The sequence below is a fragment of the Xenopus laevis genome, chromosome 5L, assembly GCF_017654675.1.
Source record: "Xenopus laevis strain J_2021 chromosome 5L, Xenopus_laevis_v10.1, whole genome shotgun sequence".
NCBI lineage: Eukaryota > Metazoa > Chordata > Amphibia > Anura > Pipidae > Xenopus > Xenopus laevis.
This window is the reverse complement of record NC_054379.1, coordinates 50,966,587-51,032,254: the sequence shown is the minus strand read 5'-3', so window position 1 is coordinate 51,032,254 and position 65,668 is coordinate 50,966,587. Positions and strand designations below refer to the sequence as shown.

Below are 65,668 nucleotides of genomic sequence, written 5' to 3'. Positions count from 1 at the left end.
CAACATTATCTCTGGCTAGATGGACCAAAGATACCATTCAGATGTGTTATATCGCAGATTATCTATCTAGTATAGGTAAATTACTACCTATAGAGAAACCATAGGTGGAGAAACCATCCCTGAACAGAGGTGGGGGCCTTCGACACCACCTGTCTGCTACATACAATGCTGTTCTAACATCTGTACCCCGGCGGTTTCAGAACACTTCACACATCCATTCATGCAACTCTCACAAGTAACACCTCTCTCTAGGAGTTGCATGACACATTGGATAATCCTATCACAGTAACTACACAGAATCAACACCTCTATGAATTTCTTCAAATCTCACAAATCCAGTTGTTTTTTAGATTTACCTATACTAGATATACCATGACCTGAATGAAAATCTTCATAGTCATATCGCAGATTATCGTTCTCCTCCAATATTTGTAAGAGCACATTCAACTCGGACTATGTCTACTTCTTGGGCAGAGAAATTGCTAGTTCCAATGGATCAGATATGCAGAGTGGCTTTATGGTTGAACCTTCACACTTTTTCCAATCATTGTAGACTAGACATACATTCTTCCCTGGAGACAGCTTTTGGTAGAACCATTCTGCAGTCGGTGACGAAGAGTCCCACCCTTTCTTGCTATATCCCATTGGTGTGCTGCAATTGGACACTAAGGAAAGTTAAAATTTCACTGTAATTTCTCTTTCCTTTTCAGTCCAATTTTGAGCACAAATGATCTCTTCCCTATTAAACTCCTATGCATTCAGTCTTGATGTGTATATTGCTTGAAAAGAACATGAGGGGAGGAGGGAGGGGTGGCTCCTTTTAAGATGCTTAAACTTTAGTGTTCCTACTGTCCTACCAATAAGGAAAGGGACTTAGTTCCCATTGGTGTGCTGGCAATCGGATTGAAAAGGAAAGAGAAATTACAGTAAGTGAAATTTCAACTGTTTCTTGAATGGGTGTATTTACATGCGGTATGTGGCTGCGTAATGCTGCACAGCTGATGTTATCCGCTCAGGCTACTACAGGGCTAGGCTTTGATGGGCTTTCACTCTGCACTAGTGATGTACCCCCCATAAAGGTAAGTGCGGGGGCGGCATCGAGAATGCTGAGTCAGGCGGCTTTAGGACTAGAATGGCCCTTGGGCAGTGGGACTTTCTGATGTGCGAGCCCGCAACGATGTCTCCAGGGAAGACTGTATGTCTAGTCTACATACATTTGGAGAGGAGGGTCTGGTGCACAGCCTCAGCCTCTGACACACATTTACTTTCTCCTGCTCTGCAACTACTCCTACAACTGTCTGTTGATTGGATCTTCCATTTCCTTGTGAGTGACACGGTTGTCAAGCCTTCTGAAGTCTCCAATCAGTGTGCTAGCCCCATCCTTATCAGCACACAGGCAGAAAAAAGAAAAAAAAAGCTCTAGCGGGGAGCTCTTTAGTTCCAGCCCTGGTGCTCACACTTTATAAAAATAGACATGTACGGCTATTATTATTAAGAGTTATAATGTTGATAAAGGGGTCAAGTGGTGATAATGGTCTATACTTCTTATCAACATGAACTGTTGTCAGTGTCGGACTGGGACACCAGGGCCCACCCAAAAACCTTAGACTGGGGACCACCAAAAGACCTTAGATCAGGGGCCCACTCTCAGTACTATTATAATTCCTCTCCTCACGCAACCTCTATTCTCCTAGTCTCTTTTCATTACATGCTATAATCTATTATTCAATCTATTTAGTCTCTTTGTTCTCATAGAAATAGGTAATGGCTATAAAATATGCCAAATGTTTTGAAGCAGGAGGGCCCACTGACACCTTGGCCCCTTAGGAGTTTTCCTGATATCCCTATGGGCCAGTCCGACACTGACTGTTGTCACAGATTTCTGATGTCAACAATTAAGGGAAATTGTTGTTGATCCCACAGAATGAAGAATTGCATGTACTTTAAAAAAAAAACCAGTTTCATTAGGTTGGATCATGTAGGATATGCTGAACTGTTTTGTTCATCTATACATTGCCAAAGATTCATAAGAAAAAAAACCTCCCAGTCGTCCAATTATTTCTTTAAATGGCTCCCAGAAAATATAGCACAATACTTGGATTATTTATTGCAGCCCTGTGTCAGAAGTATAAATAGCTATTTAAGGGATACAAATTTCTTCCTGGTGTAATCATAAGTGTAAACCTACCGGTTGAATCTTTAACACTGGCTAAGATGTACTGTATGTAAAAAAGGTATACACGTGCATACCCCATGATGCCGCTTGGCAGATAACACATAATTCTTTATATAATGGACCCCCAATGCAATTTGTGCTGTTGTTACTTGAATTTATCCTGTACAAAAATGACTTCAAATTGGAAAACTACAATAATGCAGCATACAGGGAGGTTTATGGAGTCACAAGTAGCACTAATGTATGCCATTGACTTTATGTGGGAATATGAGATGCAGTGTATATAGCATCATTTATTTTGTAAACATGGCACCTTTTATAGATGGCCTATTTTTTTATATGGACAGGTAGAGAACAATTATTAATAGAATATGCAAAGTATCAATTGGGCAAAAATCTTAAAACAGAATGAGGTAAAGCCTGATGATCCAATAAAGGGAACAAAAAAGTGAGCCAACTAGTAGTGGCAGATACTATGTAAGTGAATATAATCCCTAAAGTAATAAGATAAAATAAATAGTATTAAAACACTGGGACATAGTAACAACAGGTGATAATTTACATGTCATTGTTCCAAAAAAAAAGACCAAGTTCAGTTAACGGGCAAGTCGGGCATGGAGCTTGAAACAGCAATTAAGCCCCTCTGATCCCATAAATAAATACATACCCCGCCTGATATTTTTTGAGCCCACACCTGGAGCCTATAGATTTAAGGGATGTGTGATGTACAGCATTCTCATATAGATAATTTATTTGGAACATCCCTACACTGGAAAAAATAAAGAATCAAGCAGAGATTGATCTGTACCCAGGGCCGGATGTTTGAGTAGTGGAGCCCCTGCCGCAAGAGTTACATGGTCCTAGCGCAGGCTGCGCGATACGTGAGCGAGCGCACTTTCAATGAGGAATGTGTGGGCTTTGAGTCCCCAGTGCTCTGTAGGGATGCGGCTGGGCGGCATGTTGCCCCTAAGTTTTTGCCGTTCTAGGCCCGGGCCTTTGTGGCCTCAGCACAAATCCGGGTCTGCCTGTACCTCTATATAATTAAATGTCCATGTGGGCTTTTTATTGTGGAAAGACAGTTTGGCAACCTAAAGAGTGTACAGGAATGCACAGAATTCCATAAGGGAAGCACAAATAGGACATAGCCCAACAACCAGTAGTGAAGTATTGAGTAGATGCCTATCATGATCCAGCCACCTTCAGGTGCATGCCCATAGATCAAGTGGCAAATTGGCCAATAGGTGGTGATTTGGCAAATGAGTTTTTCAAAATATAGACATATTGCTTATACAAATTATATTGTGCAGCATCAAGTAGCTTGAATGGAGAATTCATTAAGGGCTGTTTTTTGATATGAGTTCATACTTTTCATGATAGACTTAAATCATGCCAAATGGAACTTTTTGGTAAGGTACACTGCATTATTTTTATTAAAAACCTCTCTAATGAGTATTACGTGTTGTTTAATCTTTGATACATTGTTACATATTACACTTGATCACTGTGATACATTTTAATTTAATGTTTTTTTAAATAATGCCTTACACTGGAAGTTTTTATATTAAAAACAAATTGGGTGTTTTAGTAAAATTCACATGTATCATATGTTTAACATAGCAACAATAGAATGCAGTTACTTTCTGATAGGTATGTGAGTGACACCTAGCGGACAGATTAGCAAAATGCGCTTTAATATGTTTGGCTTTTTGCACGTTTAAATTAAATCTATTAAGGCATGAGTTGATCTCATTTTGGTGCCATTTTCACAGTAGTTATGTGTATCCTGTTATCCTTGATAAAGGTCCCAATGTGGACTGAAATGTTGGACACAAGTGGTAGGTGAAATAAAGAGATTTTTACATATGTGTGTGTGTGCGCACATACAGGTATGGGACCTGTTATCCAGAATTCTTGGGACCTGGGATCCGGATAACAGATCTTTCCGTAATTTGGATCTTCATACTTTGTCTGCTAGAAAATCATGTAAACATTAAATAAAACCAATAGGCTGGTTTTGCTTCCAATAATGATTACTTAGTTGGGATCAAGTACAAGGTACTGTTTTATTATTACAGAGAAAAAGGAAATTATTTTTTAAATATTTGGATTATTTAGATAAAATGGAGTCTACAGGAGACGGCCTTTCCATAATTTAGAGCTTTCTGGATAACAGGTTACCGGATAAGGGATCCTATACCTGTATATATGTATACATCTCTCTCTAAATATATACATATTTAGAGAGAGAGAAAGTTATTATATCTGATATATATATTAACTCAAGTGTGTCTTGAGAAATGTCTCATAAAGAGAATGAAATTTTGACAAATACATTTGTATTTTTTCACTTTATTTTAAAGTCCCAGTGTGCATTTATATACTATTATGTTGTTACATTAACCAGTAGATCGCACTTGAGCTTTAGCCAATTATTTTTTGAGTGCACCACATGGCTAAATGTATGTATGTGTGTTTGTATGTATGTGGGTTTGTGAGTATTAGAGAGTGTGATGTATGACAGTATGAGAGTATGAGAGTGTGTAGAGTATAAGAGTGTGTAGAGTATTAGAGTATGGAAGTATACAGAGTATTCAAAGTATGTAGTGTATGGTAGTGTCTAGAGTATGTTAAAGGACCAATTAAACATTTTTTTAGTATACATTAAAAAAAAACACCAAGACAAATTAAACTTTAAAATTGCATACCCTTTATTGAGAAATAACTTAGCAAAACTCTGCTTCCGCTCCTCTTCAGAAAAGGCGACAGGGCGACAATCCATTTTGCGCCGCTCGATTTCTCCTCCCTGGTTATATCCTATAAGGAAAGCAGGGAGGAGAATTTGAGCGCCACACTATTGATCGCCTGATCGCTTTCTGAAGAGGAGAGGAGGTAAGTTATTTCTTAATAAAGACTTTGCGATTTTAAAATTTAATTTGTCTTGGTGTTTTTTTTCAATGTATAGTAGCGAATTTTTTAAAAATATTTTTTGATGTTACTGGTCCTTCAAATATGGGAGTATATAGACTATATACTATGGTAGTATGCAGAGTGCACCATGTATGTGGGGTATGAGAATATGTAGCTAATGTAAGTGTGTGAGTTTATGAGTGTAAGAATGTATTTAGCTAATGTGAGTATGTGTATGCAGAGTATATAGAGTATGTAGAGTGTGGGAGTGTGTAGACTATGTTAAGTATGTTGAGTATGTAGTATGTAAGTATGTTAGTTTATGATTATGACAATGTTTAGAGTGTGTAGCGAGTGTAGACACTATATAGTATTTAGATAATGTTGAGTATGTATAGAACGTGAGCAGGTATGCAAAGTATGGGATGATGCAAAGTGTGCAGAGTATAGCGGTATGCAGAGTAAGTAGTGTGTGCAGAGTGGGCAGGGTATGTAGAGTTTGATAGTATATAGAGAATGGGAGTATGCAGAGCATGCAGAGTGGGAGTATGTAGAGAGTATATATATTATGAAGAGTAAGAGAGTATACAAAGTATGGGAGTACACAGAGCATGCAAGGTAAAGGAGTATGCAGAATGTGTAGCATATGGCAATATGTATGGGAGTATAAATTATGCAGAGTATGGAGACTATGGGAGTATGAAGAGTAGGAACATTATGGAAATGTGAGTATGGGAGTATGAAAAGTATGGAGTATGAGGATTATGGTTCATCTTTCAGTGTTTTATAAAATAGTAAATTTCTGGCAACTTTGCAATCGGTCTTCATTTTTCATTTCTTATAGTATTGTTAATTACTTGCTGCATTGTTCTGCCTATTTTGCAGCCAAAAATCTATTGGTCTGTAAGGTTACAATTTTAGTGTTACTATTTATCACCGAGCTGCCCATTCAGGGTCTATCCTATCATCTTCCAGCCTCTCACTCATACTGCTGCCAACTGCTAGAATAAGCAGGACCCTAGCAACCAAACTGCTGATGAAAGCTTCTAAATAAAATTTAAAAACTACCAGTTGCAAAAAGTCTTACTAAATTTAATTTAAAGGTGAACAACCCTATTAAAGACTTCACCACTACATCGTGTTATATCACTCAGACACTCTGCCTGGCCTACCACTTTTCACTACAACTTTTTCATTTCATCAGCTACACTCACACACCTGAGGATTTTCACCTGACTCGCCAACACCGACTTCTCAATAGTATGTATAATTAATATTTGCAATATGTGGAGGACAGTTTCCCTTAAAGATAACTTTTAGTATGTTATAGAATGGCAAATTCTAAGCAACTTTTCAAATTGGCCTTCGTTGTTTATTTTTCTTTTTATGGTTTTTGAATTATTTTCCTTCCTCTACTGACTATTTCCAGCTTTTAAATGAGGGTCACTGACCCCATCTAAAAACAAATTCTCTTTAAGGCTACAGATTTATTGTTATTGCTACTTTTTAATACTCGTCTATCTATCCAGGCCCTCTCCTATTCATATTATGGGGTAATTTGGACCAATGATGGCCAAAAACAGAGATAAACATGTTGGATATGCACATTTTACACTTAAGGGTTGAATGAGTCAATTAAATGACAGTTTTTCTGTAATTGTATACTATATAGTTTTCTTTCTCCTTTACAGTAAGGTAGAAGACAACACTGAGCAGTGCCAGATTGGGGGTCTGGGGACCACCGGGATTTCCGTCTCTGGGATCCCTCACACCCTCCCTGGCCCCATTCGCATCCACCATACACGGCCCCCCTCCCTAGCCTGCTTCCCCCCTGCACAGCCACCCTGCATGCATACCTGGTTTTCTCTTATTACGGTACGATCATGGGCCAGTAGTGGAAGTCAAAGAGCAGCAGCTAGGCTAGGGTCACCAGCAAGGTGCAGGTCTGGGTCGGCAGGGCCTACATTGGCCTGGGGCCCACTGGGGTTTTTTTTCCAGTGCCCTGTTGGCCCAGTCCATCCCTGAAACTTAGGGGGTTGTTTACTAAACCTCCATTTTATCTGGTCTGGCTTTTTGGAGCAAAAACTTTTCGTGGAATAAAAAAACCTTAAGTTTTTTAGATTTATTATACCCCAATACTACAAAAAGCCAGAATCTGAAAATCCGCCATCTCAGACCTGTCTCAATTTGAAGTTATCGTGGTCTGTGCTGAGTTTAGCCTGAAAAAAATCATGGTTTTCTGGCAAAAATTCAGAAAAATTAGAGCGATTCTGGTTTTTGCTCAATTTTATCGAGTTGTTCCACAATCAGATTTATTCAGGTATTTTTTTTAATAAATAAGGTCAAATCGAGCATGGGAGTTTGGTCTTTTTTTAAATAAAATATGAAATAAATTCAGATTTTAGTAAATAACCTCCTGAATGTCAGTCATGTGACTGACTCCTTCTACTCAGTGAGTATGTATGTGGCTGTGTATTGCTATTATTTCAGGTTCCTCAAGCATATTCCAAAAATATGAAAAACATATTGATACAATAATGTAGTATTTTTGGGGCTCTGATGAACTGAATGAATCATTGATATTGCACCATTACCATTGTTGTGTTATATTTACTTTAGCATTAGTTCTGTGTTTTCCACTGTTGTTTTATTCTGTAAGACTGTTGGGATTGCTATGGTGGTTTATCACAAGGAAGAGCAAGTCTGATACATACACCTCAAGAGCACCACAATATAATTCAAGAGCATACCTCTGCGTCTTATAACGGCAGCTGCTTAGTTATTTCTTCACTGGTGCAGTTCACAAAACAACTATTTTGTGAGATTTCATGACATTGTTGTATTTTTTAAACATATCACTGAAAGGATTCTTCCCTTTAAAAATGGCACCCTCTTCTAACAGGCTTTTTACAGGCAGAAGTGCCCATGGCCAGCTTTATACATAGGGCACCCCTAGGCCAGGAACACTTGTCAGCCCCCTACCCCTTTTCCACCTTCCCCCCTACATATGTGCATACACTCATCTGCAAGCCTTATCTCAAGGATTGGCAAGCAGGAGATTTAAAGAGCTAGTCAAATTCTTGCATGCCCCCAGTGCTTCCAAACCCATTGCGATACAGCTAGGGGGCATGCCACCCCTAAAATGATGCCACCCTAGACTCGGGCCTTTTCACAAATCCATGCCTGGATGTGCCTTAATCAGGGACACTTCACATCACGGAGAACAGGGAATATGGATGTGCATACACAAGTGCCAAGGTGAAGTGGGTTAGAACATGGTGACCCCCTGCTGTTAGGAGTTATAATTATAGTTATTATAAAATATAGACCTGATTCATTATTGGCTACTGGAAGTTGGATTGTTGCTAGTTAGAACATGGTGACCCCCTGCTGTTAGGGGTTATAATTATAGTTATTATAAAATATAGACCTGATTCATTATTGGCAACTGGAAGTTGGATTGTTGCTAGTTAATCCTTGTGTGAGCCATACAGCCACCAGCCTGGTGTCAGGCCTGTATTTCCAGGCTTCTGTAACACCAACAACTCTTGGCATATGGGGATCTGCGTATGGTATGTCTAATTTAGTCAGGAACCAGTTTGTTTAAATCTTTAAAAGCCAGGAATCTGTTAGACATATATGAATGCTTAGAACACATGCAATTTAGGAAGAATCCATTATAGTGCTGTTGTATTTCCTATGTTTTGCTGGTGGTAAGAAATTACACCCAATGCAGTGTTCTACAATGTTTATTTCAGTAGTATCAGTAATACACTTTATACAATAAAATTCCTTAAATGAGCTTGCTATTGAACAGGGAAAACTCACATATGTTGAAAGATGACAATATATTCAGAGCACCATTGATATAAAGTGCTGGATCAGCACAGGTTCTGCTGTAAATGATCTGAACGTAGACAGCACTGCTTCCCTTTCTTTAAAGTCCAACCTATCTAAGGGCTCATTCCATCTGAATGTTTTAATTCAAAGATCTCCTGAAATTTTCACCAAGTGAAAAAGCACTAGTAAGATAAGACTCCATCTGCTTATAAAATCACATTTATTTACTGAATACCATGTGACTGAGCCCCAAGCCAACAAATGTTTAAAGCAGGAACTCAGCACCAAGAGGAAAAACGCAGGTTTCCTGTCCTTTAATAAAAACATGAGCTATGAATTAAAAAATACTTTTCTATTTACTAAACAAAGAAATAATATGGTATGGATTATCCTAGCACCTATTGCTATGAATCCTTTGTCCTCACTTTGGCAGAATAAGACATCCATCAGTTTGTAAAACATCAATTTATGATAGGTTGTATAGGGAAAACAGTTAAATGCATTATTGTATGTACATGCATTTATAAAACTGGCATATGACCACCAATGTGACTTTAAATTGAAAAAGGCATTTGAATGGAGGTACACAGTGTCTAGGCCTCCAGTATGTTTGTTACTGTCCACATAGCAATATGGGCAAGGCTAAAGTTACTCTGGTAGTGAGAATTACACAAGTTTTACACAACTGCAGTGATTTAGGCCAGTGGTATTCAACTTGTACATTTTTTACTTTCGCACAATTTCTTTCCTATTTCTTGGACATCAAATGTACAAAAGGTTGTCGAACAGCTTATAATTAATCATCAGAGATGTTACATTATCTGGTACCAAATCAGAGTTGGATTGCTCAATACAGGCCACATACACAGCCTGTACATTTAGGGGGTAACCCATAGCAACCAATCAGCCATTAGCTTTTTTTCAGCCAGCTGCAAGTTAAAGGGATACTGTCGTGGGAAAACATGTTTTTTTCAAGACGCATCAGTTAATAGTGCTGCTCCAGCAGAATACTGCACTGAAATCCATTGTTCAAAAGAGCAAACTGATTTTGTTATATTCAATTTTGAAATCTGACATGGGGCTAGACATCTTGTCAGTTTCCCAGCTACCCCCAGTCATGTGACCAATGCTCTGTTAATCTTCAGTCACTCTTTACTGCTGTACTGCAAGTTGGAGTGATATCACCCCCCCCCCCAGCAGCCTAACAACAGAACAATGGGAAGGTAAAGAGATAGCAGCTCCCTAACACAAGATAACAGCTCCCTGGAAGATCTAATAATAGCACTCAATAGTAAAAGCCAAGTCCCACTGAGACTGATTCAGTTACATTAGTAGGAGAAATAACAGCCTGCCAGAAAGTAGTTCCATCCTAAAGAGCAGGTGCAAGTCACATTACTGGGGCATCCGGGAAAATGACAATATGTCTAGCCCCGTGTCAGCTTTCAAAATTGAATATAAAAAATCTGTTTGCTCTTTTGAAAAAGGGATTTCAGTGCAGAATTCTGCTGGAGAAGCACTATTAACTAATGCATTTTGGGAAAAACATGTTTTCCTATGACAGAATCCCTAGTACTGAAAACAATCATGCTTATGCATTAGCTATCTGACCCCCCTTGTTCCTCAATGAGGGCGCTGCCGTATTTGTGCTGCAGTCCTCTATTAGCATTAGAAACTCCAACTGACAGGTTGAGAAGGGACACTCAGGTGGGCAAAACAGTCAGGTTTAGGAACTTCAACCAACAGTTAATTACTAAAGCAGCCCTATCTAGTTTTTTAGTGTCAGTACCACTTTAAGTTACAAATGTCAATAAGTCAAATGAAGATGTCACCTACTATCACAAAGTGTTTGTACTATAAAGTAAAAGCTCAGCACTCTAAAATGTGTGTACAGATATGGGATCTATTATCAGGAAACCAATTATCCAGTAGTCTCTAAAATATACCATTTCTAATCTCATATTCAAACAAGTAATTCTTAATGTTTGGCTGACATGCTTTTTTTCTGTAATAATATATTAAATAGCCTTATGGCATAGTGTTCTATATAACATAAATATGTCATATCTGGAAATATCCAAATCTCAAGCATTATATATTATATTCTACTATTATATAATAGATCCCATACATGTACGATTACAATCTGTCCTTGTGAGTACTCCGTTAAACCGAAGAAGTCACTTGGGTGAGTGGTGAAATGCTTCCAATATTATTCAAAGAGTCAAAATTTAACTTATTACTAATTTACATACTTTATATCATGTCCTGTAAAAATGAAAACCTCCATACCCGTGAACACATTAATAAGATTAATGATCAAGGTGACATAGGTGCACAATGATTGTTCAACCTTAAATAGGAAACCAAGCATTTTTGTTGACAAACCTTAGCCATGTTAAGCCTTTTCTTTGCCTTTCTTACTTAATAAGCAAAACAAAGAGATATCAAGTCTGGGTTATTATTAGGCTACCAGTTGCCTCCATTTCTCATCCATCAGTTAACCAGAGATCCTGTGATCTTTCTTCCAAGAGTGCGTCTCAGGCCAATACATAAAGAAGGTTTTTATAATTAAACACTCACACGGTCACACATCCAGATTGCGAACAAGGGTTTATTAATATTTTGCAGATGAGACCCAAGTCTGGGAGTCAGGATCATGAGGCGAGATTCTGTTTACAGCCAGTAATATAAAGTACACGAGAGCCATGATTATCCTGTAAAAAAGAATCCTTATAAACGTTGCTTAGTGATGTCATTGGTTATATTCAGTGTTTAGTGATGTAATTTGTGTCAGATGACTCAGAGACATGGGCATTATATATAATAATATAATCCCTGTTGTAAAAATATGAGGATATTAAAAGTCACCTAACCTGTATAAAAGCACTTCTAACATCCTTACATTTAACCACAAGGGGTACATTACTCAGGGAGGTTCACCTTGTTAGATACACATCATCACATGCCAGACAATCAGCCTGACCTAGACCTGGAATGAAAACTGAAATTTGTGCTATTATAGTCTCAGCTTAGGTACTGCCAATGCTCATCATTCAGTTCTGAAGAGGGGCCAGGCAGTCTGTTAAATGGAGGACTCGATTAGTGATGTGCGGGTTGATCCGAAACTTACAGTGACCCGTGGGTTGACCACCTGTTGGGTGGGTTCGGGTGAAATTTGGCCAACCCTTGCGGCTTGGGTGCGGGTCAGACTGGGAAAGTACACTCCTGAAGAGTCCCTGTTTTGGAACCAGAGGCATGAACAGAGCAGCGTATAGAGTGAACAGGTAAAGGTAGGGTGCGGGTCCTACAAGGCAACATTTTGAGGGTTAGGGTCAGGTACAGATTAAGGTATTGTGGGTTAGGGTCAGGTACAGGTTGAATTTTTCCTGACTATATACTATGTGAGTATCCTCTGCAGGCTTTTCAAGTGCTTCTCCCTCTCTCTCTAATTGTAGTTTGGCAGAGCATAGGGGAATGAATGTTCTTTGGCATTCTAGTAAAATGTCCACAAGTATTTTTAAAGTGACTTAGCTGTGTAGCTTATGTGTAGTATTTATCTGCTGCACCCAAAGAGGTTATGCAGCATTAATTTAAAAAAAAACCCATCAATAAATCATATTACCCGGTGGCGGTTTAAGCAATTCTTTCCATTAGAACCACACTCAAAAGTTTTTGGGTGTTCATATTCACGCAGGATACCCTTATAAAATAAAGTGCTTATTCTAATGCACTTCACATGGTTTTTGCATAGGGCTGGGTTTATAAATAAAAAGGTGAGCTGCAGTAACATATTCCAATTTATATTTCTCCAAAAACATCTTTTATTTTAAATAAAGGTACTATTTATCTCCTAAAATAACTTCCTAAAAATAAATGTAAAAAACTAACAGAAGACAAAAAACCAAGTAACGAGATTGCTTCATTGGATTATACTAGGTCTTGATAAACATTTAAAAAAAAAAAAAAGATCATGTTTTTGGGGCTTCAGAGAGAACCATTGGCAAGATATAGGCTTTACAAACCCAGAGAAAAACATATAGAGAATTGTACAAATCAAGTTGAAAAGAAACACAGCAAGAATGTTTTCCAGATGTTCAGCTCTTTGTACTTTCCAAGCTGAAGAGTAATAAATTACTATCCTACACAACATTTCAGACAATAGTAATGAACATACAAAACTAGTCTAAGTCATTGAATTAACGGAGAAGGATGTGATGGCTCAAGCCCCTCAAACTCCTGAAAAGTAATGCAAGGCATTTGACTTTTATTTTTTTGTATTGATATCTAAAAGGGGCATGAACACTAAAATACAACTTTAGAAAAGCAAAGAAAGTGCGTCTGTTCCATTGGCATTTTTTCAGAATTCTGGGAGAATTGTTGTACTTCTCCACAGAGCAGAGTAACCTGGAAGTGAGAAGCACAAGGACAATGACTGTCATGTGCCCTTAGACTAATGGCTTCCTTATTTCCCTGCCTCAAGCAAAATAAAAACAAAAAAACACTAAAATATTGCCCAAATTATTTTTCCGGCAACTAGCTGGCCCCATCATTGATAGTACTCTCTGCTACATATACATCTGTGAATTTCATCGCCTATTTGAAAGGCAAGTTTTATTTCGGCCGCAATGTCTCTTTTAGATTACATTGTTACATCACCAGTGGCTCGACAAAGCCCCGCTGAATAACTTTATTAGCTACCACAATACTAATGAAACAGATTTTCTCTGTGCAACTACATTGCAATACATCCCCCCATTAAACAGCAATATAAAGAGTTCTTGAGAAAGAGAATATATGTTTCCCTAAAAGATCTTGAGATTTCGATGCCCTGCTGTTTATCTTGAGACCTGGACAGGCATGGTGAGGCTTTATATATCCTTCCTTTGAGGGGGGCTCAGTTTTCTCATTCCTCTTATCCGAGATAAAAGTTGATTGATAAATTCCTGAAAGAATAGAAGAAACATGCTGAAATAAAAGACACCATTGTGACACCTACATTAACACACACACACACACACAAAATAACACAAACACACACACACACACACAAAATACCAGCACCAAGGGTCTTGTGTTTGTGGAGAAAATTTGTATTGTTACATAGTATCTAAAGCTGACGTTTCAGTCCCGAAAAAGGTCCCAATAGGGACCGAAACGTCGGTTTTACATACCATGTAACAATACAAGTTTTTTCTACAAACACAAGACCCTTGGTGCTGGTATTTTGCTCTTTTTGTATATGAATACGGATCTGTGCACAGGGGCAGCTTTATATATATATATATATATATATATGTATATATATATATATATATATATATATATATATATATATATATATATATATATATATATATATATATATATATATATATATTAGACCATTTAAAAAAACATTTTTTGAAACTGCCTTTCATTAAGGCCCTTGTTATGCACAGGCGAGGTTAGAAATATAGGAGCATAGCCATTTCAGCAAAACAGTCTAAAGCTGGCTATACATGGTCAGAGCTGCTCACTTAATAAGAGGATCTCTGCCTGGTCTGTTTTTCAAATCAAATTGATCCTATCACTAGATCATACTGTGGACCTACGGAGACCCACTGGGCAAGGAGTTTGTGATTCATAAAAAAATATATATCTAATTCAGTAGCACTCACAGTCACGTTGCATTTGGTCATACCTGAAATCATATTAAAAGGAAGACCACTTCCACAAAGTCCATTTTATCCAGATAATCCAAAAATTTTAAAAATTATTTCCTTTTTCTAAGTAATAATAAAACATTAACTTTTACTTGATCCAAACTAAGATATAATTAATCCTTGTTGGAGGCAAAACCAGCCTGTTGGGTTTATTTTCTAGTAGACTTAAATTAAATTTTCAGTGTAAAAATAAAAACTGGGTCAATAGATGGGCTGTGCAAAATAATAAATGTTTCCAATATAGTTAATTAGCCAAAAATGTAATGTATAAAGGCTGGAGTGACTGGATGTCTAACATAATAGCCAGAACACTACTTCCGCAGAGTTAGAGAGCTGAAAGGCAAGAAGTTGGATACTGGCTATTATATTAGACAATCCAGCCTTTATACATTACATTTTTGCCTAACTAACTATATTAGAAACATTTTTTATTTTGCACAGCTTATCTATTTACCCAGTTTTTATTTGTACACTGAACTGTTCCTTTAAGGTAAGAAGTTCCAAATTAAGGAAAGATCTGTTATCCAGAAAACCTCAGATCCTGAGCATTCTGTATAACAGGTCGATAATGCTTTATTTCTGTCCTAAAATGGTGGGTTAAAGGTAAAGTGATATATAGTACCCAAAAATGATTGAGAGTAGAGAAAGGCACAGTTTCATGAGGTCTGAGAAGCCAGGAAGTAGAACACTTTCAAGAATCATGAAGTTGTTCAGCAAGGCACACTTCTGCATATAATTTAAGGACTTTGGCCATAAAATATTTCAGTCTATGCTTTGTGTCTTGATGCAGAAGTTTCACATACCAAAAACTATATAGAGAACATAGAAGGTGAGCACAAGTGTTTTGTTTTTGTTTGTTTTTGCATTGGGTTGAGGAGCATGAACTGGAAGGAATATTTTTTTTCATGTAAAAATCATGTAACAAATTAAATTCATGAATTTAAAATTTCGTTTAGAACAGGAAATTGAAAATAGAGCTTAAAAGGGAAATTTTATAGGATTTTAGGTTGAGAGTTCACATCCTCATGCCTCACGAGGAAACTTCGGGCGACTTCGGAATAGCGCTGCGTGTGCCATGCCGCAGGCGACTTTTCATTATAGCTGGCACAAGACAGAGGGAAGGCGTTCAGGGAGATTGATCGCCGCAAAGACGAGGCGATTAGTCCCCAGACGGCTAAATCTCCCCGAATCGCCCAGTGTGCCCCTTAAAGAAAGTTATGGTATGTGCCCCTGGCAATCATGCTCTATTTTACCCTTAATAACTATGCCCTTAGATGTATTTAAAGGGGGCAAGTAAAAAATTTTCACATCAGTACCTCTAAATGAGACCTTATAATTATGTTTTTTTAGTTGTTTTTATGGTGGTATCCTGTATCTTGTATCTGTGGCATGGACAGCTTATCACCAGCAGGAGGAGCAGCTCTTTACTCTTCCCTGACTTGCAGGCAGATAACAAACGCTCAGGGGTGCTTCGCCAATGAGGCAAGTTGAGGCTGTCGCCTGGTACTTTAAGAGCAAATTTCCGGGGGAGGGGGGGGCAGCAGCAACTGCTGCTGCCTCAGGTGGCGGAGGGGCCAGGATCGCCCCTGCAAACGCTGGTCTGAAGGCAAAGCTAGAAGCTGTCAGAATTTTCTGCCAATGCATTCTCTCCATAGCATCTCAGATTTGAAACTACATGATACATGACAGGAATTATACTTAACTGTTGTAGTACTGGTCTCTTCTTTAAATAACACACTTAAAGGGGTGGTTCACATTCAAGATAACTTTTAGTATGTTAAAGAATGACCACATTTTCAATTGGACTTCAATAGCTTTTTTAATTATTCTCCACCATCTGCCACATGCAACAACTTGTACAACATGGGGTTCTTTCATAGAGGATGCACAAAAGTGTGCTACTAAATAAAGGCAATGTTTTACAAATTGTAACTAGCCGTTAAATGTAAAGTGTTTAATAATGTATGTAAAATGACAATAATGGCTTCATCATTCAAAATGACAGGATGGTAGCATCTCTGATTTTAGATCATCAGATAAAACATTAGTTATGGTGAAAGACACATTTAAATTATAAAAAAAAAAAAAGTACCTCTGTTGGTTTGTAGCAGTCTACTAATGATTCCTATAAAGGAAAAGAAAAATATTAGCATAATTATAAAATGTAAATACCAAAAAAAAGTAACTTTCTGATATACATTAATTACACATTAATTACACACGGTTGTGTCGATCTGTTTGAATTCTTTGCACTCCTGGCTGTGATTTATGATACAATGCTGTAAATAAAAGCTAATTATGGAGAACTAAACCCCCCACAGTGAAAAACCCCCAATCTCTGCTCCTTCCCCACATTAATTACAAGTAAAAATGTCCCTGTTTGTAAAGCTGACCAATAAATGAAGAGTAGCACAGAAAAGTTCACATGCACCATTTTCTGTATCCTTTTTGGATCAATTCACCGACACGGAGGTTGCGGGCACATGCGTAGTTGAAGTTACAGGTAAGATTTTAAGGGGATGAAACAACAAAAAAATAAAATCCCATTTTTACTTTCTGGAAATAAACCTAGCACCAATTTACTTTACTTAAAAAAAAATTGTAACCTTTTTATAAAAAACCTGATAGTATGCAACGAAATTCCCCCTTCGTTTTACTTAATCTGATTGCTGCGGATAAAGGAGCAGTGTTTTTAATAAAAACAGTACAGATTTTTTAATTGAGTTATATTGGAGATAGGTTTCTTTTTCAGTAAAGAAAGTAAAAATGGGATTTTATTTTTTTACCTTTACACCCACTTAAATATCTGCCTGTGGCCATGCACTGCCAGTGTACTGGTGAGGTCACTCTAGGGCAAATGATTGGATTATACCTGGGTATTCAGAGGCCCACTGGATGAGGAAAGCATCAACACACCAATCTAGTCCTCATTCAACTGGAATCCTAAACCTACCTGATTGATATCCGTCCACTTGTCAGTAGTCACATGGGGGATAATACCCAAGGGACCCGTGGGTCGGTCCGCCCGACACATGCACAAGGAATTCAGGCCGTGGGTGGGTTTGGGCCAAGCTCTTCCTGATGGTTATCCGCCCGCGACCTAAGTATGCGCTGCTTCTGGTGGCGTCAATTTATAGATGTGTGCCTGACAGCCCCTTCCGTGATGTCAGAGATAGGGGCGGGTGCAGACCAGCAGTTTAGGGTCGACCCACACATCACTACTGGTCAGGTAAGCCCACTGGAGGGCTCATAGAAGCATTTAAGAGCCTGTGTATAGCCACCTTTAGTCTAAAGGTGGCCATAGACGCACAGATAATATTGTACAGAACACATTTTCGTATGATATTAGGTGCATGTATAGTGGGAAACGAGCCGACAGTTATCGGCAGAAGACTTGGATATCGGTCGTCTCGTCGATCGGGCAGGATGGGAAATTTTCCATTGTTACTGCTGAAATGTCAGATACAGGTAAGATTCTATTGTTTCTACCTATATATCTGATGATTCAGCTCTACACATGTGTATTGAAATGAACTTTTCCAAGAAAGATCGTAATTGTTACGTCTATGGCCACCTTAACAAAGGATGCCTGTGAACTACATGTAAGATGACATTGTGGCACTACTTCAGAAATTCCCCAAGAATTTATTTACTTGGGGATGCCTGACACATTGGTACCCCCAGTGAATTCAACGTTCCCTGTTCTTCAAGCCATTCTGTTTCCTTAAACTAATGGGAAAATTGAAAACATTAACAAGGCATTACCTGAATTAAGGGGAGCATTTTATCTATCCTTTTATAAAGCGCATGATCGGCTGTTTGTAATGGGCTACTTCCAAGGTCCCAATGCATGGTGGTAACTCATGAAGGAATTACAACTGAGCTTATTTTAGACCCATTTTTACACCTTTTCTTTGCGAAAAACATTTATTTTCACCTTTATAAACATGTCCCAAAGTCTCTTACACCTTGCTTTTGTTTCCCCTTTTGTTCAAAATGTGTTTTCACTCTTGACACTCTTTTATTCTTATAAATCAAGTCATTAACAAAAGTTCTGTGTGTGTTATATGTGTTATACCTTGCTTATTTTGTTCAACATGACCTATTTTTTGTACAATGACATTAAATTGAGTGGGTTGCATATTAAAAGTGTGACAGTGCTTATCTATGCATTTAACAAGAACTTATTAGTAAGAGTGGGATAGTGTAACCAAAACAGATCAGCAAATACGTCACACTGATGATTTGCAGCAAGGTTAAGTAGGGTTACCAAATCAGTTTCTATTGTAATAAGGCTAACTACAGGCAATGAAATGCAATTTGTTTCATTACTTTTTACAATTCAAAACCCATATCCTTTAGAAGTGAAACTTGTGTCTGATGTTGCACTCAGATATGTTATAGCAACGTGAATAGAAGCTGCTAAATCACTTGCCTTAGTAAATCCAATTCATAGGCATATAATATGGTAAATATCTGTTTCTATAAATGAAATTATGCAGAAAAGAGAGTCTGTTCCCATAGAAAGGTATTCCCTTTTACTTTGCAGTCCATTAAAACTAGGGATGTACCGAATCCAGGATTCGGCCTATTTTTCATTGGGCCGGATCTTTCTGCCAGGCTGAATTGAATCCAAATCCTAATTTGCATTTGTCACAAAACAAGGAAGTAAAAAAAATATTTCCCCTTCCCACCCCTAATTTCCATATGCATTTGCAATTTAGGATTCGGATTTGGTTCGGTATTCGGCCGAATCTTTCACGAAGGATTCAGGGGTTCGGCCAAATCCAAAATAGTGGATTCGGTGCATCCCTAATTAAAACAAATTGGCAATAATTTGGTGCAGCAGTTTGAACTGTTGCCTTGCAGGACTGGGTTGTTGGATTCAGTCACAACCTGGACAATATGGGGTCTATTTAATAATGTTTCTATTTCGCTTGTTTCTCTGAGTCATATTTTTTTATCACTTAAAATAGTGGAACCCAGGAAAATGTGTAATTTATTAACTGTAAAAATCAAGAAAAAACTCTATTACAGAATTCCGCCATCTAAAAACTGTCAAGGTCACCTAGAAGTCAATGGGATTTGTCCTTTTCAAAGTGTGAAATCTTGCTTTTTATAGAGGTTTTCAGGGTTTTTTTCATTTGTATTTGCACAAAAAATGTGAGGATTTTTAGTATTTGTATTAGTTCTGCATTTTTCTCTTTTAATAAATGACTTGCCATTCATGGTTTTAATTGTGATTTCTAAAACCACTAAAACAAGAATGTTGCTAATGTTGTGTGGGTCTCCTCTAGATGTAGATTAGTCTAGTTTCCTCCAGGTCCTTCTGCCCAATACCTTTTCATCTCTCATGGGCTGGATATTTCCCTCTCCACCAGCACTTGTGATACAGTAAATAATTACTGGGGAGATAATATCTGGCTACATGTAAAAAGGGAAATACTTAACTTCCTGGATGTACAGAGCAGAAAGTACGCCAAGGGGGCTGGGGTAAAAGTGGGATGCTTTCAGGTAGGTCAGGAGGAGAGGATGAATATGCAAAAATAATTTAATATTCACACTTATAATGCCTACGGGAACAGTGTTTGGGAAACTGTTAAATGTAGTTCAGCAGGAAATGGAAGAACTTCATTTTTTAGACAGTTTTACAGAACATGATCTGTACTGAGGAATAAATATCCCAATATGTATTTCTGGGATGAATTGGGTGTTTCTTTCACAATGCTCAGCTGTGTGGCTAACAGCTTCAGTTTTCCGCTTGCCCTTGGATTTATTGCTACAGAATTTAATATGCATCTCCAGTGGTGATAGGCTAATTGAATAACTCCATGTTTAAGGGTTAGTATCATTCATAAATGTGTGGAACAAAAGAATATTGCACAGAAATTGTCAGTATGCAACAGAGACTATATACGGTATAAGGACTAAGCTAGAGTGGCTGTTGGGAATGGACAGTGACCCTCTATTGTACTTCAATGCTTGAGGTATAATTACTTTAAACTTTAACACTTTTTTTTAAAGGACAAGGAACCCTTTAAAACAAGTGAATGTAAAATTGATGAGAGTGCTATTCCAAGAACTTTTGCAATTTACATTCATGATTTATTTTTAAATGTAAGACATTAAGGGATGACATTATAGAATAGATTAATGTTGTTACAACAGAGCCAGCTGCTGGTCAGTTTCTGACCACCAAGTAGTCGAGGTCTGATACATTAGAAACCTCAGATAACTTTTCTCACATGTTTTCTAACAAGAATAATATCAGACCAGCCTTTTTTCTTTCTCCTGACAACTTCCTTGATCAGCAGGTCGAGCTGTTGTAGCAAAATTAATTTATAGTAACAGTTCATGCATCCCTTAATATCTTGGAATTAAAAAATAATAATGAATGTAAATTGCAAAATTGCTTAGAAAAGCACTCTCATTAATTTTATATTCACTTATTTATAGGTTTACTTATCATTTAAAGCTTCACAATTTATGAGGCAGAGGCATTCCATGTGGACCCCTGACTCTGCACCCAAGAATGTTATATCTAAGGCAACTATAGCAAACCCTAGCACGCTGAAGGAAAGTTACCAAGCTCTTCAACCCTTCCTGTTATAAATGAAGTAGGAATATTGCTTATTTGAAACTGCAAAAAGAGCATTATTGTATAGTTGCTGGCTATATGCTATTGCATACTGGGAAATAGAAGTTTCAGCATTAAAGAGGGAGGTAATTTATTCCACCAGCTCTCTAGTAATTATACAGCTCTATTTTCAAACTGCAGTAAATGTATTATACTTTTTGAAGGGTTGTATCCAGTCTGTAACTGCTGAGTGTTACAGCTCCTTATGACTTTCTCCCACTTAGTCACATACTGACCCCTTGTTTTGGATCACTGCACAGAGTTGTGACCGTTTAATGGTTTACAGATCTAGCAATATCTTTTTTATTTACAGGCCTACTAAGTACTTCAGATTCTGTATGAAATGTATATTCTTGCAGCCGTGCCTGTTTCAGGAAGCACAAATGCTACAATAACAACAAAACACTAAATACAGTAGTTAAGTAACAATAGCCACTAACAAAACTATTCTCTGGCATGGAACCTTCTTAAAGCGAACACATTTTCTAACATGTGTGGACATCTTTTTCAAACATTCTTATAGAAACTCATTTCTACTTTTATCAAGGCAACATTCAGGCAAAGGGATCCTAGGCAATTTGAAATTTCCTTTCTTATCAACCATACATATTGTATTTGTGTGTGTGCTGCACATTTCCCAATAGCAGCATGTTTTCTATGATTTACAATCACTAGGGCTACTGATTTGTGGCTCAAATGTTTGCAAGTTACTACCTCAGGATATTAAAGAGGCGGTCCACCTTTAAGTTAACTTTTAGGGGCCGATTCACTAACTTCGAGTGAAGGATTCGAAGTTAAAAAACTTCGAATTTCGAAGGTTTTTTTGGGCTACTTCGACCATCGAATGGGCTACTTCGATCTTCGACTATGAATCGAAGGATTCGAAGTAAAAATCGTTCGACTATTCAACCATTCGATAGTCGAAGTACTGTCTCTATAAAAAAAACTTCTAACCCCTAGTTCGCCATTTAAAAGCTACCGAAGTCAATGTTAGCCTATGGGGAAGGTCCCCATAGGCTTGGCTAACTTTTTTTGATCGAAGGATATTCCTTCGATTGTTGGATTTAAATCCTTTGAATCGTTCGATTCGTAGGATTTTATCGTTCGATCGAAGGAATTATCCTTCGATCGAACTATCTGCGCTAAATCCTTCGACTTCGATATTTAAAAGTCGAAGGATTTTAATTCCTAGTCGAATATCGAGCGTTAATTAACACTCGATATTCGACCCTTAGTGAATCGGCCCCCAAATGTTATAGAACGGCTATTTCTAAGCAGCTCTTCAACTGGCATTTTTTCTTTTTTATAGTTTTTAAATTATTTGTCTTCTTCTTTTTTATAGTTTTTAAATTATTTGTCTTCTTTCCAGTTTTCAATGGGGGTCACTGACCCCATCTAAAAACAAATGCTCTGTAAGGCTACAAATGTATTGTTCTTGCTACTTATTATTACTCGTCTTTCTATTCAGGCCTCTCCTATTCATATTCCAGTCTCTTATTCATATCAATGCAGGGTTGCTAGGGTTATTTACATACTATTCTAAATACAAAAAAAAAAAAGCATAAGATTCCATTGTTCCTGGGTACAGTAATATTTCTGCAGGCAACTGTAGGTCAAGGGGTTTATATTTTTATGTGGCAGATTATGTGTGTGAATGTCACTGGAAACTTTTTCCAGTGAAATACTGCTTATGGATGAAATAGAATAAATTCTCTAGTATGTAGGCACCAGTGAGTAATACCAACTTTCTCCAGTAAAAGCCTTTATTATCTATTTAAGACCAGAACCACTTTTCCTATTTAAATGCAGACCGTGACAGCATATTTTCCCACGAAATGGTAAATATTTTATATTGATGGAAAAATAATATACAAATTTAATTGCAGACATTTCAAGGATGCAGACTATGGAAAGCCCTGGGTTGGAAAAAAAACATGATTCAAAGAAGGCTTTTAACCAAAACAAAAGTGTAGTTTTGACTGATTTTTAAGATTTTTAGATTTTTCAGATTTTCACCAAAAACTCCTCTCTGACTTAAGATATATTTGAATGGTTTATAAGACAGAAAAGCTTTGTTTCTTTCCCTTGTTTACGGCAATGGCACATGGGGTGTAATCAACCCCATTCCCCAGGGACAACCACTGTGGTTAAAACACTCTGCCAGCAGCTGATCCTATTGAATGAGAAAGACTCTGTCTATGGCACTCATAGGTGCTTCATATACATTATAGCACAACAGGCAGTGCATTTCCTATTTATCAGAATTAGAAGCATCTCCTATAAGCTAAAAACTTTACGGCCCCACAGACCACCCTAAGAGGACGGCTGTGGTCATTGAACCACCTTGTGCACCTTTGTCCTTAAATCATACACTTTTTATAAGACCAGGCATATTCCATTCAATTTTATGGGACAAAGTTTACCAGCTTTACTACTGAAATGCCTTTAGTCTACATGTTCTCTCTCTGCATTGAAGAAAAGGATATGACACAATTTTGAGCTGCAATTTTTCAGTGTTTGTCATTTACTAATGTATTCTGTCCATCCCAAATTGTAATAGTCAAAATCCACATGTAAGGCAGAACGAAAGCTAGTCCTATTCTGGAGGCATCAGGATAAATTTGAGTTCACACAACCAAAGAAGCGTTTAATAAGAGAAAAGGGAGAATATTAATGTGTAATAAAAATCTATTTTTTACCTGTAATTTAAGAATTCTTTCTTCCTCACTAGATGCTTCTAGTAGATCATCAATGTCTATTTCCACTTCTGGCATCTCCTCTTCCTAGGGAAAACAAATATATAGAGATTATATTAGATATTATAGATCATAATACAACAAAATACTAACAGAACCTTGGAATATACACAATGTGGAGAAAACAAATGTACAAAACCAGTTTTGCCATACAGAAAGAAGAAATCCTGCCTAAATAATCCTTAACACTTAACAATACTTAACATGTATTTATTTATTATAACATTTTTTTATTTAACATGTAACTTTTTTCAGCTAATTGAAATCTGAACTCCACAAAGTGGAAAATGCAAGTCTGGGAGGAAGTGGACCCTATGGTTTTCCATTTTTTTCATCAACATTTGTGCTCCTAAAACAAAAGTCGGATCAGCAGTTACATTACAGAGCAGCTTTTTTCAAGAAATTTGAGAAGTTTTTAAGTCATCACCTCTATAAGCTCATTCACTGCAAATATTTCCACGATTCTCCATATTTTCAGCTGCAACCTACTACAGATAATCTGTGTTATCTTTTGATGACAGTCTGTTCTCACTATTTCAAACTTTGCATCCATTACTCTTAAATATACAAAACGGTACAGCAACCAAAAACAAAACTCCATAATAATATCCCATTGGCCAGACTACCCACTTTGCCAAAAACCCACACCATTTGTTTTAGAGGACTTCTAAGAGCTCTTTTTGGAGCTTGAATAATCAAGGCCCCATTAACCGTGGTATCTGTCTACAATTGTATATGTTGATGCAAATACTACAATTTGTAAATGCTTAAGACAAGATATGCCTTATGCTTGTTGGTGTTCGACTACCTTACATACAACAGCAATAAAATGATTAGAGCTTTTGAAAACTATTCATTTGACAGAACAAAGAGAAGACAACAGTTCAAAATACAAAATGCATTACAATAAATGCTAACCAAGCACCCTTGTAAAGCTGCATACGGTAGCCATTGTGTTTATTCTATACCAAGTCCTAGTGTGGAGCTAAACATACATGAATTCTTGAGTGTTCCTACGTCTACACAGATCAGATACAAAATCGAGTATAAAAACAAGTACTGTAGGAGAAGAAAGCAGCCACAAAACATGAAGAGAGTTTGTAAATTAGACAATGAGGCTTTTCACAGAGCAATGCAAAAAAAGAGGGGGCGTGGGGAAAACTTTAAACTGTATTGAAGAATGAACAATAATTTCTGCAAAGGCAGACTAAAAGGTTACAGTGAATAGCGTGAGAGGGGGAGACCCTGAATCTTCCTGAAAATCTGTGTGACCTGCAAATAAACACACAATTTGGCCTGCACAATAAATGCATGGAGCTCCATGGGAAAAGAAATCTAGAGGCTGAACATTTATAAAAATGATATACCCCTGCTATGGCACCAGCAAGTGTCTTTGTGCACATTTCTCTATATTATGTTCAAAATTACCAGCTAATAACCTTCTGCCAGCATGTTAGAGTGAGACAATTTCCCCTCTTAAACCAGATTATAAATAGAAGCATTCAGAAGAAAAAGCATGGCATGTTGCAAGCGTTTTTCCACTCTGATCTTTTCCTTTGTGATGAAATTTGATAAAGAAAATTAGTCCTGCCTCTCACTCACATTTCAATATGGAAAACCAAAAAAATCAAAGCAATTTTAAACTATTCTCATGTGCGGGAAATTAAAAGGGCAATTAAACTTTACTAATAATTTTTTTTTTTTACTTGTTTAATCTATGCTAACCCGGAATAGATCGACCATTGCAGTGTAAGAAATCCTAATAACAATGTGCAACCCAAAAATTCATTAAAGGAAAACGATACCCCCAAAATTAATATTTAAGCAACAGATAGTTTATATCATATTAAGTGGCATATTAAAAAATCTTATCAAACTGGAATATATATTTAAGTAAATATTGCCCTTTTACATCTCTTGCCTTGAACCACCATTTTGTGATGGTCAGTGTGCTGTCTCAGAGATCACCTGACCAGAAATACTACAACTCTAAGGGGCACATTTACTAAGGGTCGAATATCGAGGGTTAATTAACCCTCGATATTCAACCCTCGAAGTAAAATCCTTCGTCTTCGAATATCGAAGTCGAAGGATTTACCGCGAATAGGGAATATGGATTTACCGCGAAGGATTTTAATCCATCGATCAAAAAAAGCTTAGAAACCTTATGGGGAAGGTCCCCATAGGCTAACATTGATGCTCGATAGGTAAGTAGGTAGTCAAATTTTTTTTAAAGAGACAGTATTTCGACTATCGAATGGTCGCATAGTCGAATGATTTTTAGTACGAATCATTTGATTCAAAGTCATAGTCGAAGGTCGAAGTAGCCTATTCGATGGTCGAAGTACCCCCGAATCCTTCGAGCTTAGTAAATGTGCCCCCAGCTGTAACAGGAAGAAGTGTGGAAGCAAAAGACAGAACTCTGTCTGTTAATTGGCTCATGTGACCTAACATGTATGGTTTGTTGGGTTTGTTTGTGTGCACTGTGAATCATACGTTTCCAGGGGGCGGCCCTTATTTTTTAAAATGGCAGTTTTCTATTTAAGATAACCCAGTGGCACATATGACTAAAAAGTATATTATTATGAAAATGGTTTATTTACATAAAGCAGGGATTTACATATGAGCTGTTTTATGCAATATCTTTGTTTTAACCCACACCAAAACAGTCCACACCCAGCCTGACATTTGCCTGCAATATTTATACCCGACCCCCATGCACCACCCACCCAATGATGTCAGAAGTATTCACGCTACTTGTGGACATGTTATCAGAAGGGGTAAAATTATGGGGGTGCAGGGTTTGGGCCATGTACCTCTATAAACTAATGATAAAGCAGCTGAAAAATAGGATTTGTTGGAAGTGCACTATTTGAAAATATGCCCCTTTAATAAATAACAAAATTCATTCGAAAATGCATATGTCTAGAACTCTAAAATAAATCCTCCATCAGTCATTCCTGCACAGATTATTTAAGTATAGGGTTAAAATTATATAACCACATGATAACCCCCATCTCCAATTGGGAGAAATGTCAACTTGACCCTAGAGAAAAAAAATGTAAACCTATTTTTATCCTTCTACAAGTACCTTCTAGTCACCATCACTGAGCAATGCACCAGCACATTTCTGTGAGACTACTGAAAGGTTAGGGATGCTTGCTGTTTCCCACGATTATCAACATAGTATTTGGTAATCCTCAACAATCTGCGGTAATCCTTACTATTTTTTATCACAGTCACTTAGCAGCAGCAAACAAACTGCTGCATGTGCCACGGGATTAAAGGATACAGTAAAGCAAACAGTGGATTTTAGGTATGTGACCCATGACAAACATCAATCAAAGTATGAAATACAGATTACTTATTTAAGTAAAGCAGGAGACACAGCCAGATTAACATATATTCTCTTGTTCCAGCAGTGGAGTGACTATATAAATTATAGAAATCATGCATTTATATGAATTTGCTACTTTACAGTAACAACTAAATATAATATTTTTTATCAGTGCATGAAAACAGCAGCTCTCCAGTTGGCAATTTCAGCAACCTGGTTGCTAAGGTCCAAATTTCCCTAACAACCATGCACTGATTTGAGAAAGAGACTGAAATATGAATAGGAGAGGGCCCGGATAGAAAGATAAGCAATAACAAGTAGCAATAACAATAAATATGTAGCCTTACACAGAATTTGTTTTTGAAATGGGGTCAGTGACCACCATTTGAAAGCTGGAAAGAGTCAGAAGATGGTGGCAAATTACTTAGAATTGGGCATTCTATAACAAACTAAAAGTTAACTTAAAAGTGAACCACCCTTTTATATGCTGGCTATTTATGCCCTGTATAGCGGTGCTACAACAGATTGCACATCTTAGTGGTTCTGGACAATACCCAGATGGAGCCTTCAGAGTTTCTACTACTAAAAACATATGCCATACTTATGGTGATGCCGATTCTCCACAATGGCAAGACAGTTCCTTGGGATTTTGCATTGTTACGTTTTTGGTGGTCTCCTGGTATGTTATAATAAGCCTTAGGGTCCACAGGAAATAAATTGTGATTTTTTTATGTATATATAGTGCTAACATATTCTGCAGCTCTTGAAAGAGATTATATATCATTCATATCAGTCACTGTTCCATATTCACACACACACACACACACACACTAGGATTTTTATCCCTTTTGTTCATCTTTGAGTCAACTCATAGTATACTGTAGAAAGGGATATCCTGAGACAATTTGCAATTGGTTTTCATTTTTTATTATTTGTGTTTTTTTTTTAGTTGTTTAGCTTTTTTTTCCCATCAGTTCTCCAGTTTGCTATTTCAGCAATCTAATTCTGTAATATGAATGGGAGAGGCAGTGTCGGGTCAGCCTGGGCAGACGCCCTAGGCAGCCTCATCGGTTTGGAGCGCCCCACAGTGGTGTGCATGTGCAAAAGGAGGCCCGGACTAGGGGGTAGGAGAAGCAGAGAAGGTCCATGCCTAGCGCCCCCCCCCCCAAGCTTGCACCCTAGGCATGTGCCTACTCTGCCTACCCCTAGTTCCGGCCCGGAAGAGAGGGCCTGAATAGAAAAGCGAGTAATTAAAATAATAATGAATTTGTAGCCTTACACAGCATACGCCTTTTTATATGGGGTCAGTAACCCCCATTGAAAGTTGAACATTGGGAAGAGTCAAAAGAAGAAGGCTAATAATTTAAAAACTACGTATAAAAAATAAATAATGACCAATTGAAAAGTTGTTTAGAATTGGCCATTCTATAACATACTGTAAATTAACTTAAAGGTGACCCCCCTTTAACTAGTCCCTGGATAAACTTTGCACAAAGAATGTTAATTTGAATAACCTTGTATTTTTTACATCACATCACAGTGCTTACTATGAAAGAAATGCTTTTCACATCTTAAGATGAACCCACTTTCCTAATAACTGACTTCCTATCCTGGACTGGCCAGGACACTCCCAAATGATTTGGGTTTACGTCACCTTTAATTGTACAAGTGAAGTTAAAATGTATATGGCCCCTCAGGAGAGACTGAAGCTGCAGTGATATGGTAACGCTCAATGCACCCCATTTTCATCATACTAATTAAAAACTATCATTGAAGGAGGGTGCTTTCCCAACTGTAAAATTGTAGGTTATATATATGTGCCACTAGTGTTGTCTACTGAGAAAGAGACAGGAGGGGTTAAAAGAGGAAGGAAGTGAAGGGAGCATGCTCTTTTACCTTGACCAGCTCCCACCTGCCCTCCCAAGAAAAAAGGGGTAGTTGGTTAAGGGGGGAGTGTTAGCATAATGTCGCAGTGGGAGGAAGCCAATGAGAGTGATATCAAAGTGATGGAAGGAGCATGAGTTACAGAGGAAAGCCACACCTAGGAAGGACAGCAGGTGGGCCCCTCGCTATTGGGTACAATTCTTTGCAGCCTTCAGCGACTATCAGATGTTAAAGGGATACTGTCATGGGAAAAAATTTTTTTTTTCAAAACGCATCAGTTAATAATGCTACTCCAGCAGACTTCTGCACTGAAATCCATTTCTCAAAAGAGCAAACAGATTTTTTTATATTCAATTTTGAAATCTGGCATGGGGTAGACATTTTGTCAATTTCCCAGCTGCCCCTGGTCATGTGACTTGTGCCTGCACTTTAGGAGAGAAATGCTTTCTGGCAGGCTGCTGTTTTTCCTTCTCAATGTAACTGAATGTGTCTCAGTGGGACATGTGTTTTTACTATTGAGTGTTGTTCTCAGATCTACCAGGCAGCTGTTATCTTGTGTTAGGGAGCTGTTATCTGGTTACCTTCCCATTGTTCTTTTGTTTGGCTGCTGGAAAAAGGGAGGGGGTGATATCACTCTAACTTGCAGTACAGCAGTAAAGCGTGAAGTTTATCAGAGCACATGTCACATGGGGCAGCTGGGAAATTGACAATATGTCTAGCCCCATGTCAGATTTCAAAATTGAATATAAAAAGATCTGTTTGCTCTTTTGAGAAATGGGTTTCAGTGAAGAATTCTGGAGCAGCACTATTAACTGATTCATTTTGGGAAAAAAAAAATTCCCATGACAGTATCCCTTTAAGTAAGTTAATTGTTAAATATTTGATAAATGTGATGGTACATTGCCCTACTCTCATGTTTTTGGTTTATGTTGATCCTTATTCATGTGATTTAATAAATAAGCTGCTGACTTTTTCACCCAAGATATCAGATGTGGTTGGTCTGTTAGTTAAGGAAAGGGGGGGCAAAACTTGGTGTTGTTGGGAGGGGCCTGTCAGATTGACGCTGCCCCTGTCATGTGACACAAACTATAAGCTATGTTTTCAAAATATACAGATATAGAGAGCTTTTAAATAAGGCATATGCATACATATAGGGCTGTAAACCCAGTAAAGCATTATGATATATATGGCTGTCTACATTTATAAGTACAGTATTCTTCAATTCAGCTATTTCCACTGCATTTAATTCCAGAGATATTGATACTAAAATACATCTCTGAAATTAAATGCAGTGGAAATAGTTGAATTGAAGAATACTGTACTTATAAATGTGGACAGCCTAAATCTAAGTGCTTTTGCACAAGTGACTGGATGCCATGAAACTTTAAATCACAACTTATGCCATTTTAGCACTTATTTCAGTAAAAGGACAAGGAAAGTTAAACTAAAGAAGTAAGCTAGAAATGTTGTACATTATGTTTTGGGTTTTTGTACCAGCCCCAGGCAATCAAAACCCTTTAGCAGTAAAGATATGTGTCTCCAAAGATGCCCCAGTAGCTCCCCATCTTCTTTTCTGCTGATTCGCTGCACATGCTCTGTGCTGTTACTGAGCTTATGGACCGACTCACAATATACAGTAAACATAGAATATAAATGTAACAGTATGAGGCTAATAAGTAATGAATACAGATAATTACTGCATGGCAGCACAGAAACCAGTGCAATTAGCATCAGAATTTAATAATCAGCCCTGTAGCATCAGTTTATATTACAGGCCAACCTAATTTTCTGCTTGATAATTTGCGACAACCCCTAAGCTTAGCTTCTCAACAGCTGCTCAGAGCTCACTGAGCATGTGAGTGTCGCAGACACTTTCCAAGATGGTGACAAGTTTGAAGTCCTGGATCATTGCTGCTATTGACATCTGAAACTTTAGGCTGCTGCAATAAGTTCAGTATATAAAACATGGCATTTTTATCCCTATTCATTTTTAGGGTTTAGTTCTCCTTTAAGGTCATACCCACATAAACTAGACACTGTGAGCAAATTCCTGATGGATATTGAGTACCATTTCACAGCCATTTACACTTTGTGACGCATATGAAACAGACCATACTCTCCTATCATTACTTAAATGACAATGCAACAAGGAACTTGCCTCACATATTATCCAGTTTAATAAGCATTCATTATACAGTGGTTTGCACCTACAGCTTTGGTCATTATATTCATCATAGGTCCATTAAGTTTGGTAGAAAATGATTTAATAATTGACTTGTCCAAAGTCACCAATGGAATGCTAACCTGCTTATATTACGGCAATTTAACCAGTACATTAGAGGTTAGTTGGAAACAGGGCTCAGTTACAAAGCAAGTGCAAAGTGCTTATGTAAAAGTCAGGTGCAATTTTTCACTCTTTTTTTAACCAACAATTCAATTTCTCCTGGATTTTCATGAATCTCGTGCAATTTGCAGTGCACTAATGAGGCATTAATGGACTTGAGTACTGAGTACTGAAATTAGGAATCCAAAACTGAATTGGCCCTCCCCACATGAAATGATGGTAATCAAGCATGTCCGATAGCCAGCACACTTGAATATTCGAGAATTATTATACCCCGAACCTGGAAATAGCTCAAATCCAAAAATACACCACCCAAAATGGCCGAGCTTTTGTAGAAGTCAATGACAGAGGTCCCTTGAACTACTTGAAGTGGTTAACATCCTGCTTGATGCTCCAAGTTTTTATCGGAGGATTATACCTGAAAACGCGAATGATATGAGCGATTCGAATATTTTTTTTTGGCTGAAAGCTCTATCAATTCGTGTTTTTGGGGTTGTGTGACTCAAACTCACAGAATCTGGTTTCTCGCATTTGAGTTTTTCTTTATGTAAGATACCATCCAAGTTTCGAGTTCATTCGTGGTTAAAAAAAACCCTCTAACACTTGACATTTGATAAATAACCCCCTTAATCATAGGCTCTGAGCCAATGATTAAGTGTCCCTCTGTGATAAGAAACGGTATATTTTTAATCATAATGTAAAATAAAAGTCTACTTTATTTAAAAAATTGACTCCTGGATTCTACAATTTTGAGGTTCCGGATTGCTGTCTGCCTGTCACTATTATTGCCAGTGATTTACTCCCTATGGCTCCCATAATACCTGCTTTCTCCCCCATTGCTCTCTCTTTATGTGAAAGGGCTCAAACCCTTTCCTAACACTTCCAAAACTTGCACCAGGAGCGCTTTCATTGTTGGTAGAGAGATGAATTTTCATACTTTGATATTATTCTTTAAACTACTGCCGCCACTGTAGATGACCTCCTTTAGGTCCTTATGCAGCTGCACATTAATGGCCGTTAAACCACTGCTATCCTCCTGAACTGGCTCTCATGTAATAGTTTCATCTGCAGCACTTCTATCTTGCAGTCAAAATAGTTTTAGTGAGCAAAACGGCGCACGGAAGAGGAGAAAGAAAACTATAGTGACTATAACTTGTCTTTGGATAAAAGATTATTGAATGGAAGTCAATAATAAAAGATTATTGAATCGAATCAGAGAGCTGAGATCAGACAGCCAAGAAATGTGTGCAATGCTGGAAAAGGGCAGAACACTCATTTCATCTGTCACTTGGAGGCACAAGAGAAATGCAAGCAGACTCCCCAAATGAACTGCTGTATCAGGCAGATAGAGAAGTAAAACGTGAAATATCAGCACGTTTTTTGGGCTGGGCTCAAAAAGCCAACACAGCAGGCCACCCAGCAACCCATGTGTGCTTAGCATAGATAATAACATTTCAGTAAAAAAAAAAATCTTTAGACTCATTTCTTCATTAACTGCTCCAGTATGTAATTTACTGATCCAGGAAATAACTTCCTAAATTTCACAGCAATCTAGCTTAGTGACTTAAAGAAGTATGCCAAACTTCCCTGATTTTAATATTCTCCCAATAAAATATAAATAAATCTAAATAAATATTGAGGAAACATTAACCCCACCTAATGATGTGTATATTATGTACAGGTATGGGATCTGTTATCCAAAATGGTCGGGACCTGGGGCTTTCCAGAAAACAGATATATCCATGATTTGTATCTCCATACTTTAAGTCTACTATAAAATCATGTAAACGTTAAATAAACCCAATAGGCTGGTTTTGCTTCCAAGAAGAATTAATTATATCTTAGTTTGGATCAAGTACAAGTTATCATTTTATTATTATAGAGAAAAAGGAAATCATTTTTAAATATTTAATTATTTGTATAAAATGGAGTCTATGGGAGACAGCCTTTCTGGAATTCAGAGCTTTCTGGATAATGGATTTCCAGATAACGGATCCCATACCTGTATATTAAACCATGCGCAAGAAAGAATCTGACAATATGAATAGCTGAAATGTCATTGTAAATTCTCTTGTTAAAGAAGAATCTAGAAAGCATATTAAAAAAAACTAAACAGTTTCTACTGGGAATAGGGTTTTGCTGTCAAGTAATACCAGTATATAGCAAGCCAGCAATCTAGGCTGGATTTGTGTTTCAGTAAGAATAGTAAGTAAGAAAGTAAAAAAAATACACATTAAGACAAGCAGTCAATAAAATGTACATACACCCACCAATAAAACAGGCAATTATATGTCTGCAGGCTAAAAGGGCAATTAGAAACAGAACACTGTCATTTAGTTTTTTCAGATGGTTAATTAGGACTAGTAAAAGCCGAATCATATAAATATGTCCAGATGCACTAGTAAAAATACATTCTGTAAGATTTACTGTTTTTTTATACTTTCAACAGTGCTTTTATAATTACTGGGACACTTTAATAAACTCATACTAAGCAATTTAGTCTGCACAATTTTATCTGTTATTCATTCATTTAATAATAAATTATGTTTTCCCCAGGCTTTACATACCAGCATATTACAACAGGTGTATACATTAAGCTAAGGAACAATCCAATAATATCTGTAGACTGTAGTCTATTATTCTTTGCACAGAATCTGTGCTGTAACAAATACAAGGTTTCATTTATCTCCAGTAAAAGCCAGGCTACTAAACAACCATTTAAAAGAATGAATGAGTGTTAAATGTTTATGCCTCGGCAGGTTTTAGCTGGAGTATTTTTGGATTCTGTCTTTTAGAAGCATTGTGGAATAATAAATCTTAAAAAAATGTTTTTACTAAAACTACCCTTGAAAAACTTGAATTGTTCAGGGGAAAATACAATTTGACCCTAAATAGCTCCCTCAATGGCATGCTATTTGTGAAGGGGCATCTGTAAGATAGCAAAAGAAAACAGCAAAGGCAGCAAATCCAGTGCATTGTTAAGACACTTAAAGGAGAACTAAACCCTAAATATAATGAACTTATTGCACCAGCCTAAAGTTTCAGCTTGTCAATAGCAGCAATGATCCAGGACTTCAAACTTGTCACAGGGGGTCACCATCTTGGAAAGTGTCTGTGACACTCACATGCTCAGTGGGCTCTGAGCAGCAGTTGAGAAGCTAAGATTAGGGGTTGTCACAAATTATCAAGCAGAAAATCAGGTTGGCCTATAATATAAGATGATACTACAGGGCTGATTTTTAAATTCTGATGCTAATTGCACTGATTTCTGTGCTGCCATGCAGTAATTATCTGTGTTAATTACTAATCAGCCTTATATTGTGACATTTCTATTCTATGTGTACTGTATATTGTGAGTGGGTCCCTAAGCTCAGTAAGTGACAGCAGCACAGAGCATGTGCAGTGAATCAGCAGAAAAGAAGATGGGGAGCTACTGAGGCATCTTTGGAGACAAAGGGCTGTGGTTGCCTTGGGCTGGTACAGAAGCCCAAAACATAATGTACAACATTTCTAGACTACTTCTTTAGTTAGGCTTTAGTTCTCCTTTAAAGGCACAGTCACATCCAGTAACAATTACTGGGGCTGTTCGGTGATGATGGTTATGTTGTAGTTAAGAAAGACACTTAAGTAGTATTTGAGATACGTAAATCTAAAGGTGACATGGTGGAACTTTACTCTCAAATCTCAAAACAAGTGGTGGCTCCTTGTCACCTCTTAATATTTTTTGCCCAAAATACTGACACATTGCTCTGAAACAGCAAAGCAAGCAGAGCTCAGTGATCTGCCCACAGCACATTTCCAAAAGGTCTGCATGATAACAGATGACAAAGGAAAAATGTTATCGCCCAACCAACAGCAGTGCTTAAAATGCCCCATGTGTTACATGCCTAAGGCAGAAAGTACAATTTAAAAATAGGAATAAGTTGTTTGCTTTTAACATGTATGAAACATATGGCAAATTTCTGCTCTCACAATGACTCATGGTGAAGATGTGAATGCTGTCAATAAACTAAAGCTCTATGAGGCATGGCCTTGAATTTCATATTCTTTTCCTATACATTATCTAGTCATATTTTCAGTTATTTAATGTGAATAGAATCATTTGTGTAAAAAAAACAGACACGCATTGGTGATCCAACCTAAAAGTGTCAAATGTTGTTATCAGCAAGACTCCATGATAAAACTGATGTCACACTAGGAGTTTTCATTGCTAAATTCGTCTCAAGCTGAAGAGTGACGATCATAACCCCTTTTCACACTTTCATTCGAATGGAAAATACACAGCATTTGGCATTTCCAGCAATACTCTGACAGCCCTGCCATCTTTCAGCGGCAGTACATTTTAATGAAAGGACCACAGCCACCACAAGCACAATAACTCATGCACAAAATACTATGTATACAGTGAAATAGTTAAATATTAATGAACTGCTTGTTGTTAAAAATATTCAATGAAATCCCATGACAATAAAAAAGGCAATAGACATTTGAAAATCTGATCTGCTTGTACATGTATGTGTATTTACATATCTGCATGTATTAATTGACAAAGTGACCAAAATGCAGTTGTGTCTAGGGATACTTAGGGAACTTTGCATGCACTAATGTCAAGGGAAGGGATCAGTTTTGTTCAAAATTCATGGGGTGCCTCAACCCAGTTTGCAGGTTCCCCATTCTTTCTCATTCGCATTCAAAATCAAAAATTAGCTACATGCGGGCATGCAGCTAATATAATAAGTACCACTTAATCAGCAGCCATGTACCATACATGATAGAGACCCTAGTTTGCCTTCCAGGTTCCCTAAACTGTACTTTCTCCTCCTGTATTTCCAGAAAACAGTGCATGTGTGTTGTCCTGACTCTGGGTACAGGTAGCATAGTGCTGGTCCAACCCAAGAGGAAAAAGGCTACGTAGAAGAAAATTTTGGAGGTAAATAGGGACAAATAAATGAAGGCTATATTGCTTTGTATTGTTTTAATGAAACAATCTAACATTTCATCTTTTCTAAAACCTATAAATTCACTTGTGATGACGATAATAATAAATTCAGATCTACCAGACATGGCAATATAACAAGTAACGTAGTCTGCCCAAGAGTTGATGAGTAAATTTCCCCTGCAGTTATAGCCTCACTTTGATGTTTGCAGATCCCCATGCTTTGTTTCTTTACACCTGTCATGGGCATGTAATCCACTGCACACAACATAGTCTATGAATATAGTCTAATCAATTATCATGCTTTAGTTTTCTTTTAACAGCTGCCCCTTGATCCTTATTCCTGCCGTAGGTGTATCAAAGACTTTACAGTAGTTACTGTATCACCACATAAAGACAGTTTGCATCTGCTGCAGTTTACTAAAAACAAGGACACGTTGTAAGTATTTATGTTAGCGTCTAGGCACACTGGATGGAGTATTTTTCAGAGAACAGTCTTAAGGTGATGCAGTCTTTTCCTCTCATAAAGTGGCCATACATTGTCTAAAAAATTGGCCAAACATTGATTGAGCATGTTTAAAAATCCCATCGGGGAGAGGTCTGCATCAGCCTTGACACCCTGCATTCCAGTCCTTGGACTGGATCAGAAGAGCCCAATGGCTAAACTATAGATAAAATGATGGCAAGTTTTAGGACCCTATTATAATCATTTGCTGGCCGTTCTGTACTAATATAGCTCTGCTGTATTTTGCAGTGCTTTACAAAGAATACATCATTCCTGCCCCAGTGAAGATTATAATCTAAGGTCCCTAAAAACACTGCGGTGAATTTGTTTAGGAACCAATTAACCTGCCTTTATGTTTTTGAATAGTTGGAAGAAAATGAAATACGCAAGAAGAAACCTAGAGACACAGATCAAACAAATTCCTGTCAGAAAGTGCCCAAGCTAAAATAGAACCTAGAACCAGAGCTAACCATGGCGCCATCGTGCTGCCAGCTTTATGTCATCAACGGGTGTTGAAAGAAGCAGTGTAAACTAGCCAAAATACTATCACACTAGTAAGAGTTGAAGTAGCATTAGATTAGGTATATGCTTATAGTGGGGGGGATTATAATTTATTGGGGGAACTATTGTTAAAATGAAAATGTAATGTAAGCAAGACATTTTCTAAATATAATCAATGAAAAATTCTGACCTGTTTCTGAAATAATCAGGTTACTCTTCACTCTCCCTCTCTTCATACAAGAGTTGGGAGTCTGATTTTGAATGGCAGTTAGATTAAATATATATTTTAGGGGTCTCCTTTTAATTAAAAAATATGTATCAGAGGTCAATCTTTTGAAATCACCAGAAATCCTGTCTTTCTACATACAAGATTTGTGCCAAAGTTAAGTTATTTTGTTAGATTTTGTTTGTGCTGGAAAAGGTTTGTGCCTAGAAGATTGAATATTGAATCTGTCAATGAAAATCTGACAGCCAACTCCTGCATATAAGAGCGACTGAAGAGAGAATGATAGCGGTAGAGAAGAGGCTAAGAGAGGGATAGTTAAGTGTAACTTGGTTATTTCAGAAACAGTACACGGGATTTTTTAATGGATTATATTTAGAAAGTTTCTAATTTCTATTGATGCACCGAATCCAAGATTCAGTTCGGGATTCGGTCAGGATTCTGCCTTTTCCAACAGGATTCGGAATCGGGTGAATCCTTCTGCCAGGCTGAACTGAATCCGAATTTGCATATGCAAATTAGGGGCGGGGAGGGAAATCGCGTGACTTTTTGTCACAAAATACAAAAAAAAGTAAAAAATGTTTCCCCTTTCCACCCCTAATTTGCATATGCAAATTAGGAGCTGGTTCAGTATACGGCCGAATCTTTCGTGAAGGACTCATTTCATTATGAAATGTATATTACATTTTCATTTTGTGATTGTTCCCCTTTAACATACTCTTGTATAACAAAATATTTGCCAACCTATAGCATTTTGGTCAGAGGTATGTATTCAGGTGATATGAGAGTGTCACTTAAAATATTCAACCAACAGAGTTCCAATGACAGTGTTTTTGTCAATACTTCCCTGTTTACCTGCATCATTTGGGCAGCTGATCACATCATGGTTAATTTCCCTATACAGAGGCTCAGATTACATTTTCCTCATAGGAATATTTAGCATCTGTCTTTACCTTAATTAAAGGTCATTTTACAAATTCCACTCAAAGTCACATGACCAATTTTCCAGCCACCTAAACAAATAGCAAACAGTTAAACAGTTTAAAATGCAAACTACACCCATCCAGAAACGTAGTCTTAGCAGCTAGATATTGAATAACCTTAGTATGGCATGTGAACAGATAAATAAATATTATTATTATAATAATAATAATAAAATAGCATCAGTGGAGGAAGATTAGACAGAAATATCAATATAGCTTGCTGTCCATGACATGAGGCCCAGACAGGACTACATTCCTGAATAACAATCACACTGCTTTGCTATTGTACATACCAAGTGTGCCCATTATATATCTTGTTACATGCTCATTATATACACATGGCATGTTACGTTTAATAGGTTTGTAAGGAACCCGCATTACAGTTGGTGATTAAGACCCAATGGGGCTCATTTATCAACGCCCATGGGCAGTTACCTATAGCAACCAATCAGCGATTAGCTTTTTAAAGCCAGCTGCAAGTAGAACAATAAATGCAGCAATCTGATTGGTTGCCATGGGTTACTGCCCATGGGCAAATTTGCCCAGTGTTGATAAATGACCCCCACTCATTTTTAATACTTTTCAATGTAACTAATTTATTACTCAAATCATGTTAGTCCCCTATATTCAAATAATATTGTCCTGCATTCTTTTTTACAGGGCAAACAGCTTAAGGTATCCAAATATCTACAATGACCCTTGCCTGGAAAGGACATAAGCTTTAGAAAAGTATTTTGTTTTCTTGTGTATAGTAAGGGGAAGATTGACCAAGGTTCGAATAGTGAATTAAAATTTTCGAGTTGGTTATTTGGTCAAAACTCGATTGTGAGTTTAAAACCACCAACTCGAATTTTCAAATTTGAATTTGAATCCGAGAAGTAATTCGAATTTGATAGGCCGCCACCTAAAACCTGCCGAGTTCATGTAGAAGTCAATGGCAGAGGGTCGTTGACCTATTTGAAGAAGTTAATAGTCTTCCTGACATTTGTTTTTTTTTTTGGAGGAAAACTCGATTTGAATAGCGCTCAAATTCGATTCGAGTTTTCATGTCTGTATCATTTGCTCAAATTTTAGACGTTCGAGTTTTCTCTTAAATAAGATACCATTCGAGTTTCGAGGTCATTCAAGGGCATTCTAGGTAAATAAACACTAACACTCGACCTTTGATAAATAACCCCCTAAGTGTAGCCTAATGCTTTTCTAAAAAAATACTTCCTACACTTAGAACATGCCATTTATGACTTAAAGAGGCACGCATATTTAAATACTGGTATGGGATCTGTTATCCAGAAACCCGTTATTGAGAAAGCTCTGAATTATAGAAAAGCCGTCTCCCAAAGACAACATGTAATCCAAATTTTTAAAAATGTAATAATAAAATAGTTACTTGTACTTGCTCCAAACTAAGATATAATTAATCCCTATTGGAAGCAAACCCAGCATATTTGGTTTATTTAATGTTTACATGATTTTCTAGTAGACTTATGGTATAAAGATCCAAATTATGGTAGGATCAATTATCCAGCAAAGCCCAGATCCCAAGCATTTTGTATAACAGATCAGTGTAACACTATAAGAGGCACATTTATCAGGACGAATTTCGAGTTCATGTGAGTTTTTTAAATCCGACCAATCCACATTTATTAAAAAATTAGAATTTCCAAAACTCGGGTGAATAGGATCGACCTGAAAACTTGAATAGAATTTGAATCAAATTCGATTCGAGTTTTAAAAAAAACTCGATTCAAGTTTTTTCTCTGAATAGTCGAAATCAAGTTCCAGTGTATGATAAATCTCGAAAATCGATTTTGAATTTAAAAAAAAAAAACCTTGAATCTAATTTTAACAATTCCCTAGTCATATCTGACAGTTTTGGCAATAAAAAAACTCGAAAATTCAAATTCAAAATTCGAATTTTCAATTTGACTTTTGATAAATCTGCCCTTAAATGTATTATAGTATCTCACTGATGGCAATAAAGCACAATACAACAAAACTATAATAACCTTTTTGAATCAAATTAGTGTTTAGTTTCTTAACCTAAGAGCTAAAATGCCCCTAATAAAACAATTATATTGTGTTAATTAACTTGTATCTCTTGAAGGCAAGACACATTTTTAATGCTTATCTTAATTGCCATAAAGCTTTTCATTATGGGAAATACAAATCACCAAGCCATTTAGAATCTGAATTGACTATTCAGAAAGAACTAAACAATTTATGTTCTTTTAGATAGTAAAAAGTAATCTCTTAAAAAGAATAGGTAACACATTTTACAAACAAGCCATATAATTTTCTTTCTAAAGGATAATGAGGATGGATTGTAAGTGCCCAGTGCATCTGCCAGTATGTTCTGCTTCTACTTTCAGCCCCTATCGAACTTAACCAGTGCCTTGCATCTTTAAAGAATGTGTCTGTCTATTAAACACCATGTGCAGAACATCAGGTGCTGTGCTGGTATATATGACTTAATGATGAAACTTTCAGCAGCCATCAGAGAATTCTGAATTACTCCAATCATGGGTGACTTGTCAATGACACTGTTCAGTCACATTCTTCTATCACTGGCTCATTACAACCAATCATTCTATGGGTGGGGATGTTTTGTTCACCTTCATTTTAAGCCTCACGCATGCATGCATGACTGAGTAGTGGCTCATTACAATTTTAGCATTCATTTACTTTGACCATAGACTGAAATGGCATTGGCTATTGAGAAATTTTGTTCTGACTATCAATTGCATTCTTTATTATGATATTATCATAGAGGTATTCAATTAATTCATTAATTGTGATCAGCTCTTTTCACTCCATGGCACCATTTAAATGTCATCACTTACAATCAGCTGTTACAAACCTGATAATATCCATATTATTACAGACTAAATAAACCTGTTTTGTAGAAATGTAAACATTTTAGAACTTTTACTTACTCCAGTTTATGAAAACTATATATTGCATTAAAAGTATAATACATGTCTCATAACAGGCTACACAAATATACATTTTATACATATTTTTCATTATGGTGGCAGGCCATCCATGAACTTTCCAATAATGCTGAATGTGTCCATGAGTACAAATGGCTTTAGTTTCCCTTTAAAGAACTAAAATGAGTGTAAACTACAAGCTTAAGAAATAGAATACTAATATGCTTTTAACGGCACAGATTCAAAAGAAGTCAAATTAAATGGAGCTAGATAAAGTATATTTGTTCTTGGCAGGAATGTTACAAATAATGTACAAGAGAGAAAATATTTAGACATTTGAAACATTAAGGCATGTGAAGAAAAGTACTGATCTGTGGGAATATACAAAAATAAAGTGCAAGTTGGAGGATTCTGAATGTTTTGTACATAATTTTAACGATTGCCATTCTTTTATTTTGTAGCAATAAATTCTTAATATGCTGTTTACCGAGCTCAGTAATTCAATTTCAATTCATCTGAGACATGCAATATAGATTTTTATTTTAGGCTTATAAATAATATAAATTATAATTGTGCTACAAACCAAAGATCTAGGGACCCATTCACTAAGTTCGAGTGAAGGAAGAAAAAATACTTCGAATTTCGAAGTTTTTTTTGGCTACTTCGACCATCAAATGGTGTACTTCGACTACGACTTTGAATCGAACGATCCGAACTAAAAATCGTTCGACTATTCGATAGTCGAAGTACTATCTCTTTAAGAAAAAACTTTGACCCCCTAGTTCGCCACCTAAAAGCTACCAAAGTCATTGTTAGCCTATGGGGAAGGTCCCCATAGGCTATCTTTTTTTGGTCGAAGGATAATCGATTCGAAGGATTTAATCGCTCGATCGAACGATTATTCCTTCGATCGTTCGATCGAATTGCGCAAAATTTAAATTCGCCAGTCGAATATCGAGGGTTAATTAACCCTCGATATTCGACCCTTAATACATCTGCCCCCTATTGTGCTCTTCAGAAAAATGAGTTTGGACCAACAGTATATATGAAACTAGCATAAAAATGAAATGTAAAGCAGAGGAATATGAATATGCAAAATGCATATGGTTTGATGATGGGTGCAAAGTTCATATAAATCCCCATAACAATTATGGAACTGTATAATACAAATGTGACAAATATTTGCATACATTTCTATATATAATCTAAAGACATAAGCTCTTGAGCTATTCTTCCATTAATAATAAACTTTCAGCAAACATTTGTATGAGATATGGGGTGCCCAACCTGCAGAGCCTTAAGTTCATCTAAACCTAAAGCAGGTTGAACATCTCAGGCTGTCAGCTGGAACCCAATATGGAGTCCAATATGTAAGCATGTGGTCAAAGCCTAGCGTCATTTTTTGAACATTAAACAAATATATAGTATAAATTATGTTTACTTTCTCTCTTAATCCATGGGTGGTACAGTACATTAGGATAATACAACCCGGTTTCCCAAAAAGTTAGGACACGGTGCATGAATAAAAGCACAATGCAATGTGTTATTAAAATCCTATATTTTACTGCAAATAGTACAAACACAACACATGTTGAAACATGTTGAAAAATATTTGCTTATTTTGAATTTGTTGCCAGAAGCATGTTTCAAAAAAGTTTGGACAGGGGTATGTTTCCCACGGTGTTGCATCAGCTCTTCTTTTAATATTCTGTTTGAAAATTACAGCAATTGGTCTCCTCAGATGTGAAATATTGACATTCGGATATCCACATTCAGAAAATTTTTAAATCACCAGTTTCAAATAGAATTGTATAACAAAACTCACTACAGTACACTGAAGTATTTCTCAATTTTTTCACACAAATGTCTTTCTTGCCAAGATTTACAAAACGACCCCTCCTTCCACACATTCGGATTGTTAAAGGAGCTGCAAGCTAAAACCAGGGGCAACGTGCTTTCATATTCCACATTTGTATTCTATATATCTTTCATGTCCATATTTGTTGCTATCTGTATCTGAGGTCTTGTGAATGCCAATGAGTTTTGCTTAAAATAAATTCCTGACTGAATTAAAATTTAGCCCTTAAGTGTAACCAACAGGCAATGATTTCCTGGTTTCTACAGTTAACAATTAACTGCTTAACTTAAATTAAAGATGAGGAAGTTGAACATTAAAATTCATATACATGTCTCTCTCTCTCTCTGTAAAGGTATCCATCACACCTATAAACTGGATGTACTAGATAGCAACACAGAATAACGCTACCAGTTGGGCTTATGTAAACAAGGTACACAGTATCTGAATTTGCAAGAAAAAAACATTTTTTTTAAAACAAACATACCTAATTCCAGAGACTGAAAGAAACCATGATGGTTCCTATGAGTTAGATATAGAGTATTCATCAATCCCACTTGCCTTTTGCCATTGTAAAGGGAAGGATTCGGGACTCAAAGTTCCCCTGTTTTCCCCAGTGGGGGTTCCCACATTCTGTGGAAAGCAGAGAGAGTCCCAGAATCTATCACTTTCACAATGGGCACAGGTGAGGGAGAGGTTACATAAATGAGCCTGAGTTTAAGGGTCAGGGCACACAGGCAGATTCAGGGAGATTAGTCGTCCGGCGACAAATTTTTCCTCTTCTTCGGGGCGACTTTGTTTTCTGAAGTCGCCCAAAATTGTCTCACGAGGAAACTTTGGGTGACTTAGGAAAACGAATCGCCAGTGGGAATGCAGTTCGGGGAGATTAGTCGCCCCGAAGAAGAGGAGATTTGTCACCGGGTGACTAATCTCCCTGAATCTGCCTATGTGCCCTGACCCTAAAATAGGGAAGTGGTTCCTACGAGTCTGAGATAGAATATTGTGGTTTCTTTTTAAATTTGTAAAATCTAGTATAAAAAAAAAATATTTTTGGAAGTTAAGACAGTGTTTATGCACTTTTAACATAAGACCAACTGAATGAGCTCACTTCAAAAACAGGGGTGTTTTTCTTACTGAAAACAGCTCTTTCAATATCTTCAAGCTATGTGGCTTTCCTGTTCTCCATGGGTGGCCCAAAGCAGATGGCAGTTTAGGTCTTAGAATGAAAATAAGGATAAGGTTTAAGGTGGCTGCTACTTCTGGGTACAATTTCAACTCTATAGCAGTGTGAATGTTATGACAACATTTCTGTATCATTAAGTTTATCACCAAAAGGGGCAAAAGAAACAATGTTATACTAAAAAGGAGTATTAGAATCCTATAAAAAAAACTGTAAAGGAAAAAAAACTCTTTCTAAATACATTATAATAATTACTAAAGATAAATCTGTACACATTGCAAAACATTAAAAATTGGGGGCAAAAAAAAGCAAAGTTCAAAAGACAAGGACGATGCATTGTCAACACTCAATAAGAATCTTACATTTAAAACATAACTGACTCATGATGCCAGCCTTGATACCAAGCTATTTAAAGACGAGATTGTGCATCACCTTGAGACTGAACATTGTATGGATCTGCCAACAGACTTTCAACAACAGGATAAAGTCCTCAGAGCGTTAACAGCAAGAAGCTGTGAAAATTCCAGCTCCATGAAGTGCATGCCTCAGTTTCACAGTGCATGGATGACTCACAACATACTGAATGATGCAGAAAGGCCAGATGGCACACACCTTAGTAAAACAAAGGAATCTAAGCCCATCAAGCTTGTTTTGTCTAGTTCTTATTGTTCACATTATGATGTGGCTGTGCAATAGAAGCACAGTTACATATACATGCACAAGGTATGTTCAAATTCTTTCTATTCACTTACAATCAGGAGCCAATCAGTATCCCTGTTATTTTTAGAATTCCATTTTACCTTATTCACAAATATTTACTCTTACAACGCCAACATCTTTTGCAGCTCTGCACATGAATATCTTTAGATACAATGAGAGGGTGTAACTTAGTTTACTTTTTGACTGTCAGTGCCTTAGGAACAGGGAAAGTCATTGCCCAGTCACAAGGTGGTGAGATATGGATCAAAACCAGGCATTCTGAGTGAAGGCCAATGTTTAGTATTTGGAGATTCCTGTTAGTAAGAAAGTGCTTGCTGGGGTGCAGTTCATTAGGAAAGGTGATGTGGTAGGAAATTGCCCCAAAAAGAATAAATAAATATTCTGGATTTACCAGTCTATGGAGAGAAATAGTGGACGGGTAGTATCCTGTTATTGGTAAATAATCTTTAACTCCTTGGGGAACATGGAATAATGTAATAATTGTCATTATGTTATAATGTATCATACTGTATATCGGTAATGTCAAAATAATCCCCTACCTTTTGGGGATATTTTAACAGTGAGAATGTGTATCTATGTGGGTGATCAAATATGTTTTATTGTGCTTTTGTAATATATGTACATACAAATGTTAACACTGTCTAAAGGAGGCCATACACTGGCAGATTTAATTGGTCGATTCTGGGCCCTTTAGACTAATTTTGCAGTTTACCTGCCCATGTAGGTATAATGGGGAAAGATTAAGGCAAAGTCAACAGATAGTATAGTGTACGGACACCTTTACTTTTTGGATATTCCATGTGTTTAATGGATATAATATAAGTATTTTTTTTTTTAACTTAAAGGGATGGTTCACCTTTAAGTGAACTTTTTTAGTATGTACTAGAATGACCAATTCTAAGAAACTTTTTAATTGGTCTTCATTGTGTATTTTCTTTTTAGTTTTTGAATTATTTGTCTTTTTCGTCTGACTCTTCCCAGCTTTCAAATGGGGGTCATTGACCCTATCTAAAAAACAAATGCTCTATAAAACTACATATTTATTGTTATTGCTACTTTTTATTACTCATCTTTTTATCCAGGTCCTTTCCTATTTATATTCCAGTCTCTTATTTAAATCAGTGCAGGGTTGTTATGGTAATTTGGACCCTAGCAACCAAATTACTGAAACTGCAAACTGGAGAGCTGCTGAATAAAAAGCCAAATAACTCAATAACCACAAATCAAAACCTATTTCAAATTGTCTCAGAATTTCTCTCTCTACGTCATATCAAAATTTTATTCAAAGGCAAACAATCACCTTTGAAGGTTGTTCATCTTCAAGCAACTAGTTGTTTTCAGAAACTTCAGAAATAATGAATTTTTCCAATTACTGTTTTTTCTATGTCACTGTTTTTCTAATATTTAAGTGTAAAAAGTTTCATTTTTCACCTTCTAAAGCAGCTCTGGGAGGGGGTCACCGACCCTGTAAACTGTTCTAAATTGATACATTTAGTTGATACATTTCTCATGGTTGTCCCTGCTGAGCAGAATCTCTGGGTTTCATTACAGGCAGCTGTTAGAATTGATACAATAGTTGCTAATACTACAGAAATGCTGCTGTGAAATGTATCAACTAAATGTTGCAAAACTGTAGCAGTTTAGAGTCTGCACCTGAATTACTGAGCTGCCAGACTCAAACACCAGAGACAGGGACATTCAGTTGTACAGAATCTGTAACAAAAATGTATCTTAGACACACTCCAGACCTGTGTGGATAATGCAGCAAGAAACAGGTAGGGTGGTACTTATTGAAACATAAATTCAAGGCCCTGACCAATGTTATCTGCTCAAGCCCAGAACTCATGTCATTCACGAAAAAGGATAGATTGCCACTATCTGAAAAGCCCTATGGCTGCAGTTGAAGTAAGGGTGTGGGTTTGTTTATACAAAGATCTCAGTGGACTGCAGATTTGTTTTGTCCTAGGATGACTCTGTTAGTAGGATGCTGCCATACACATACGATTTGAGATCATGGCTTCACTGCACAAATATAATAATAATAGTAACTGAATTTGGTTGAATCGTTGTGCCTGGCCGAACCAAATCAAAATCCTTAAAATCATGTGACCTTTCGTCACAAACAAAGAAGTAAAAACATTTTTAGCCACTCTCTGTACTCTCTTTTTCCCTCCCCTCCCTGATTTGCCTATGTAAATTACACAAAGGATTCGGGGTTCAGCCAAATCAAAAATAATGGATTCTGTGCATCCCTATAAAATAATATTGTAAATGAAAGCAGGTTCTGAGTTTGCCAGGCTACAGAACTAGTGTATAAGAAAACAGCTATGCTCCTGCCAAGATTCCAATTCCCACAATGCCTTGAATGCTTCTGTGATTAATAGACAGAAGGAAGAGAATAACAGAACATACCAGTCACTTGGGAACCGGAGTCTTGTTTGGAATAGAACTGACTATCAATACGGCATGGTGTGAGTAGTCAAGTAAATCAGTGTGGCAATAACAAAGAACAGACAGATTTATTAGAATTACATTTACTTAAATAATACAAAAATTGTTTGTCTATCTTTGGGTGGAAATCATTATGATCATTATTTTATCTACATATCAAGTTAAACTGTCTGTTACAATAGTATATGTTCTGTGCCAAAGTCTGAGAAGCACTGATTATTTTAATCTTAACTTAGTAACCATCCAGCATCCCATTATGTCAGAGCATGTAGAAGGCACTGCAATGAAACATGCTGTTTTTCTCCTTTGAAGAATAAAGGCAATGACTACAGCCTAAAAGGGTATATTCTTCATTTAAACAATTGTTAATTATGCCTTTAAAAACATTACCTGTCATTTTAACAGGCTTTGAAAGAGTCTTTACAAAAACCTCTTTATCTTAAGAATATTGGCTTTTCGAGAGAAAAGTGCAGCCCAAAGATGTCAAATATTCTTTTTTCACATATTTTCAGTTGCAGATTCATAAAAAAAAAAAATACAGAATGAAAAAACTGATTTAAACATAGACAGGGATCAGTATGACCAAACAGAAATAAAAGTATAGGACCAGTTATCCAGAATGTTTGGGACCTGGGGTTATTCCATCATTTAAATCACCAGTAAATCGACTAAAAAATAATTCTTAGAATCTTGTTTGTGCACCAGAATGGGGGACCTGATGTCCATCCCCATGCCCTGGCTACAATGGTAAAGAGAACGGGGGAATATGTGGAGAGCAGTGACATCTAAGAAGTGCTGAATGGAAAGTGAAAGTAATTGTCTGCCCCACCTCTATGCCACGGGCATAGAGGAGTGGCAGACAATATTTGATTGACAGCTGAGATTTTTAAAAGAGCTTACAACAGCTATGTATGCTTTAATAAAAAATAGAAATTGGATTTCATGTTTAATTTGAAAAGGACTTTTATTAGACAGATTTTTGTGTCTGGGTGACAATTTCACTTTAAGGGTATCTCTTAATATAATGAACGTTTTCACATATGTGTGATGAGTGATACCCCTGCAATGAGCACCAACCATTTGGGGTTTTCGTGTGCTACCACCAATTATGTGGATATGGTCTTAAAGATTCTAAGTTATAAAATGGGTGTGGTTTAAAGTGGGTGTGGTTTAAAACCAGCGAGTGGTCAAAACTGGCTTCCAATATCAGTGGTCAAAACTGGCTTCCAATATCAGCCCTCCACCACTTATGCCAGAAAAATTCCGTTCCTCAGAAACACAGAAGATGGACTGCACTGCTCTCGTTCCTGTATCAAACACAGGTGACAAAGGTTTAGACATTTCCCTGTAACTGTCAGTAACCCTTGCATCTAACTAATAATGATTATTGAAAATAGAATGAGACTACTGAACTTTTTACATTTGCATTGATGTGATTTAAGCATGTAAATAAATTACCGGTTTTCTGATGGAAAATAATAATATTAACCACATAGTTTTCTTTCTCAACTGGAAAGATAATCATATATGTACAGCCATTTAGTAATAGAAACACATAATATAGTTAACTTTGCAAAGTTTAATAAAATCAGGACTGACCTTATTAATTGTTAGCTACAAAATGTCCAGTAAAACAATCACATTACTGTACACTGCCTTTTGAGATTTAAAGGAAAACTATAGCCCCAAAATGAATACTTAAGCAACAGATAGTTTATATCAAATTGAATGACATATTAAAGAATCTTACCAAACTGGAATATATATTTACATAAATATTGCCCTTTTACCTCTCTTGCCTTGAACCACCATTTCGTGACTCTATCTGTGCTGCCTCAGAGATCACCTGACCAGAAATACTACAACACTAACTGTAACAGGAAGAAGTGAGGAAGCAAAAGGCAGAACTCTGTCTGTTAATTGGCTCATGTGACCTTACATATGGTTTGTATGTATTTATGATTACCCAATGGCACATACTAATAGAAAAGTATATTATTATGATAATGGTTCATTTACATGAAGCAGGGTTTTACACATGAGCTGTTTTACTCAGTATCTTTTAATAGAGACCTACAATGTTTGGGGGTATCGTTTTCCTTTAAATATCTGCAGGAAAGAGCATCCCATTCTGATCATAAACATAAATAAGTATCCCTTGCAATTATATTTTAGTATACTATAGTATACTATTCAGTTCAGTTTTATGGACACTCTGGGTATGTTTAATTGAACTGTAAATGTTTTGTTTTATTGTGAGGCTGAAAATCTAAAACAATAAGCACACTGCTCAAAAAATTAATTACATTGGTGTAAACTTCACATAATTACCATACTAATTACCAGAATATTTAGCAATATATTTGACTGTTGTTTTATAAATAAAAGGAACGAGAAGTCTGCTTTTTCATCAACAACTGGGCTCTGGAGTATTACCGTAAAATGAAAAACTTATACTTGCATTGGTCTGATTCCCAGAAGTTCGATATCTTCCTTATTTGTAAACATGTTCCTGACAGTCAGGAATCTGTTTTAACTGACATTTAACACACACACATGTGAGGCACTTGGCTGGTTTAAGCAGCCAAACACCAGGTGATAGAGCATGGCTGGGCACAACAATTAAAGATCTGTAATAAAATCACGACCAACCTTTTGCCTATAAATGGCTTGGAATCAAACAGTATGAAATACATTGTAATTGGCTGGTTCAGCATTAGAAGGCTCCCATACAAGCTGTGCTCTGCAAGATGCTTTCTATTTAAGATTATTCCAGTACTGCAAGATAGATAAGTTTTCCTTATTATTGTGTCCCAAGTTTAATATGAAGGACCGCCGTTTTCGGCGCATGCACAGTTGGGAGTAATATTCCAGTCCCGAACAACTGTGCATGACACGAAGAAAGTCACGTAAATTTCCGAAAAAAATTAGTGACTTTCGGAAATTTTCGTGACTTAAGGCGCATGGCCAGTTTTCGGGACCGGAATATTACTCCAACTTTGCATGCGCCGAAAATGTCTTTCTGCTTCCGAAGTTTAACGAAGAAAAGAAGATGGCAGCCGTGAACTCCCAAGTAAAGAATCTGCACCAAGGGGTAAGTAAAAAGTTAGGGGCATTTGTCCTGGGTAGGCTGGGGGGGGGGGTCGGAGGGAGGGGGGTCTAGTAGACGTAAGTCTTCTAGAAGATTATGTAAACATTAAACAAACCCAAAAGACTGGTTTTGCTTCCAATAAGGATTTTGAGTTATTATAGCTTTTTATTAAGCAGCTCTCCAGTTTGCAATTTCAGCAATCTGGTTGCTAGGGTCCAAATTACCCTAGCAACCATGCAATGATTTGAGTAAGACACTGGAATATGAATAGGAGACAGATTGAATAGAATGATAAGTAATCAAAAGTAGCAATAACAATAAATGTGTAACCTTACAGAGTGTTTTGTAGATGGCGTCAGTGACCCCCATTTGAAAGCTGGAAAGAATCAGAAGAAGGTGGCAAATAATTTAAAAACTATAAGAAATAAATAACGAAGACCAATTGAAACGTTTCTTAGAATTGGCCATTCTATAATAATATAATAAAAGCGAAAAGGTGAACCACCCCTTTAACTGTGAATCATTGTCCTTTTATTCTGTCTCGGATCATCTGTCTTCTTTCCTCAGCGTATACTCCCATAGTGGGACATTTAAGCACATAATTAAGTAGACTGCATTTGATGAGTGACAGGAGAATGAGCCCTGTACCTGGCGTTCCATTTGGGAATGCAGTATTTGTACTCTTATCTGTGCTGGATATGTGGACACAGGTCCGACATCGTTTGTGTCCACAGGATGTACCACTATCGGTTGGGGCTTCCACGAACTCTGCACAATAACCCGCTTAAAGGGGTGGTTCACCTTTAAATTAACTTTTAGTATGATGTAGAAAGTGATATTCTGAGACAATTTGTGATTGGTTTTCATTTCATATTAGTGTTTTTTTGAGTTATTTTGCTTTTTATTCAGCAGCTCTCCAGTTTGCAATTTCAGCAATCTGGTTGCTAGGGTCCAAATTACCTTAGCATCCATGCACTGATTTGAATAAGAGCCTAGTATATGAATACGAGAGGCCTGAATAGAAAGATAAGTAATAAATAGCAATACATTTGTAGCCTTACAGAGCATTTGTTTTTAGATGGGGTCAGTGACCCCCATTTGAAAGCCGGAAAGAAGGCAATTAAAGCCAATTGAAAAGTTGCTTAGAATTAGCAATTCAATAACATGCTAAAAGTTAACTTAAAGGTGAACTACCCCTGATGTTTTATTTGTATGAAAGCAAGGAAAGGTTAGGAAATATATTTTGCAGCCTTTCGTCTCTCTGGTGTAGCGATTGTAGCTCCTAATGCCCCTGTTCTATTGATTTGAATCTTCTTGTGCTTGCTTTTTTTATTTGTTTACCAACAGTCTGGGGTCTGTATCCCTGGTTAATAAAGGTTTGCCAGAGATTGGTAAGGTTATGGTACCTGTCCCCATGTTCTGGACAGATACGGCTGTATTTGCGTAAAAATTGTCTTGCTTGAAACTGGTCCACTCTGTAAGGCAACAATTGTATTTTACTGCTACTTTTTATTACTCATCTTTCTATTCAGGTCCTCTCCTATTCATATTCCAGTCTCTTATTCAAATCAGTGCACGGTTGCTAGGGTAATTTGGACCCTAGCAACCAGATTGCTGAAATTACAAACTGGAGAGCTGCTGAATAAAAAGCTAAATATTTCAAAAAACACAAGTAAAAATGGAAACAAATTGCAAATTGTCTATCTACATCACTCTCTACACCATACTAAAAGTTAACTCAGGTGAACAAACCCTTTAAAGGATTATTTAGTTAGCTGCGATCAAGTACAAGTACTGTTTTAGTATTACATAGAAAAAGGAAATAATTTAAAAAAGTTGAATTTAGCCTTTTTACCCACTAACCAGCCCTTACTTATCTTCTAAGATGCAAACTATGGCACCCCCTGTCTGTATTAGCAAATCCTTAAATTGACCAGATCCTGATTCTACAAATAATACAGGTATGGGATTTATTAAAGGAGAAGGAAATCCTTAGATCTTTTTTTTTTCACATTATTGATTTGAATCTTTCAATGCTCTTCAAATTTATTTTGAAATCACTCAATATTTTAGCATATTTCAAAAACACTCTTTTCAATAAACCTTATATGTAGCTTATGTAACCTCCATGCTTGACCTGGCAAGATTTTAGTGCTCTTACATACAGGTGTTTTTATGTGTTTGATGCACATGTGAAGCACAGGTTTGAGCTACCTATTCACATTAGCTAATTGATTCCATTATATTCTGCTTGGCTGTTCTCAAAAAGTGCAAGAGCCCTTATACTGTACTATTTAATTCGCAGAGATATATATATATATATATATATATATATATATATATATATATATATATATATATATATATATATATATATATATATACAGATAAAGGATCCTTGAATGCTTGAGACCTGGGATTTTCTATTTAAAGGATCTTCCTTAAAATATTTTTTTTTGCCACCAATATGGATTCATGCAGCTTAGTTACCATTTTTACAGAGAAAAAAAGAAATAATTTTTAAACATTTGAATTATTTGATTAAAATGGAGTCAGAGAGGTGCACTCCAATATGAGTCAAAAACAACCTTGGTGCAGGTAAAAGCAGAAATATAGCCAAAGCATCACACAGAGCAGGCATAACCAACAATAACAATGTATATATATGTATATATATATATATATGTGTGTGTATATATATATATATATATATATATATAGATATATATAGATATATATAGATATATATAGAGATATATAGATATATATATAGATATATAGATATATAGATATATAGATATATAGATATATATATATATACACACACACACACACACACACACAGTATTCTATATGCAGTTTTTTAACTACCTTTAAAGAAGTACTAAACCCCCTAATTTGAAAATCCCCATCCACTACCCTCCATAGTGCCCCTTCCCTGCTTTCTCCCCGCATAGTGCACTAGTGAAAAATGTGTCCCTAATTGTGATTCTCGCATATCTGAAGAGAAGCGCAGTGGATCTCAAGGGCGCTATCTTTCACATCTTTGGTTTTCTTCAGAAAGGGACCGCAGACATAGATATTTCGCCAGAAACTCAGTAAATGGCTGAAGGGAAGAAAGAGGATCCGAGGAAAACCAAAGATGCGGAAGATGGCGCCCTTGAGCTCCGCTGCACTACTCTGCACAGATACACGAGATTCACAATTAGGGACACATTTTTCACTAATGCACCCATGAGCTGGGGCGTATATATATATTATTATTATATTTGTATATTTTTTCCGTCTTTTGTTTTTTAATTCCCCCCACACTCCACCACGGATTTCCATAGGAAATCTGGTGATGGAGCTGAGGGGATTAGGGGTAGGAGGGGTTGAGCAATCAAGTGGAAGTGACGTCACATGCACGACATAAGGGGTGTGTTTAGGTCCGGTGCCTAGGGCAGTGTCGGACCTAAATACAGCCCTGACTATGAGGGGAGGAAGCAGGGAGAGTACTCTATGGTTGTAGGGGGATGGGGGCTTTTCCCATTTAGGGGGGTTAGTTCTCCGTTACATATTTATAATTAGTTAATTTAGCTGTATTTGCATGGCTGCTTCAACTGCTTCAAAACTAGCATGTCTGCAGCATGTCTCTAAACAAACTGCTAATTGTCCATACAAGATATGCTCTTATGTCCACAAACAGCTAATTTCCCTACCACAAACCGCAGAGATAAACATTAACTACTATGCTAAGCAGTCAGCAGAGCCACCCTATGCAGGTACCCATCATCCTTGGCTGGTTCTTTTTTCAGCTGTAGTCTGGAAGCTAGAGTTACAGGTTCAGCCTAGTTTCTCAAACGGTCATTGTGTGTATCCCTAGGGTGCACAAAGCAGAGACAGGGGATTACCTTATAACCTGTGCCTTAGAGAGTACAGGGAGCATTGCTTAGTGGGCTTAGAAACAGTGTGTTGTACTAAACATTTCCTCAAAATAAAAATCTTTTTCATGACATCACTGTATGAAAAAAGACAAATTTGGCCCTCGTGTCATTGAACAGAAAAGCCTGGCAGTCCAACTGGATCTGTTGGAACCAGCTAGGTCTTTTACACTAGCTGCATCTACAGAACAAGGTTTTAGCTTGAATAACAGATTTTCCTACAGGAGGCAGACTGAGCTGCTTACTTGAACCAACAGATGAAAAATGCAGCAAATTATGACAAAGAAACCACATGATTCAATGATACAGCTCAATTCAGCGACAATATTCCATGCTCCCCTACCAGCTGCTTGATACAGGGAGATCATATTCCAAGCTTCTCTGTGGTCCTTCGGTTCCTATTAACTAATTAATTGTCATTTCATTTTCCTGAGCCAATACACAGAATAAACAGCCATGCATTAAACCCAATGGTATTGCCTTTTTCTTCTTCTAATAGATAAAATTGCTAGGGCTACATCAGCAGAAAGGGGACATTGTTTATTACTGTTAAGGTCATAAGATTAAAAGATATTCAGAATAACGCTTTTTACCAAGCATAAGGACAATATATCTTAATATACAGTAATGCTTTTGTACTGACTTCCATATACACTCATGACACAACACAATCCATGAGAAGTAGACATACAGTATATTGGATTTAAGACAATCACCCAAAAATGGCTTTAACTATGCTGTCTAATTTGTACTAGTATGGGATCCGTTATCCAGAAAGCTCAGAATTATGGAAAAGCAGTCTCCCATAGACTCCAATTTTTTCCATATAATTCAAATTTTTGAAAATGATTTCCCTTTTCTCTGTAATAATAAACAGTACCTTATATAAGATATAATTAATCCTTATTGGAAGCAAAACCAGCCTATTGGGTTTATTTAATGTTTACATGATTTTCTAGTAGACTTAAGGTATAAAGATCCAAATTACAGATCCATTATTTGGAAAACCCCAGGTCCCAAGCATTCTGAATAACATGTCCCCATATCTGTATAAGGAAGTGGATAAAATCCAGATTACGTGTATGAATCTGACATAGGAGCTGAAGGATCAAACCATAATATGTCTTGTGGGAAACTTCTGCTCCGCTCCCTTTAATTGACATCAATGAGGTCTAGTTTGGCCCAGACATGTCAGAGCCGTGGAGCTGTCATGATGTAATGTGTTTTATAAGTGCCCCCACCCAATACACTCAGCAATGACTGGTAGGAGCTCCAGTCCCGAATATTCGGAAATCTGCTCCAATGCAAAGGAGGCTCCCGCAGAACCAGACACAACAGTGATGCCCAGACAGAGGAGGACATACACTAATGGCATTAATGGAAGGTGACCCAGACACAATGCTTAGCATGTAATCTCCTACAGAATACTGTATATATATAGGTAATCCTCAGCCTTATACATTGTAAAAAGTCTGTGTGTGCCAGTGTCATGCCATGATGGAACACACAATGATCATATTGCACTTTCATACTAAAGCAGAGCTGCACAACTTTTCCTATACATGTGCCAGATATTGACTACATTGTTGTTTGGGGGACACATATGAAAAAAATGAAGCAATACAAAGAGGGGAGTAAAGTCTGGGGGGCCATAGGAATCTCTAAGAATGTTGACACTAACAATTTACCCTGTAAGATCTGGCACATTCCGTCATATAAGGAGATCTGTTTTCACTACGACTCCCAGCATGCCCTGACAGACAGATTAGGCATCCTACAGCCCATAGAAAGCAATGGATTTTACCTCGCAGCCGTATAGCTCACTGAGCTGCTCCACTATCCATTCCTCCAGCACCAGCCGCTTCCTCAGCTCTTTCCTATCGTATTTCACTGTCACTTTGCCTTGGTGCTGCCTCCTCGGTGGTGGTGGAGGTGGGGGCTGCTGCTGCTTGTGCGGAGACGCTGTCACCAATACCTTCTGCGGGGATTCTTCTCGGGAGCCGGGGGCTGCCAGTGCTGGAGTCTGGAAGAAAACCCTGGCTCCGGCTGCAGGACTGGGCTCCGTGCCACGCACCTCTGACATTTCCCCTGCCTGCACGGATCTTACACGATCACCCTTGAGTTTATCTTGCTTGTGCTATGACCATACTATTTAACGTGCACCTAGAAAGCCCTCTTTTCTCCGGTATACTCTGCCCACGTCTGCCCTCTCCCTCGCTCCCCTCAGCCCAGCTCTGTACTCCGCTCGCTTCTCTTTGCTTAGACAAGTACCCACCTAGCACCTGCCGCTTTCCCCTCCCCCTGCACAAGGCTCTTACATTGCGATTGGCTCTTGCTGGAGTGGGCGGTGCTTGGTCCTGAAAATTTTTAAAAAAAATGTAAATACGTGTGGGAGGGAAAAAATGCCAACCAAAGAGTGCCAAGGGAGCTCTGTACCCGCTGTACTCCCATCACTGGCACTGCAGAGACATTTATTCCCTGGGTTCGAGCTTAAATGACTGAAGTAGATGACATTCAAAAATTCAATGCGTAATAAAGAGTCTGTAACATTCTTGACCCCATACAGTGTCTTTGCACGAGGTTATTTATAGGATGTTTTTGTAGGGGCCTTGTTAGGAAAAGAGGAGAAACAGTAAATAATAATAACTCATACATTTAGAATGCATTAATATTCGGTTATTCAGAAATAGTACAGGACGATTTAAGTACTACCTTTGTGTACATAGTCTACCTTCATGTACATATTATTATTCCAATAGGTTTTTAATTTGTTAATTTGGGTAATTTAATAAACAGTAGCACCAATTCTAGTTATAGACAGAAAAACGGGTGGTTAATAAATGCTACCTGCCTACATGTTGCTATGCTACTAGAATTACTGACAGGTTGCTATAAAACTAGAATTACTGACAAGTTGGTATGGGATACTAGAATTACTGACAGGTTGCTATGGGTTCATAAAATTGCTGCTAGATTGCTATGGGGTAATAGAATAACTGACAGGTTGCTATGGGATAGTGGAATAAATGACAGGCTGCTATGGGTTACTAGAATTGCTGAAAGGTTGCTATTGGCCACAGCCCATGGCACACATAAATATTTTGAGAATGGTGTCCATAATATTCAGAATCAAAGTTATGAGCGCTATGTGCTCCATTGGAGTTCGGAAAAGTGTTTGTGTAGTTGGAGGGGGCGCTGTTGCACCAGGGCCATAACTAGTGCTAAGCACAAGTGATTGGGAAAAAAAAGTCTTTCTATCCAGTGAACTATCTGAAAACAACTGAACTGAAAAAAAAGTGATGGAAAGGGAACAACCCCTTTAATACAAAGACTGGGCTTAAAGGGACAGTTTAATGTAAAAATAAAAACTGGGTGAATAGAAACGCTGTGCAAAATAAAAATGTTTTTCGAATATAGTTAGGTAGCCAAAAATGAAATCTATAAAGGCTGGGGTGAGTGGTTGCTACAATCACTTACTTAGACAAAATAGGGTCAGGTTCAAACTCTTCTTTGGGACTGGAGACGAAACTTTTAGAATGGGCATATGCTTTAGCATTCTTTTCCCCAGGCCTATGTTATAACAAAATTGAAGCACGTAAAAAACAATGCCCGACTGGCCTGTCTAGGATTTAGGGGCTTAGCGGATTCAATGTACAATCGATTTTTATGATTGATAAAGACTGTAACCATGTTTGGCACCCTCTAGAAGATGTCTCCAACTCCTTAAACGCCCATTTAATGGCCAATAACTCCCTGTTACCAATATCATAGTTCATCTCTGCAGGAGAGAATTTTATAGAAAAAAAGGCCCAAGGGTGTATCTTATTGGTAACAGGGTGTCATTGAAACAAAACTGCCCCTTCTCCGAATTCAGAAGCATTCAACTCTACCAGGAAAGCAAGGGATGGTCAGCCCCCTTTTTGGTAAGGGCAGTAATATGAGTTTGGATATAAAGGGGAGGGGGCAGTAATTTTTAACTGTGATCTTATTTATACCCCTATAATCGATGCAAGGCTTTTGCCCCCCATATTTTTTTCAACAAAATAGAAACCAGCACCCACATGAGAGGAGGAAGACATTATAAACCCTCTCTCCAGGTTTTCATCCATGGACCAAGACTCAGGAAGGGATAGAGAATAAGTTCTGCCCTTAGGAGGAGGGGAACCTGGTAACAAATCGCACATAGGGCTGCATTTTTAGAAAAGATGTCTGGGAAAGAGACATAATAAGGAGGTAACCCCTCTAGAAAAGTTGCAACAAAGGTATGGGAAGATCTTAGACATGAGGACACACAATCCGCACTCCAGGGGAGGCCTGATTATAGAAGTTTGTGGGCACACAATGACATAGAAAGAAATACGTTTAACATGATTTCCCAAAGACATAGTGAGGTCTTGAAGACACCAGCCCACAGCCAAGGGAACTTCCATCGACTTGCATGCAACTTGCAAGCTTCCCAAAAACTTGCTACGGTCCCCACTTAACTTTTCAGGGAACAAAAGTTTGGGTTTAACTGTGGCATTTGCCCGGGGTATAGGAAGTAGCCTGCCTGGAGAGGTCAGGGCCGATGTGGAAGCAACCCGTTGCTGTTGAATCATGTCCAACCTCACTGAGAGTCTCTGGAGACACTGGAATTTCTGGTCCTGCTTAGACTCTTATTCCCTAAGACGCTATAGAAGGCTTGCCAGAATAGCTTCCGTGGGCCATGTCGGGCCCAACGTAATGTTACAAATGGTATACCAAACCCAAAACAAACCCCAAGGGCCCAGCCTCAGCTCATGCTTCCGCCTATAGCAACCGACTTTCGCTTCGGTAGGAGCCCTTGCTACTCGGATGCTGCCAGGTCTTAAAGGAGAAGGAAACCCCCTGGGCGCAAAACCCCTCCCCTGTGTTGCCCCCCCTCCCTTCTCCCCCCTGGCTAGCTGTCCCCCTGGGCAAATGCCCCTAACTTGTTACTCACCCCTCTGCGCAGGTCCTGTCCACGGAGTTCACAGTCGCCATCTTCTCCCACGCGCGTCTTCTTCCTGCTTTGACCGGCGTCTTCTGGCGCATGCGCAGTAGGAACAGTTACCGGTATGGATCTACTGCGCATGCGCCGAATGTCACAAAGTGAAATCGGGGAGGGGGGGGAGGGAGGGGGGGCAACACGGGGGAGGGGTTTTGCGCCCAGGGGGTTTCCTTCTCCTTTAAAGTGAGAGGACCAGGGGGAAAGTTCTAAGCAGGCAAGCGACCTAAACGTTTACAGGAAGAACGGGGAACAAGGAGCGTGGTGGTGGAACAGGCCGGGTTAACACCATTCATGCAGCGCAATACCAAAACAGGAAGCAAGATAATTGGGGTCACAGGCTGGGTCAATAAACCAGTAGAAAAGTATAGAATCATTTTCCAAAAGAGTCGTCAGAAACCAGACAAGAGTCAGGACAGGCAGCGAACTAGACAATATCAGGGACAGGCAAGAACGGATAATACACACTAGAAATCTCACCCAGGAACTACCAAAATAGACCAACATTGGGCAGTATGTTATTGTCCATGGTCCCTTTAAATATTTGAATTTCGCGTCAATGTTCAATGACGTCAGACTCTGCATGCCGAAAGCTGGAGATAGGTGAGTGGCGCGCAAACCCCGGAGTTGCAGAAGGACCCGTTGCATGCTTCAAGAAGGCACAGGAGGAAGCGACAGGAGACCCGCCGCCTGCTAGGTACCCTTTACAGGATGTCTAACATAACAGAACTTCATGATTTTCAGCTCTCTAACTCCGAGTTAGTCAGTGACTTTAAGGGGGCCACATGGGACAAAACTGTTCAGTTAGTTTGCAATTGATCCTCAGCATTAAGCTCAGCTTAAAAAGCAAACACTTATGACCCATGTGAACCCCCTCAAGTGACTGATTGGTTACTGCCTGGCAGTCTAACTGGATCTGCCTGGTAACCAGTGGAAACCAAGAGAGATGCAAAGCAGGAAGTAGTATTCTGGCTATTTTGTTAGACATCCAGTCACTCCAGCCTTTATACATTGCATTGTTGGCTAACTAACAATATTAGAAACATGTTATTTTGCACAGCCTACCTATTTATACAGTTTTTATTTTTACACTGAACAATTCCTGTAACTGAGAAAATTAGTGTAGGGACACATAGGTTTAGTATGTCCCTATGGCTTTAAATCCCTACACTTCTTTATTTCCGTAGTTGCTGGACAGATGTCCATGTATCTAGTTATCTAATGTACATATTTCTATTATTGGCCCATAGGATTATGACCACTTCCTGCCACACTTTAATAAAGTGTCTAGATAGGGGGTGAATCTTTCTCTTTGATCTTCAGTTGCTGACCCAGTTGGATGTGTTACACTGAGTCTGGGATCAACAAGGCCCCAGTAAAGCTGTCCTGCCCTAGAAGGAATTTACCTCTAGTGATAAATTGGGAAGCAGGGGCCTCGTGAATGAGGCCAGCCAGTGACAGGTTATTCCATTTAATAGCACTCTCTAGCACTCTTCCAGCTGTAGTCCAGAAGCTACAGAAGAGTTACAGGTTCTGCCTTTTATTTTACAGCCTAGTTTCTCAAACAGTCATTGTGTGTATCCCTAGTGTGCAAAAAGCAAAGGCAGGGGATTACTTTATAAACTATGCAACTAAGTTATTCAGTTCTTAGAAAGTACAGGGAGCATTGTTCAGTGGGTCTAGAAACGGTGTGTTCTACTGCACATTTCCTCAAATAAAAATCTTTTTCATGACATCACTGTATAATAAAATACAAATTTGGCCCACGTGCCATTGAACAGAAAAGCCTGGCAGTATAACTGGATCTGCTGGAACTAGCTATGGCATTCACACTAACTGCATCTAAAGAACAAGGTATACTCTTGAATAACAGATTTCCCTACAGGAGGCAGACTGAGCTGCTTACTTGAACCAACAGATGAAAAATGCAGCAAATTATGACAAAGAAACCACATGTACACACAATATACAGCTCAATTCAGTGATAATATTCCATGCTTCCCCTACCAGCTGATTGATACAGGGAGATCATATTCCAAGCTTCTCTGTGGCCCTTTGGTTCCTATTAACTAATTAATTGTGATTTCATTTTCCTGAGCCAAAACACAGAATAAACAGCCATGTATTATACCCAATGGTATTGCCTTTTTATTCTTCCAATAGATAAAATTACTAGGGCTAAGTCAGCAGAAAGAAGAGGTTGTTGATTAATGTTACAGGATTAAAAAATATTTAGAATAGCACTTTTTACCAAGCATAAGGACAATAGCTCTTAATATACAGTGATGCTTTTGTATAGACTTCCAAATACACTCATAAGACAATACAATCAATGAGAAGTGGGCATATATTGGATTTCAAGGAACAGTTTAGTTTAAAAATAAAAACTGGGTAAATAAATAGGCTGTGCAAAATAGAAAATGCTTCTAATATGGTTAGTTAGCCAAAAATGTCATCTATTTATAGGCTGGTGTTACCGGATGTGTAACATAATAGCCAGAACACTACTTCCTGCTTTTCAGCTCTCTAACTCTGACTTAAAGGCATTGTTCAGTGTAAAAATAAAAACTTGGTAAATAGATAGGCTGTGCAAAATAAAAAATGTTTTCAATATAGTTTCCGCTCAGGGGCCTATTTATATCGAGGCACTCGAGGGCCTGTGCCTAGGGCAGCAGGTTTTGTGGGTGCCTATAAATATATTTTTTAAATAAAAAAAATGAGTCCAGCCTCTGCCACGGATTTCCATAACAAATCCGGTGACAGAGCAGGGGGGGGAGAGGGTAGGGGACCGGGTTTGTTGTCAGAAGTGACTTCATGCACACATATCGCGTGATATCACTTCCACGGCGTAAGCTCGCATGGATGTCATGCACACAACATGCTGACGTCAAACGCACGGCACAGGGTTTAGGTCCAGTGCCTAGGGTGGCATCAGACCTAATTACAGCCCTGTTTCCACTGATTGGTTACCAGGCAGTAACCAATCAAGACTTGAGGGGGGTCATATGGGTCATATCTGTTTGCTTTTGAATCTGAGCTGCATGCTGAGGATCAATCAATCAATTGCAAACTCACTGAACAGTTCTTTCCCATGTGGCCCCCCTTCAAGTCGCTGACTAACTCAGAGTTAGAGAGCTGAATAGCAGGAAGTAGTGCTCTGTTCTGTTAAACATCCAGTGACCCCCAGCGCCGGATTTCTTTGCCGGCCGCCCCTAGGCCGCGCAGTCCGTCCAGGCGGCCGTGCGGTCCTAGCGCCCGCCTACACTTCCCCTTCCCAGTGCGCCGGCGAAAAAAACGCCGGCGCAGCTGGTGTAATTGAATGGGGACGCACATGTCCCCATAATGCGGCTGGGCGGCATGCCGTCCCTATTTTTTGCCGCCCTAGGCCCGGGCCTATGTGGCCTTGCCACAAATCCGGCCTGGTCACTCCAGCCTTTATACATTATATTTTTGACCAACTACAGTACTTATATCAGAAACAGTTTGTATTTTGCACACCATATCTATTAATCCAATTTTTATTTTTACAATGAACTGTACCTTTAAATGGAGGCCACATGGGACATAACTGTTTAGTGAGTTTGCAACTGATTCTTAGTATGCAGGTCAGATTGAAATGCAAACAATTATGGCCCATGTGGCCCTACTCAAGTCAATGATTGGTTACTGCTTGGTAACCAATCAACGGAATCCAATGAAACCAACAAAAAATCTATTTACCCAGTTTTATATATTGTACTGGTGTGGGATCCGTTATCCAGAAATCTCTGAATTATGGAAAGGCCATCTCCCATAGACGCCCATTTTTTTCCATATAATCCAAATTTTTGAAAATAATTTCCTTTTTCTCTGTAATAATAAAACAGTAGCTTGTACTTGATCCAGACTAAGATATAATTAATCCTATTCAAGCAAAACCAGTCTATTGGGTTTATTTAATGTTGCCATGATTTTCTAGTAGACTAAAGGTCCCCATACACGGGCCGATAAAAGCTGCCGACAGACCGAGTCGGTAGCTTATTGGCTCTGGTGGGCTTTCACGATCAGTATCTGGCCGAAAGTCTGCCAGATCTTGATCGGGCAGGTTAAAAAATCCTATTGGATTGCGGCCGCATCTGTGCATGTATGCGGTCCGGTGATCTGACCCCCCATATTAGATGCATTATAATCCGATCGTTGGCCTCATCCCGATATCACCCACTTCAATGCGGGCATATTGGGCAGAGATCCGCTCATTTGGTGACATCACCAAACGAGCGGATCTCTACTTCTATGGCCACCTTTAAGGTATGAAGATCCAAATTACAGAAAGATTCGTTATCCGGAAAGCCCCAGATCCCAAGCATTCTGGATAACAGCTCCCCATACCTATAAGTATAAGTAAGTGGATAAAATCCAGAATACGTGTATGAATCTGACAAAGGGGTTGAAGGATCAAACCATAATATGTCTTGTGGGAAACTTCTGCTCCGCTCCCTTTAATTGACATCAATGAGGTCTAGTTTGGCCCAGACATGTCAGAGCCGTGGAGCTGTCATGATGTAATGTGTTTTATAAGTGCCCCCACCCAATACACTCAGCAATGACTGGTAGGAGCTCCAGTCCCGACTATTCGGAAATCTGCTCCAATGCAAAGGAGGCTCCCGCAGAACCAGACACAACAGTGATGCCCAGACAGAGGAGGACATACACTAATGGCATTAATGGAAGGTGACCCAGACACAATGCTTAGCATGTAATCTCCTACAGAATACTGTTTATATATAGGTAATCCTCAGCCTTATACATTGTAAAAAGTCTGTGTGTGCCAGTGTCATGCCATGATGGAACACACAATGATCATATTGCACTTTCATACTAAAGCAGAGCTGCACAACTTTTCCTATACATGTGCCAGATATTGACTACATTGTTGTTTGGGGGACACATATGAAAAAAATGAAGCAATACAAAGAGGGGAGTAAAGTCTGGGGGGCCATAGGAATCTCTAAGAATGTTGACACTAACAATTTACCCTGTAAGATCTGGCACATTCCGTCATATAAGGAGATCTGTTTTCACTACGACTCCCAGCATGCCCTGACAGACAGATTAGGCATCCTACAGCCCATAGAAAGCAATGGATTTTACCTCGCAGCCGTATAGCTCACTGAGCTGCTCCACTATCCATTCCTCCAGCACCAGCCGCTTCCTCAGCTCTTTCCTATCGTATTTCACTGTCACTTTGCCTTGGTGCTGCCTCCTCGGTGGTGGTGGAGGTGGGGGCTGCTGCTGCTTGTGCTGAGACGCTGTCACCAATACCTTCTGCGGGGATTCTTCTCGGGAGCCGGGGGCTGCCAGTGCTGGAGTCTGGAAGAAAACCCTGGCTCCGGCTGCAGGACTGGGCTCCGTGCCACGCACCTCTGACATTTCCCCTGCCTGCACGGATCTTACACGATCACCCTTGAGTTTATCTCGCTTGTGCTATGACCATACTATTTAACGTGCACCTAGAAAGCCCTCTTTTCTCCGGTATACTCTGCCCACGTCTGCCCTCTCCCTCGCTCCCCTCAGGCCAGCTCTGTACTCCGCTCGCTTCTCTTGGCTTAGACAAGTACCCACCTAGCACCTGCCGCTTTCCCCTCCCCCTGCACAAGGCTCTTACATTGCGATTGGCTCTTGCTGGAGTGGGCGGTGCTTGGTCCTGAAAATTGTAAAAAAAAATGTTAATACGTGTGGGAGAGAAAAAATGCCAACGAAAGAGTGCCAAGGGAGCTCTGTACCCGCTGTACTCCCATCACTG

At 38.1% G+C, this 65,668-nt stretch overlaps 1 protein-coding gene across 2 annotated transcripts; it reads right to left on the bottom strand.

Annotated features, from left to right (window-relative positions):
- Positions 1–11,516: 11,516 nt before the first annotated feature.
- ppp1r14c.L (protein phosphatase 1 regulatory inhibitor subunit 14C L homeolog) lies at positions 11,517–65,462 on the bottom strand. 2 transcript variants are annotated; one of them, XM_041562256.1, is made up of 4 exons: positions 56,686–57,157; positions 23,962–24,045; positions 16,718–16,750; positions 11,517–13,866 (listed from the first exon to the last, which is right to left on the bottom strand). In XM_041562256.1, exons 1-4 carry the CDS (start codon positions 56,962–56,964, stop codon positions 13,792–13,794), a joined length of 471 nt encoding a protein of 156 aa, XP_041418190.1. In that variant the 5' UTR covers positions 56,965–57,157; the 3' UTR covers positions 11,517–13,791.
- Between the last annotated feature and the right edge of the window lie 206 nt (positions 65,463–65,668).

Excerpts from the sequence above, each read along its gene's own strand:
- ppp1r14c.L (XM_041562256.1), bottom strand. The coding sequence starts at position 56,964 with ATGTCAGAGGTGCGTGGCACGGAGCCCAGTCCTGCAGCCGGAGCCAGG. Across the intron at positions 24,046-56,685 it reads GTGAGCTATACGGCTGCGAG|GAAGAGGAGATGCCAGAAGT; the intron begins GTAAAATCCATT and ends TGTTTTCCCTAG. Across the intron at positions 13,867-16,717 it reads ACTGCTACAAACCAACAGAG|GAATTTATCAATCAACTTTT; the intron begins GTACTTTTTTTT and ends CTATTCTTTCAG.